Genomic DNA, 72089 nt, shown 5'->3' with positions numbered 1-72089 from the left:
TTTGGAATCACTAATGGAAAAGACATGAAAAAAAAAGAGAAGAAAAGAAAAAAGAAAAATGAAAAGAAGGAAAAAGAAAAAAAGGAAGATAAAATCATAAGAAATACAAAACCGTGGGAACTACGTTTGACCTGATTCCTCAAAGAGGATACGTAGGCGCCTCACGGCTCGGTCATAGTATGCATCATAGTGAATATAGGATGCATAATGTACATAGTGTGCATAATAGGCACAATGTGCGTAACGCACATAGCTCAACATAAGTGTAAAAAAATAAAATTCCCCAAGCAAGAAAACTGGGGCAGAGGTTATGTTTTAAGTTCCAACAAAGGTTTGATTCCAAAAGTTGTAGCAGATCACCCATCAAATTATTTCATTTTTTGAATAGCCTTTCTTTAACCCCACACCAAAACCAACATCGACGTCCAAAAGACCTCCCGATGAATATCCAAGAGATGTCAAGTCAGGCAAATAAGGCCGAGAATAATGCACCGATCCCCAGCAAAGAAGAGGATCGTAAGACTGGGAATAAATTGATGGTCAAAGGAATCTCCAGAAGAGAGGGTCGTATCGACAACACCCCGATTCCTCGATAAAAAATAAAATGAGAGAGTCTTATCGGTGAAAACCCTCACAGGCACCGAAAGGCGACGTAAGATGAGAGATATGAAATGAGAGAGTCTTATTGGTGAAAACCTTCACAGGCACCATAAGGCGCCGGGAGATGAGAGAAAAGAGAGAGTCTCATTAGTGAAAACCCCTCGAAGGGCACTATGAGGCGACAAGACGGATCAACAAAAAACGACCACATTCGCAACGGAATGGACACTCATTTATCATCCCCAGCAAGACAGACCATCAGGCAAATCGATTGATACGAATAGACTGGGTCGGGAATCTATGGTGCATGTCATGATCATGGGGACCAGTCATGTCCTCCAGATAAGTTCTTCTGAGTTTCTTCTCCCACCAAATATTGGTTCAGAAAGATTTTCTCCCTTTCTATCTTTTATTTTCTCTTCCTAAAAATTTGTCTTGAAAAGGATTTTTCAAAGCTTACTACCAGAGACCGAAGGGGAGTTCATCCAATGCAGGATAACACAAACAGTCTTAAAAGCCGGCCCTAGGCAATGCAATAATCGTGCCTCGCAGTTTTGGAGGAAGTAAGCTCCAAAGGGAATGGTTTCAGGAGTAAAAGCAGATTCCCACAGTATGTGCTTAAAGAAAAGTAGAAAAGGGAACAAATTGAAAACCAGCCCGAGCAGGCTAGAGACCCCCAGCAGGCAATTTTGTCCACTAACCAATTATGGGGACATAGAGCAAGAAAAGGGGAAGAGAGGAAAAATCATCCGCCGGAAAGGCACCCTCTACCACCACGATTAAAACTAATTAAATCCTTTTGTCTGCTGCAAGAAAACAAAGGATTGATGATGGCAGCGAGAGGCAACGCCAGGGAAGTCAACAAAAACCGGGGCAGAAAATTTTCTACCATTTAAGTTCTAGGTCGCCCACCAGTAAAATGCGGGAATACATTTAAGTTCTAGGTCGCCCACCAGTAAAATGCGGGAATACATTTAAGTTCTAGGTCGCCCACCAGTAAAATGCGGGAATACTTTTAAGTTCTAGGTCGCCCACCAGTAAAATGCGGGAATACATTTAAGTTCTAGGTCGCCCACCAGTAAAATGCGGGAATACATTTAAGTTCTAGGTCGCCCACCAGTAAAATGCGGGAATACTTTTAAGTTCTAGGTCGCCCACCAGTAAAATGCGGGAATACATTTAAGTTCTAGGTCGCCCACCAGTAAAATGCGGGAATACTTTTAAGTTCTAGGTCGCCCACCAGTAAAATGCGGGAATACTTTTAAGTTCTAGGTCGCCCACCAGTAAAATGCGGGAATACTTTTAAGTTCTAGGTCGCCCACCAGTAAAATGCGGGAATACTTTTAAGTTCTAGGTCGCCCACCAGTAAAATGCGGGAATACATTTAAGTTCTAGGTCGCCCACCAGTAAAATGCGGGAATACTTTTAAGTTCTAGGTCGCCCACCAGTATAATGCGGGAATACATTTAAGTTCTAGGTCGCCCACCAGTAAAATGCGGGAATACTTTTAAGTTCTAGGTCGCCCACCAGTAAAATGCGGGAATACTTTTAAGTTCTAGGTCGCCCACCAGTAAAATGCGGGAATACTTTTAAGTTCTAGGTCGCCCACCAGTAAAATGCGGGAATACATTTAAGTTCTAGGTCGCCCACCAGTAAAATGCGGGAATACATTTAAGTTCTAGGTCGCCCACCAGTATAATGCGGGAATACATTTAAGTTCTAGGTCGCCCACCAGTATAATGCGGGAATACATTTAAGTTCTAGGTCGCCCACAAGTATAAATGCAGGCATGTCATTACCAATAAGAGACGCACTTCCTCAGTTTAGTTTCACCATAGGAGACGCACTTCCTAAGTTTAATCTTACCAATAGGAGACCCGCCTGTAGAACGGAGTTTGTTGTATGTCGAAGAAAAGAAGAAATCAGGCGTCCACCTGGAGAACAAGGACAAAGAAAAGAAGAAATCAGGCGTCCACCTGGAGAACAAGGACAAAGAAAAATAGAAATCAGGCGTCCACCTGGAGAACAAGGACAAAGAAAAGAAGTAATCAGGCGTCCACCTGGAGAACAAGAACAAAGAAAAATAGAAATCAGGCGTCCACCGGGAGAATAAGGACAAAGGAAGGAAGAAATCAGGCATCCACATGGAGAACAAGGATAAAAGAAATAGAAATCAGGTACTCACCTGGAGAATAAGGGAATACAATTGAAGTATTGAAGTCAAAAGCCCACTCATATGAGAAAGGAGCACACTTAGAATCAATAAAGCAGAGGAATACAACAGGAATCCCCAGCAGGAAGCAATAAAAATCCCCAGCATTCACAAAAGGCTGGTAAAAAAAAAGACAACAAGAAAACAAGAGGAGAAAAGAGGGGAAAAGAACCCAAGGTACGGAAGTGGAGAACAGATGCGGTCCGCTCAAGAACTAGCACCTACAACTAGCAGTATCAAGGTTCAAATCTGAAGTCTGTATGAAGCACCATTCAAGACTCAAGACCAAGTTTCAGAAGACTTACAGATAGGAATCCCTGTAACTAGTAGCTGATAGGCTTAGTTAGTCTTTTTCAGTCTTCATTTTTTGTTGTAACGACAGGACCGCGGACCGGAACCTCAACGGAACGGCACCTCGATCGGCTCCTCACCTCGGTACACTTTACCATCTCTCTCATTCCCGAACTACACGTGGCCTGATTCCTGTATAACCAAGGATATGTAGGCAGCTCAGATACCAGGGCTCGGTCACATTCCCTCCCTTTCCTTAGTGTAGTCCTTCAAAATAATGGTCGGGTCAAAAACACGTCTAGTCGTTCTTTGTCGGAAAACTCTTCGTGTTTCCAGTCAAAGAGGGGCAGTTGTAAGCACGTGATTTTTGACCCTCCCCGAGGATTTTCACATTTTTTAGCATGAATATGTGAAATTGGGTCTAATATAGCTATTTTAACTATTTTTCGTTGCAAAAAGAAAATTACAAAAATATATATATAAATTTTAGTTTATGTATCTCTCATAAATTTGAAAAAATACAAAAATTGCACTTTATTTTTGTACTTTATATAATTTCGAAAATTACAAAAAATATAGTTCTATTAATGTTTTGTAGTCATTTTAACTTTGAAAAATACAAAAAATATTACTTCATATTTTACCTTAATATTTAAAAAAAACGAAAATTACAAAAAATAGTTTTATTAATATTTTGTAGCTATTTTAAATCTTGAAAAATATTTAAAAAAAAAAAGATATAGTTTTGTTTAAATACTGTCACACCTCCTTTTTCCGCACCCGAGAGGGCGCAAGGGAGTTTTTCCAATTAAAGGACAATCGAAACGGGATTGGTTTATTTATTTCAGAGTCGCCACTTGGGAGATTTAGGGTGTCCCAAGTCACCAATTTTAATCCCGAATCGAGGAAAAGAATGACTCCATACTACAGTCTGCGTACCAGAAATCCGGATAAGGAATTCTGTTAACCCGGGAGAAGGTGTTAGGCATTCCCGAGTTCCGTGGTTCTAGCACGGTCGCTCAACTGTTATATTTAGCTTGATTATCTGATTTTATACAAATGTGAATTTATGTGCCAATTTTATCTTTTAACCACTTTTATCATTTACTGTTATTTTTATCAAGAATTGCAACGTTATAAAAATGTATCTCGAACCACGTTACAATCAATGTACCCGTGGTCGTCGACATACTTTGACTCCGTTGAGATTTGGATTTGGGTCACATAAATGTGCACCCGAGTTTAAGAAGGTAAGGTTTATTAAGGCGTATCCTAAAGAGACTAACGTGTTGTTATTTTAGGAAGAGGCCGTGAAGGTTCATTAAACGGCCAAATCCAAAGTCTAGCCAATGGTTATGTATTTTATTGAGGGCCCCGGTGATGTGTGATTTATTTGGCGAGGCTCGTCTCATTTTTATTTTTAAAGGATAAACCTATAGTGACTACATTTTTCTATTACGTTTGTCTCTACTAATGAAAGCAATGATCCTACTTAGTTACATGTTTGCAGGTTATTTATAGCGGAGTCCCGAATGCTTTCGCAAAATCCGAAGCCCGACCGCGTACATGGACAGCCGTATGGACACTATGGGCCCAAACCCAGCCCATACAATATTGGCCGGACCTGGGCCACTGCTTTTCCGATGAAGGCCTGTTTAGCTCATTCGATTTGGGCTTGATATTTGTAAGGTTGAAATGTAGACTTGTGCTGTTTGTTCCAAAAGGTATGGTTTGCCAGTTATAACGAGGCAGCTTATCAAAGGAAATAAGATTAACTAACAATGTATAGTTTCATACTTAACATGCATTAAAGGATATACTAATCACAAACATAGCTAAAGTCTAAGGTATAGCCTATCTACACTGTCAATCCCTTATCTACCAGCCTATATACACAATATGCTATTAAGTTGCCATACATCGACATTCATTATGTAGGAGGACTACCTCTACTATCCAGGCAAAAATGTAAACTATTATACATAATATAATGTTCAATATACAGGCTACACATGAAAATAAATAACTTCAACTCCTTTCTTTTGTATTCATGCTCAACTTTCAAGTTACATTGGCAGTGTATCAGTCGTGTACCTGGTATAGAGAACGAAAAGAAGAAAGGAATGGTCAGCTGGGCAGTATGTAGCACATACAGCAACAGCAGATACACAGCAACAACACAGCAACAAATCAAAATCCAAGTGTTTTCCACAGCCCACAGACAACCAGCAATATTTCCCAGAACAAAAAGAACCAGCAGATAGTCGAGTACCAAATGAGCAATCTCAGGAAAGAGTGATGAAACAACAGCAGTAACAGGGTATTCAATGCAGCAACAGAACTTGGCCAAGGCAGCTTGACCAATATGAATTTTTATACAACTTTCAGATAGTGTTTGGTTACAATATTTTTGGAAACTACCTTATGTTTTTTCAGTTTTCTTTAAACTCAGTAGACCTCTCTTCAAACTAAAAGTTCCAGTCTCAAGACTAAAAATTCCAGCTCAAGACTAAAAAAATCCCCCCTCTATGTTCTAAAACAGCTTCTTTATAAGCCAAAAACCCAGTGCAGTTAAGCTGCCTTTATGCTGCAACTTGCAGCCTGCCCATACTCTTTTAAGCCCATGCCTAAGCATCTTTTGGTGCCAGCCCCCCTGTTCCCCACGCCTGGTTTTTGTTTAATCAAGAGTTATGGGCTCATTTTATTTATTCATTTTAAACCCCATACCCTTGTATCTTGTTCCCCATTGAGCATTAGTTTAATCCTAAATTAGTACCCTATTTGTCAGCTCACTTAAACTAATTACTTCTGTTCTTTTTAAACACCCCAGAATACCCCTGCTTAACCTTGATTATTACTGCCCTGCCCATTGCATCATCAGGGTATTTTGAACTCGTGAAAGTTCAAATTCAGGACTACCCTGGACTGAACCTTTTCAGTCATTTTTGCAATGCAAACAAACTTATTTCAGACAATGCTGGGCATTCAGTCAGTGACAAGGTTCAATTAGTCATGTGACATTATTAGCTCATTCGATTCATTAGTTATAGAAAACTAATCGACGACGTTTATCAGGTCGACTATACTAATTATAACAGGTAATAATCAGTCGCTCATATAAACAATACATTCAGGGACCTAAAGGGCATCAGACAACTTTTGTTCAATTACTGGGGGGCCTATATGAACTAACTCATTTGACGACTAATCTAATTGACGCACATGTATATCACAGAGTACATTTCGAACACAAACAGAAAACAATTGACCAAATAAGAGGCCTTTGACAGAGATGGAAGAAATCCGAATGAAAATAACAAAATAACAAACAAACACAACGAAGCATGCTGACAACTTAATTAGAACTAAACAAAGAGAAAAGGAAACTTACCGAAAAAGTTTGAAATCAAAACGACCCAAATCTGACTCAACTTCGAACTCTTGAGGCCGAACAAACTTTAATCAGGGTGTTCTCACATGAGAACACCTTGACTAAGGTCTATTAGACCTCAAACCCCTGTTAAGACTGGCCGGATTCCCCAGGTGCATGTGTTCTAAGGTCCGGATTTTCAGATCTGGTTTTTTAGGAGTCGTGGGTAGATTCGGACCAAACCAAGCTTGGTTTGGTCACGAGGAGGGTCAGGGGAGTGTCTGGTATGAAGATGGGGTAATTTGGCATAGGTCCGGGTTCGACTCAAATCTTCAAATGAAGATTCGAGACGAAAGAAAGTGATTCGAGGCAAATGGATAGCAGATCCATGTTCAGGAGAGTGAGGGGGACTTAGGGTGTTCAGGAGGTGGTCACCGGTGTTCGTGCCGCCGGGTTCTGGTGAAAGGGAAGCTAGGGCGGCTTGCTAGGGTTTGGGGTTTCAGTGTTTGAGCTTGGGGACGATGAAGGGGGGGGTTCGGATAGGGGGCGTGGGGAGTGATAGAGGGTTTATATACGGAGTAGGGGATTGTATCTGAGCCGTTAGATCAGATGATCTCAACGGCTTGGATCTGATGGTGAGAAATGAGACGGGGTCGTTTGGTAGTTAAACGGGGTCGTTTGGTTTAAGTGAGGGGTTGGGTCAGACCGGTTATTGGGTCGGGTTTGAAAACGGGTTGCTGAAAGGGGTCCTGAGCCGTTGGATTGGCCTGGACAGATGGCTCAGATCGAACGCCCTATGCGGCGTCGTTTTGGGGACGTGCCTGGGCAGGCCTGGTTTGGACTGGGTCTTTGCCTTGGCTTTGGGCCTCATTTTGGGGCCCAATCCGATTTTCCCTTTCCTTCTTTCCAAATCAACAAATTAAACTAACAATTCCTAAAAAATTGTAAAAATTAAAATAAACTTACACACATATTGGTTAACACCTATAACAATTAACACACCATTTTAACATATATTTTTGATTTTCTTTTTCTTTTTTTGGAGTGACTTTCGCGAAGCAAAAATCACGTGCTTACAAATACTAGTCTTATTTTTGGTAGTTATTTTGCTTACATAGGACTAGTTAAGCAACGTGTTCCTATTTCTCGGGTCCGGGCAAAAGAATAATATTCGGGTTCAAACTACCCGCTTTTAGGCCTAATTTTCGGACCTAGCCCATAATAATCCGAGTCCGCCAAACGTGGGGAACACGGACGGAATCCCACACACGGGGAACCCCACCACGCGTGGGGAACACAAGCCTCGAACCCCACCACGCGTGGGGCTCATTTGTCTTGGCCAAAGGGATCAAATACACGGACAAAGAAAGAAAAAGGGACTGAATTTTTTTTTGCAGAGGACTACTCAGCTTCTTCTTCAAAAAGAAGAAGAAGAAAAAAACCTAGGAGCCGGACCCCCCCCCCCCCCACGCTTGAACCACCTCCGTCACGACCCCTCCAGTAAACCACCAAACAACGCTTCAACCACCATCCCCTCACGTCCAAAACGCCACCACCCACGTCCGTCGACCACCAGCTTCCCCCCCATTGTCACTGTACTCCAAAACCACCAGTCGCACCCCGTCGCAACCAGCTCCCCCCCCAACGCCTGAACCTAACCAAACCCTACCCCAAAACCACCTGCTGAGCCAAAAATCCAGCAACCCTCGTCGTCACCCCCCCTCGTCGGAACGTAGGCAGCTGTTGCTGTGTTCTTCTACTACATCACTGCCCATACGACCACTCCTCCATTGAAGCCGACGACCACAGGTGTTGTTGCTACGTCGTAAATGACCACGTCCGCCATTGCCGCCCGCTGCAAGCTCCAGCTCCACCCAAACTGAGCTGCTGCTGCATTCGTCCAAAACCACCTGACGCCTAAACACCACAGTTCCGACAACCACCCAACCCAGCTCCTTCCATCGCGTCGTCACTGTCCCTCGACCCCTTCTGTTTCATCTTTTCGCACCGAGCTGCTGCGTCGAGAAAAGTCAGTAGCAGCGAACATGGCAGGTTGTTAGCACTTGTGGGTTCGAGCTTTCTATTTCCATCGAGGTCGGCTTTGGTTCGTCGAGGTCTGGTACGTCGAGGTGTTTGTCCGAGGTTCCGTCGTTGTTCAGTGAGATCCGGCTTGAGTTCCATCGGGGGGCGCTATTTGTCGTTCTAGGTTTGTTGAGGTTCGAAGGTTAGTATTCTTCGTCCTTTGTTCCATTTCGTTCGATTCGCATATTATGGTTTAAGATGAATGTCAACAATGCAATTTTTGTCGTTTTTTTGTTAAAAATGTTCATCTTATGATTAGTTACTGCATATGCTTAAAGTAAGTGTGAGAACATATTGTGAACTTAAGCTTTTGTACGAGAATGTCTACTTCTATGCATATATTTGTGTTTATTAAGGGAACAATTTGACATCCAGTGATTTGTTGCGAACATATGTGCTCGCATATATTATGTACTCTCGTTGTAATAGGTATGTGAACGTCTGAATGAAAAATCATGACTACTAGCGTTTAGACCTTATTTCTCATTTGTTAGTAATAGAAGTTGGGTTTAATAACAATAACAATACGTTAGCAAAGTTAGGAATAATAGGAACCTTATTAAAATTCTTAGAATTCGGGACAGGCCGCTTAGCGAATTTCACGGCCTTTCCCAAAATAACAATACGCTAGTTGCTTTAAGCGCGTATTTAATAATGTTACCTTCTTAACTCGGGTGCACATTTATGTGACCCAAATCCAAGTCTCAACGGAGTCGAAATGTGTTTCTAATCACGGGTACATTGATTGTGACGTGGTCTGAGATGCATTTCCATGACGTTGCAAATTCTTTTAAAAAATAATAATAATAAAATGAGGCGAGTCTCGCCAAATAAAAGGGACAAATTGCGGGGCCCTCACAAAATATATGTATTAAATACTTAGATTTTCAGGAGGGTCGTTTAGCGAATTTCACGGCCTCCGCAAAATAATAACGCGATAGTCTCTTTAGGCGCGTGTTTAATAATTTACTTTCTTAAGCTCGGGTGTGCATTTCATGCGACCCAAATCCAAATCTCAAAACATCAAATAAAATGCGTTCCGGATTGTGGGTGCATTTCATGTGACGCAGTCCAAAGACGTGTTTTAAGCGATGTTCACATTCTTGTAAAAACAATAATAATAAAGCGGTTAAAAGTTAAAATTTGCACATAAGTTCATATTGTATTAAAAATCAGATAAATAAGCCAAATATAACAGTTGAGCGACCGTGCTAGAACCACGGAACTCGGGAATGCCTAACACCTTCTCCCGGGTTAACAGAATTCCTTATCCAGATTTCTGGTACGCAGACTGTAATATGGAGTCATTATTTTCCTCGATTCGGGATTAAAATTGGTGACTTGGGACACCCTAAATCTCCCAAGTGGCGACTCTGAAATAAATAAACCAATCCCGTTCCGATTGTCCTTTAATTGAAAAAACTCCCTCGCACCCTCTCGGGTATGTAAAAAGGAGGTGTGACAAGGATGACTCGAGTAGAGAAATTTTTTTGACAAAGGTTATATTATGCTTCATAGAGTAAGAAAATCACGGGATGTCTTAAGTTATTGTTGGTAAAGAATGTTGGGTGCGTAGAGAGGAAGTTGCTTGGAGGTGTTGGGATGAGGATTTTATTTTGTGGTGTCAGAGTGCTAATGAGGCATGGGTGGTTCTGTTCGTTTGATCAGGCTAATTGCAATTTGAAGAGAGTGAGTGACTCTCGAGAATGGTTCTAATGTGTTCGAGGTTTTACATGTAACAATTGGGTATCTTAAAGTTGTATATAGGGTTAGAAACTATGTTTTCATTGGAAGAGGTCAAGACTTGTGATATTTCTATATTGATTATAGGATTCTATGTATCAGTATCAGGAAAGCAAAGATAACGAATTTAGATTCGTAGGAAGTTCCTCAGAGAAAAGTGTTCTGGAATGTGGTGTTTCTGGGAGTAATTGAGTGAGTATTCAGCGACTTATAGGTCTTAGACAATGTGGTTTTGTGCTTGGGTCTCGTGTGGTGAGACTGGGTTGAGGAATTGTGGTGCTACAGCAAGAGAAAATATCAAGTTGAAAATGAATCAGAAGGAAATTTAGATAGATGGAATAATTTGATAGTAGACCGAATCGGTATGGTAAGGATATGATTAATTCCTTGTATGTGTTAGAGGTAATGGGTTCTTTCAGGTATTTTGCAGCGATGCTCTTAGGTTTTGATGGCTTGCTTAGCTTGATCGAGTTAGAAGGATCCAGTCCTGACATGTCTGATTTGTGCAAAGGGAACTCGGAGAGTTCTTGATGGTTTTTACCACGGTTTGGAGATGTATATTTTCTATGGGCATGCGGAGCATGGTATGTATAGTGATTTTTCTTCTAGATTGGGACCAATGGAAAGTTCTTGACCAATTGAGTACGTAGATGTTTGTGGCTCGGAAGGAAGATGAAGTTCTAATGTTATCCTGATATGGTATGGTATATGCGGTAGGTTGTGGAGGATTGACAATTGCGTGTGGAAGGTTACGGTTCAGTTCTGAATAGAAAGTCATGAATTCTTAGGCAGCACGGGTAGTTTCAGATGATTAAAGAAGTGGTAATGCTAATTGGGGTGATTTGACGAGGGTATATGTTCCAGAAAAGACAATGTGATTAAGTTGATGGTACTTCGATAGTATTGCGGTACTTTCTTGTTAGATCGACTAGTGATATTCGAGTTCACTTGGTGGCACAGGGAAATTTTTGAGTATCTATCGTAGAATGATTGGGTATTTGAGGCATAATATGTATTCGGACGGTAAAATTGGGATCGGATATGGTGATTCATGGGCTGTGTGGATTTGGAGACGGAAGTTCTCATATTCAGGCTATGTTGTGGTTGTGGATCGTATGTATCGACACTGTTTAGTGACTATCGGGATTTGGAGGCTCGAGTGGATCTTTCTGTGTTGGTACGCTAGATGTTGGATGTGATGTTGGAGTTCACACTGGTTGTCTTAGTGTTGGGTTATTTTGGACTATTACGCTATGGGCTATGCCGGAAATGCCACGGGTTGAGTGGCGAGGTGCCGTGGATTATGTTCTAGTAGAGTGGTTTATATTTCAAAGACCCAGCGAACGGTTAGAAAGGATTGCCTTTCTTAATTGAGCCTTCGTGATGGATGTCAGTGCAGAGGATTCTACCACTGATTCAGTTCCGGTGTTGAGGGACTCTCCGGATGTGTTTCTTGTGGCGGGGCATATTGTCGGGCAGTGTTGTTGATTTCGGTATTGATTTGATGTTGGGCACCATATCGTATGGCTCCGTCAGGAGTTATAGTAGTGGAAGGAGCAGCTTCAGGCTTCCTTGATAAGGAGTTCGTTGGCAGGCCAATGTGGATGTGTGTTCTAGCTGAGTCGGCTTAGTTGGCCCCAAACTGTATTGTTGAGGGATAGGTTGATTCGACCATTATTGAGCTTACTAGTGATTTGGGAGATCTATGAGTTGCCTTTCTGTGTTTCGAGACGTTATGATTTGCTGGTTATGGGAACATATGGTGCGGTTCTATTGGGGTTCATAGTGGAAGTCGAGCGGGAAAAGTAATTGGGTGTTGCTCGGTGGATGGTGTATCGGTTACGTCCTATCGGCTCTGCGTGGTATATGTTTCTTGTTTCACCGTGGGTGTAGTGATTTGCTTTGGTTCCAGGCGTCAAATTGTGCGTGGTTGTCAATTTTGAGCATAGTGACTTGAGGTGTTTCATGTAGAACAGTGTTTGGATAGGATCGCGCATTTTGCAGCGAACCAATATGGAGATATGACCTTGCGGGTTAGATTCGGGTGTTCTATTTCTATGATGTGAGACGGGTCCTCAGCCTTGTGTTGTGGTGGTATTGGTGAGCTTGAGGTACAACTCTTTCATTTGAGTCATTTTCATGATTTGAGTATGTTCGGACCGTTGCTTATTGGTGCACGTATTATGCAAGTTGTGGCTTAGGCGGTTAGGCCTATATTGATGTGTCATGTCACCAGAGTGGTGTGTTGGATTAGAGGAGATCGTTGGGATCATTAATGAATATGAATGGATTCGATTTCAGCATATTGAAAGGATAATATCGAGGTTCGGCTCGGAAATTTGCTATGGTATTTGCCAAAGGAGAAGTGGCTTCATGAATGGTTGATCTGAGAAATGGTTATGGTTTATTACGTGTTTCATTTATCGTTGGTAGTATATGAAAGTGTTGGAATGAGACTTTAATTGATAAAAGGTTTTCTACCGATATTCGATTATTGTGGGCAGCTGCTGTGAATAGAAGTTATCGCTACGAGCGTTTGAGTTACATGGTTTATCATGTAATTGCACCTGAGGTTGTAGGTATGGGTTATTACAGCTGGTTCGGGCTTATTCTGAATATAGATGTGAGATTATAATCTTGTGGATGATTTCAGAAATGGAATGGGGTTCTAAGGTTTATGGGCTAGGTTGGATTGTGAAATTTTAGTTGCATTGTGTTATCGAACCTATATGAGATAGGGTGACATGGGATCACCCCCGGGTATATGCATGGTAAAGTTATTCAGCTACGGGTTGGCTTTTAGAACAACTCTGGGTACGTTCGAGGACGAACATGTATTTAAGTGGGGGAGGATGTAACGACCCGACCAGCCGTTTTGAGCTTTTGCACTTTAATCTCCAGTTCTTGGGAATGACTTGCCCCGTATGATGTATTATGACTGATGTAAATCGTTGATTTTGGTTTTTACGGAAATTGGTATGAATTTGAAAGAACAGTCTCACTTGAAAGCTTTGAATTTGAAAGGTTTGACCAAGAGTTGACTTATTTGTATATGATCTCGGATCAGAATTTTTATGATTTGGTTAGCTTTGTTGGGTGATTTATGACTTAGGAGTGTGATCGGAATTGGTTTTGGAGGTCCGGTGTAGAATTAGGCTTGAATTGGCGAAGTTAGTATTTTGGCGAATTCCGGTTGATAGGTGAGATTTCGATCCGAGGGTCGGAATGGAATTTCGAGAGTTGTTATAGCTTCATTATGTCATTTGTGATGTGTGTGCAAAATTTCAGGTCATTCGGATGTGGTTTGGTTGAGTTTTTGATCGAAAGAGTATTTCGGAAGTTTTTAGAAAACTTAGGCTTGAATTCGATGTGAATTGATGGTTTTGGTGTTGTTTGAGGTGTTTTGATGATTGGAACAAGTTTGAATGAGGTTAGATGTGTTGGTACTTTTGGTTGAGGTCCCGGGGGCCTCGGGTGAGTTTCGGGTGGTCAATCGGATCATTTTCTATGTCGAGAAGTTGCAGAAATTTCAATAGCTGTTGCAGATGATTTTAGCCTTCGCGATCGCGTGAGGTCCCCCGCGATCGCGTAGAAGGAATGTGGGTTGGCCTGAGTTCGTCCTTCGCGTTCGCATTTGAGGTCTCGCGTTCGCGGAGGGCCTTGACCTTGTGCTTCGCGTTCGCGTATAAGTCTTTAGGGGTCCAGTGGATTTGTTCTTCGCGTTCGCATCATCTGGTTCGCGTTCGCGTAGGTCTGGAAAGTAAGGCATCGCATTCGCATAGTGCATTTGGGAGTCTTGGAATTTTTTCTCTTTGCGATCGCGAGGTTTTGGCCGCGATCGCGATGGAGGAAGTTCAGAGCTGGGTAGAAAGTTTATAAAACATTTCATCCGTGATTTTGTGCCATTATTCCTCCATAGCTGAGTATTTTGAGAGCTCTTTGAGGAAAATTGAAGAAGGATTCATGGAGAATTGATTGGAGGTAAGATTTTTGAACCTAAAACGTGATTCTATTGTGAAATTTACTTAGAAATTCATGGAATTAGGCTAAAAATAGAAGAACTAGGGCTTGAGATTTTGAAACTTTTAAATTGGGATTTGAAGGACCATTTGAGGTCGGATTTGAGAACTTTTGATATGTATGAACTTGTGGAAGAATAAGGAACCCGAGGATGTAAAAATTTCTGAGTTTCGAGAAGTAGGCTCGAGGCTCGGGTTTTGGTAATTTCGGGATTTGTGCCCGTTATTGATTGTTTTCGCTTGGGCTTTGTTCTCTTAGTATATTGTGATGTATTCGTTCTGATTTTGGATAGATTCGACGCGCGTGGAGGCCGATTTGAGGGGCAAAGGCGTCGCGAGCTAGAGTTTCGCCGGTTCGAGGCGAGTAATGATTGTAAATGATATCCTGAGGGTTTGAAACCTCGGATTCGCACATCGTAGTGCTATATTGAGGTGAGACACGCGCTTGATGATGAGCATGTGGTCGTTTACTATTGGGGATTGTGACTTGGTCCGTCCCGATTGACGTTTTTATCGCGTATTTGATTAAAACTTATTTGTTATCATCATTATTTGGACTGATTGTCATATTTGAGCTTTGAGCCAACTATTTGAACCCTTCGGGGATTTTTATCACTATTTCCTCACTGTTTGGACCTACTACTTGAACTCAGTCGTACTGTTTTCCACTATTTTACAACTCAGCCACTTTTACTCGGTTTTGAAACTAAAATGATATAGTAAATGATGTTTTGGGATAAGAACTACTGTTTTTACTAATGCCTGAGGGGCTTATGTGATTTCTGGACTGAGTATGGCCGAGGGCCAGATGTGAGGATACTAAGGGATCGGGCTGCGCACCGCAGTAGTGTTATACTAATACTGATATGAGGCCGATGACTTAGATTTTGATTCCACGATATCGCTTGATATTGCGCTTGGGCCGTAAGAGGCTCCTCCCGATGTCTGCACACTCTAGTGAGCGCCGTCGACGAGATATATGGATCGGGCTGCACGCCGTAGCGATATATGGATCGGGCTGCATGCCGCAGCGGTGCTGATACTGTTCTATGTGTTTACTTTATTTCATTTGTCTGTCATTATCTGTTGTTTGTGCTACTTCATGTGATATCTATATGATTGCCTAGCATTATCTGTTAATTGAGTGTTGTACCCGAGGGCGGGTTTCCGTGCTTATCTGCACTATTTGTTTTGCACTCATTTGCGTAACCGTTGAAAAAGTCATTTTTAAAAGAGGTTTAAACTGAGCTAAGATATTTTTCCAAGAATTTCACAGTTTCATTGCTTTTACTCAAACGGTTTTAGACTGCTCTATACAACATGATGATTTATTTTATATGATTTCTTACTGCTCAGTTATTATTTACCTTTATTACTCACTGAGTTAGAGTACTCACTTTACTCCTCACATCTCGTGTGCAGATGCAGGTATTTGTTCACCCGGTAGGGAGTTTTGAGCTGGTCGGAGGCTAAGTTATCGGAGTTTAGTAAGGTGACTGTCAGCGTTCGCAGCACCGCATTTCTTCCTTTTGTTTATCAGTCCTATTTTATATGTTTCAGGCCTTGCAGTTATATTTATACTCTAATAGATGCTCGTGACTTGTGACACCCCGGTTTGGGCTGTGTTTGGGTTGTATTCCGCACTTAATAAAGAAAACTTTTATTTAGACTGTGGTTATTTAATTATGCTAAAGCTGTTTATTAATATTAACTATTCTGAAAAGGCGAAATGGGTTGGTTGACTGGCCTTGTCTTCACAAGAGGCGTCATCACGACCGGATCGGGGTCTGGGTCGTGACACTTTTAGCAGCCGCTATATTTACGCGTGGAAACTTGCTGAGAAAGTGGGTCTCCACCCACATTTTGCATGCACGCGTTCAATTTACCGGTAAGACTATCAATTCTCTGAAAAGGTGGGCCCCACTTTATTTAGAATTCACATAATATTACTTATCTATACCTCACGCACTCCATTGTGCACCCATTCCAAATTTCACCCCTTTGAACGTGGGCTCACATAACCTTTCCATTTTCCAGATATACTATTCTTGTGCAAGGATTTCCTTAAACTTCAAAAATAGTAACATGGCATACTTTTCCAATTTCCATATAAACTTAAAATTTATAAAACGAAAATAAACATATAGATTTCATCTTCATGTCCCAATATTTTAAAAAAGGTATAAAACTGTATTTTGTTTAAAATACTTTTTAAAATTATAAGTAACTTCAGTTAGGTTTTCTGCCAAAGAATTTGCATAATTGTTGACTTGATATTTAGTTTGGACTCTTTTAATTTAGACTGAAAAAAGTGAAGTGATTTGTATGAATTCAAAGAAAGCCAAATACATATGTAAACCCGTAGAACTGTATATACTAGCAACTTCTGGAACTTTAATTTATTTTTTAGGTCAATGGCTCTTGTGTACATCTCACACAAAACTTAAACTCCCGGATCCTAGCTGAAGCTTAATCAAATATTTGCATCCATTTACATGGTACCCAACAGTTACAACATCTTACACATTCTTCATAAATTTCATCAAGGCTTCTACACTTATTTGAGATTCTTGGTTATGGACTACTTCTGCATTACCTTTGAAAACCTATAGTTGAAACGTATTGTGGTTTTGAAAAATTTAAGAGGAATAAACATGTGAGAGTTGCAAACAAGCTACTTAACAATATTTTTGGAAGTTCAAAATAAAGTTTCAATTATACTTTTATGACAATGAGAATGAGGTAGTAAAATCTTACCACCTTAACTATGCAATTGGGCTCGGGCGTAGCTCGGACTAATCGTACTAGTGTACTTTAAAAGTCAAAGTTAAGAGGGTGGTATAAAAATAAAATAAAATACTAAAATAAAAAACTTCAAAACAAGCCAAAACCAGATAATGTGAAAAATGAAAAACCAATTTTCAAGGTGGCATCTCTATCCAAAAGGTAAGATTGACAATTTAAATATTTTTTTTGGTTCATTATCAATTGATGTTTTGATCCGCCTAACTAAATTGAGTTGATCTTGAAAGTTACCAATCATAGATCCTCAACATCCAATTTCCCACGACACAGGGACAATAAAATTCTTTTATTGTTAATTAGAGATCCTAGCTTCGAGTCTAGAGAATTGCAAAAATAATAATAATAATAATAATTATAATAATAATAAAGAACGCTTTTCCCCTTAGATGAATATTATAATACGAATTCGAATTAATCATAATCTCAAAGTATAGATGCACTAGAAATAGAGTGAAACTGTTCTCATCTTAAGTAGGGTCTGAGACCAATGTGGTAACAAGATATACATGTTTCATTTTAACTTAACTACAGAATCTTTTTGGTTGTGCCCCTTCTTTGATCATTTTATCTGTTTGACTCTACATATCATACTAGAGATAATATCAACAAAAACTCATTGCTCCAGTCTAAACTTCTCTAAAAGAGGACCAAGATTTCATTTATTCTTCTGGGACACCTCTATTTTTTTGTGGTTTCCAACTTTCCATGACACTAATGAGGGGTCGTTTCGTTTACGAGCTAGTTATGCAAGAATTATAATGCGTCGATTGCTTATGCAGTGAATAATAAATAAATTGTTATGCTGTAAATAATAATGTAAGATTATTATGCATGAAATAATAATACTGGAAGAATATTATATAGGTATTTTATTCGTAACTCATTCAACCAGGGGTGACTCAAGGGCAGAGGCGATCGACAACATAGGTGGTCTAAAGCCAAACTTTGATAAAAAGTCTTCTTTTTTTTTTTTTTTTTTACTTTTTTTGTTTTAAAAATGTATATATTTTTATTTGAAGAATATTTGTCAAATTTTTTGAGATGTATAGTTTGTAGAAGTAACTTTTTGGCATAATTGACTTTTTCTAATTCGTTTTTAATCTCTTTACTGTTACATTATTCTATAAGCAATATGGGTATTTGAAAAAGAATTAGGCCTTTTTATTTGATGAGTATATCGATTTAAGGGGTTGTTTGGTACAATGGTGGGATATACCTTCTATATAGAATAGTTAATCCCATCATTTTACTGTAAAATTTATCCCCGAATTAGCTAATACCGATAATCAAATATGGGATAAATACAATCTCAAATTCTATCTTAGGATTATTATCTTTATTCTTTGTACCAAACGAGAGTACCATATAACTTCTACTTGTATTATTTTTCTTAACACTTTTAATTTAAAACATAAGTTTATGCCATCAATATCGAAGTGACTATTATGCTTTAAGGAACTTTCGTGATAAAGAAAATATTTTTTCAAATTCACATCGCCTAGTGATATCATATTTTTACCTTTAAATAGAAAATTAAAAATATTTTCATACGCTTCAAAATTGTTCAAATCTATTTTGAAGTTTTCTTTCTTTAGTTTATTAAAAAGTAGTACTTTTTTACTCCAAAATATCTAATGCTTTTAAAATAATAATAATTCATAAACCTAGTACTAGTGAAAAATGGGGGCCCTAAACCTGCTTTACTGGTAAAATTAAAAAATAGCCAGATTTATAAGTTGTAATTGAAAAATAGCTACAGTTTCAAAAGTAATCGAAATTTAGCCACTTTTTATGTAAAGATAAATTTGAACAAAAATACTGTTCAAAATATGAAAATATTCTAGCATAATATGCTGGAGTTCGAATTTTTTACATGTGAACTTCCAGCATAACATGTTGGAATTTCATAATGTGCTGAAGTTCCAACATAATATGCTGGAAGTTCATACACATGTGCTCCAATCTCCACTATATTATGTTGGAACATTCCGTGTGATGGAGTTTCAACATAATATGCTGGAAGTTTATCCGCATGAGCTCCATAATCCAGTATATTATGCTGGGATTTTCCGTGTTGCGGCAAAATACTGACTATTTTTTAATTACTTGTCCGAAAACTGGCTAGCCCGTACTATTTTTACCTGCTTTACTTGCTTTATGCTTCAGCGGTCACTGTTCAAGGGGAAACTAGTAAAGCCTTTTGTTTTAGGCCCCAAAATGAGGCCCCAGAACTTTTTAATAGTGAATTTTACTATTTTTTTCGCTTAGACAATTGAAGTTTCTAGAAAAAGCACCCGCAAAATCTTTATAAAAAAAAGATTGTCTACTTTTGAAAATTAAAAATATTTTAAAACTTTGAATTATACTATTCAAATCTCCATATTAGTAAATATAGTCTTTAACAATCACATTCAAGGCAATATATTGCAAATACATGACTAACATCTTATTAACATGAAATTAACTTTTACCAATATAGTTATAATATTACTAGATAAAGTTAAACGCTAGATGTCTTTTAAGGCTACTATACTATTTTTCTTTTAAAAAAACATACAACATTAACTTTTTGCATATTTGTATTCAATCTAAAAAGTTTAAGAACTCTTATTAAATTTAGCTTTAGGCCTTTAGGCCATTAGTTTTATTGAGACACTCTTGCATTCAGCTTAACAATAACAAGTTTACTGCATTCTTTAATTATATAGGAGTTCCTTCAAAAGTCCTTACATGAATCATCTCTTTCACTAAGGTTGAATATTTATCCCATCATACTCCTTTTATTTAATTAGCTTCCAAATATTGTTACAACCTTTATATTCTTCGTAGAGCATGTTTCATGCGAATCGAACAAATTAACAACTTGATATATAAACAAAAGTTCTGCAATATGATTGTCTACAATAACTCTAAATCCTCCAAGTTAAGAGGGTCTTTAGCCTGGAGTACATCAAAACATACTACTATCATATTTTGACCAACTGCACCTTAAAGATTCATAAATGAACAACCTTAGAAGTGTTCATAATTCAACAGTTGGTGATCATACTTGTTAGTAATTTGTAAACTAATTCTGAAAAAAAATAGAATAACATATAAACAGAAAATGTAAAGACACAAAAGTTAATCCGAGCCCACTGAATTTATAGTGTTTTCTTAAGGAATTTAATCTCCTCCTAGTACCCAAAGTTATGGATTATTTCCTCCCAGGATAGAACGAATCACACACTGGTGTAGTGGTACTTCAAACCCCAGTGTTTTAGCGAACACAAAGTTCGGTAGCAAATCACACTTACTGTTGCTTTCTTTGAAGTTAAAACAATGCATAAGAAGGAGGAGAAACTCAGAAAACCGTGTGAAAAATTTGAGAGAATGGACTTGTATTTATAGCCAATGTTGGGCTGAAATTTGAAGAGGTGCATAGTTAATTTTCTGTTAACAAAACAGAAAACGGAAATTGGAAACGGTTGGATTTTAATATTAATATTGTTGGATTTAAAATCCGAATCCGAATACGAATTCGAAGCCGAGCGGCGACGACGACGGCGGCACAAGGCTTGCCTTCTTCTCAACTCTCACAAGGCTTGCCTTCTTCTCAACTCTTTAAGAGCTAGAAGAAGAGCAATTGCTTATATACCCATTAAAAACCTCTTCCTCTTCCAATATGGGACAATGTTCCTTCATCGGGGGGGAGGGGGAGAGAAACTTAAAATTTCACTTAAAAATTTTATTTCCCCCATTTTCCATTCACCTCTTTTAAAGCCATATTATACTTAAAACCCCAACAATACTCACTATTGGCATGCTCAATTTCTACTGAATTCCTCAAATTCAGAAATTTCAAGCAGCCAACAGTTCTTCACAAAACACTTTGTCATCTGATTCTTGGTCATAATCAGAAAGTATGAAAGTGTACATAGTTCTAAATGTTAAGGGGTACTCTAATAAAAGCCATTTTGGAAAAGAAAGGTTAGCATTTACTGAAGCTGACTTTGGCTACTACAACAAGAAAAAGAAATGAATACTAAAAAATACACTTGCCTGAAGTAAGTAAATTGTTGTCTAATGATTTCATAACTTAGCTATATATTATAAAATTGGAAAAGAAAATATAGCAGCAGAAACAATCAAACAAGATACCAGACCTCAAATGAAAATTGTAAACAGGATTGCAAAGATGTAAAATTTGCTCAGGAAAATAAATATCTCCAGAAAGTAATGTGAAGTAATGCATACCAGTAAAAAAACTCATTAAGATTAAGTTTACTTGACATTGAGGCAATTTGAATCAATTTAAATAATGGCATCAAATACTAGCTTTTGTAACTAGAAGCAGGAAGAACAACTAAATTAGCAATCCAAAGTTCCAAAATAGTAGATACTTAAAGCCTTAATTAATCTTTGACAATGAGAATTTTGAAGGCAACAAACAAAGATTTTGAAGATCAATAACTTCATTAGTTACGAAGTAATTTTTTACAAATTCTAAATATCGACAAAACCATCTTCATTTCGTGCTAGTATGTGATATTATAAAGAATTCTCGAATTTTTATTAGTAAACATGTAGAAATTGTTGATTAGCTCAGCCATGGTGAATGAGAGAGAGAGTTTTAGAGAAGATTGAGAGAGAAACAACTCCGCTGATAAGCTCTGATGTACAGAGACAAAATGAAAAATAAAATCTCTATATACTTACAAACATTTTACTCTTTTATATACTAACCGACTCACACTGACATATTAACTGATTCAACTAACTCTTCTCTACTTAACTTAACACCTAACTGACAGTTGTATCACCACTAACTTCTACACTCCCCCTCAAGCTGAGGGATAAATACATGTTCTTTATTCCCAGCTTGTCCATCAGATAGTCATGTTGTGGTCTGGGCAGGCTCTTTGTAAGTAGATCAATAAGTTGTTCTTTAGTCCTAATGTGTTGAGTCTGAATATTCCCTTCTTGAATCTATTCTCTTACAAAGTGACAATTAATATGTATATGTTTTGTTCTTTCACGAAAGATAGAATTAGCTGCAATTTGAATGACAACTTTACTATCACAGAACAACCTAACTGGTACATGTACCTCTCTTCCCAATTCCTTGAATAGACCTATCAGCCATGCAATTTCTGCTACAGTAGCAGCCATACTTCTAAATTCAGCTTCACCAGAACTTCTGGACACAGTTTCTTATTTCTCAGATTTCCACGAAATTAAGGCATCACCAAAATTTACTACATCACCAGTAATTGATTTCTGTGTCTCAACACAAGCTCCCCAGTCTGAATCACAGCTAGCTTCAAAGTGTTGTCAGCTGGCATGAAGAGACCAAGTCCAGGTGCATTCTTGATGTATCTGACCACTCTCATGGCTGCTTACATATGATATTGCTTTGGTGCATGCATATGTTGGCTGAGTACTTGGACAACAAATGATATGTTTGGCCTGGTCATAGTTAAGTATAGTAGCCTGCCAACAATCCTCTGATAACCACCTTTATCCTCAAGTTTCTGATCATCAGCATCTGTCTTATTATTTACAACTCTGTCAAATTCTATAGAAGTGAGTTTGTGATTGAACTCCAAAGGAGTTCCAATAGGTTTAGCCCCTGCTAGCCATGTTTCTAAGACAAGTTCAAGGGCATATTTTCTCTGGCATATGTGAATTCCCTTTTCTGGCCTGGAGAATTCAATCCCCAAGAAATACTTCAGTTCTCCCAAGTCCTTCATCTTGTACTTGTTCTGAAGGTCCTTTCTAACTTGCTGAATGAGTGCTAAGTTACTACCTATGACCAAGAGATCATCTAACATAAACAAGAACAATGACCAGCTCTTTTTCCTTCCTTTTTGTAATAGAGAATAATCATAGTGTGACTGCACAAATCCCATATCAGTCAGGGCCTCTGTCAGTTTTAAGTTCTATTACCTATGCCCTTGCTTGAGGCCATAGAAAGACTTGTGAAGCTTAAGGCCTTCTTGTACTCCCCCTGGCTTGAAAAGCCATCTGGAATCTGCATGTAAATATCCTCAACAAGATCTCATCGTAGAAAGGCATTGTGGACATCCATTTGAAAGATGTACCAACTGGAGGCTGCAACTAGAGCCACCACTGTTTTTGGCTACATGAGAGAAGGACTCCTTGTAGTCAAGACCCTCTTGTTGACTACAATTTTTAGCAACCAGTCTTGCTTTGTATCTTTATACCTCCCAGTAGACTTGTACTTCACTTTAAAACACTCATTTGCATACTATGGGAACCTTATCAGGTGGTCGATCAACAATAGACCAAGTCTTATTGTCCTCCAAGGCTGAAATCTCAGCCTTCATAGCATTCACCCACTGTGGATCCTTGCTTGCTTCAGCAAATGTCCTGGGCTCAAAAACAACAGAATATGCAACAATAGAACCTATATAATCAGAAGACAATTGATCATAGTTCACATGCTGAGCTATTGGATAGGCACAAGTGTACTGCTTAGTGTGCACTACATAGTCTTGCATCCAGATAGGAGGTTTGGACACTCTGAAAGACTTTCTCAGAGGTGGATGAGAGGCAGGAGAAACAACAGTGCTGCGTACACCAGTGGACTGAGAAGGAGAAGGCATCTCACATATAGCTCAGCCATGTTTATTAGCTCAGCCATGGTGAATGAGAGAGAGAGTTTCAAAGAAGATTGAGAGAGAAGCTCCATTGATAAACTCTGATGTACATAGAAAAAAATGAAAAATAAAATCTCTATATACTTACAAACTCTTTACTCTTTTATATACTAACCGACTGACAATGACATATTACCTGATTCAACTAACTCTTCTCTACTTAACTTAACAACTAACTGAGAGCTGTATTACCACTAAATTCTATAGAAATAAGCAAGCAAATCAAAATTGCCCACTGCAGAATATTTTGCAATGGGTTTAAATTATATTGGAATAAATTTGTATAAATCGGTTTGGACTAGAAATGAAGGTTTTACATCCTTGACAGAGATGAAAATAAAATATTTTTTGTTCGGATATCCTTTATGAAATGTCATTTCTATATTAGCACGAAATGTAATGGTCACATTATGTTTAAACTAAACTATTGTTTGGTTTTGCTTGCATTAAATGTTTTTATATGCTACTAGCTAACTACAACAATTTTAGTAGTGGTCTTGCTTCTTCCTTCTTTTTTTTTTTGGCTTTTACAAATGCAATAAACTAATGTGTCATGACCCAAAATTCAACTAGTCGTTATGGCGCCTAATTCCACCCGCTGGGTAAGCTAATTAACAACTGTCCAATTTCAATGAAATTTAGTAAGATAATTAAGTAAAAGAAAATATTTGAATCCTATACATTTTTCAAGGACTAGTAGTACAAATCATGAGCTTCTAAGATTAGAATTTACAAAGCTAGCATGAAATAAATATATCATCTGTTTGAAAAGTACATAAACAAATTTTTATATTCAAAGGCTACCATGAACAAGAGGTAGCTACAACTGGAACGCAAGTACGTCTTCAATTCCAGCTCCCGTCAATTACAACAACATCAACAGCCAACATCTGCACGCAAGGTGCAGAAGTGTAGTATGAGTACAACCGACCCCATGTACTCAATAAGTAACAAACCTAACCTTAGGATGACAGTAGTGACGAGCTGGAACAACGATCGGGTCCAACAACAATTCATAAAAATGCAAAGCGAGTAATAAAAGAAGTAACTCAGATATAAAATGCTCAGCTTTTTCATAGTTTCCCGAAAAATAGTTTCTCTTTTCAAGTATATCAAAGAAAACCCAAATCCTTTACTGAAATCGTCGAAAATATGAGTAAGTTTGAAAACTGTAATATTTCCCAAAAATCCTTTCAACAATATATAAGATGTTTTATTTTCTTTCGAGATAGCAAGTGTAAAATACCTCTCTATGCCCATTCAATATGTGTGAGAAGTCATGAATGACGTGTTACCATACAACATAAGGAAAATCATCTCTATGCCTATATGTCATGTGTGCATGTCAATACAATGTATCTCAGAGATGAACTCATGTACTTACACTCTCAAAGTACTCAATCTTACTGCCTCACACTTTCCACTCATCATGATCAGTTACTCAATACCGTATATGGCCAATTCGGCCTAAGGAAGATCCATCCTGGAATATATACATCAACTGACCATCCGTCACTCAGTTCTGAGTAGGGTCAAATCCAGCCTGTGAAAAGATCCATCCCTAGGTATATAAATGATTCGGACAAGATTCATGTCCCGGGAAGATCCATTCCTCAATATAATCAATTGCGCCCATTGGGGGTGTGTACAGACTCCAGAGGGACTCCTTCAGCCCCAGCGCTATCATAAATCAGTATAACTGCTACGACGTGCAGTCCGATCCCATAAATGTCACTCATATTAAGGCCATCGGCCTCACTTATTCATCAATATCTCTAGTCTTTTGGGCTCATAATGCCATAAAACTAGCCCAAAATGATGATATGATGTGTCAACAAAATGGCAACAAAGACTGCGATATGATATGCATATGAATGCGTATGACTGAGTATATAAAGCAATGAAAGCAGATAACTCAACAATGAAAATGACCTCACTGAGTCCCAATAGAATAAGCATGTATCCTAGACATGGTTTCTAACATGGATCACAGCTCAATAGCTCAAGTACGTAGAAATTTCATGGTTACAAGTAAGATCGGGTAACTATATAGTACCACAGAAATAGCGGAGTCACAAATCACATGGTGCACGCGCACACGCCCGTCACCTAGCATGTGTGTCACCTCAATACCAAACACATAATACGTAACTCGGGGTTTCATACCCTCGGCACCAAGTTTAGAAGTGTTACTTACCTTGAACAAGCCAAATCCAATATTCAGCAAGCTAAACGATGCTCCAAAAATGCCATTTCGCGTGTACTGACCTCCGAACGGCTTGTAACTAGAGCAACTCAAATACATCAAATAATGCCAAAGAAAACAAACCCAATCGATAAAGGTCAAAACCTTTAATCAAAATCCCAATATCGACCAAAAAGTCAAACCCGGACCCGCGCTTCGAAACCCAACAAAACTCACAAAATCCGACAACCCATTCAATTACAAGTAACCATACTAGTTTTACTCAAATCCAGCTCCAAATTGATGTTCAAAACTAAAAAAATTCACTTTATGAAATTTTAGACAAAATCCTCAAATTTCACTTTGAAATCATCAATCAAATGCCCAAAACGAAGATGGATTCATGAAATATAACCAAAATCGAGAATAGAACACTTATCCTAATCCATATGGTGAAAATCGCCTCCAAAAATTATCCAAATCCGAGCTTCCCAACTCAAAATATGACCAAATAAATAAACCATCGATATTAAATATTTTTGCCCAGTTGTTCTATCTCGTTTTACGTGCCAAACCATCTCAAAACTCGCTTTTGATGCCTTCAATAGATTCCTTATAAAATTTCAGTCAAGTTAGGCTTTTGAATCACTCTACTTGACCTTATAATAAAGGAGATATGTTAGTTTCAATATTTGAAAATAGTGCAGATTTTTAAATACGAAGTCAGTGGCAATTTCGTAATTAATCTGAAAAATCTGACAACCCAATTCTTAGTAAAATGATCATAAAATCCTTATACGATGTTCAAATCGACGATTCTTTTTGCTATGACTCCGTAACTACGATATGGATCTAATGCTTCAATCGAAACATAAATCGGATCTCATTTGTTTAATGTGATACCATTTATGCTTGAAGAAACGACGTCGAAACATAAGAAAAACGAGTGCAACATTGTCTAAACCTATCTGAAACTCACCCGAGCCTTCGGGACCCCGTACGAACATACCAACAAGTCCTATAACATAACACGGACCTACTCGAGGCCTCAAATCACGCATAACAACATCAAAACGACGAAATGCACTTCAAATCAAACTTAATGAGCTTTCAAACTTTCCGCTTGCAAAAAGTCGCGCCGAAACATATCAAATAAACTCGGAATGAACTCAAATTTTGCACATAAGTCCTAATACATCATATGAAGCTACTCGTGCCCCCAAACTACTAAACAAAGTGTAAATACTCAAAACGATCGATCAGATCGTTACATAATGTAATATATTGGTTTGGTTTTTTAAAGCAAGTAACCGACTCGAATCAAGCCATGGACACTTTGGATTTTCTTTTTTGTTTTTAACTTTATCTTTTTAGTTCTCACTTCTATAATTAGCTTTTGAAATTCAGTAAAGTATAATGTGCATTATTTTAACATTTTATCAGAGCAATACATATACAGTTGTATTCGAATAATTTCACATTTTTAAAGTGAGCTGTAGTGTTCTTATATGGTATTAGGAATTCATACCATTTATATTCGCTTTTCGGGTTGACTTAGACTAAAGTCTATCATTTTTTACTGTCAACTTTGATCTAAAAAAAGTAACACTTTTAAAATACAACTTATGAACTTTATCTAGTTTTTTTCTTCAAAAAAAAAATGAAAATTAAACAGCTTTAGATATGTGTTCGTTAATTTTCAGTTTTATTAGATTTTCAGGATACAAAGAAATTCTGATTTAAAAAATATTCTGATTATAATATTAAAAAAATCTGTAATATTATTAAGCAAATTCAAACTATAGAATATTACTTTTTTTTTTAGCAAACAGGAATATTATCTTACTTATGTTGTACCTACTTCTCATAATTCAATCTCTTTTAATTTGATAAATCTACAGTAAATTTGTTTTAGCATATTTTTCTACACCAAAATTTCATGTCTTCATTAGTTTTCCAAAATTGTATAGAGGTAAAAAAAGGATAAACTTTCAAAACTAAAACAACAAAAATTTTAGAAAGTTAAATGAAGTTCAATTCGTTGACCTACTTAAATAAATAAATAAAAAGATCAACATACTGAACCATCAATTAACATTGGGCAAAGATGACTTTAGCCCGCGCCAGAAACTATTTACATTCGTTAGCCGTAAAAGTGTATAAAATTTATAAATATATATATATATATATATATATATATATATATATATATATATATATATATATATTTCGGTTATTATTTTGAGAGCGGCTATACAATGTTATTTTTTCATTAACACATTATTAGTGCGTGTTCAACTGGACTCGTGACTACTTAATCCATAACTTGTTTTGATACGCAATTGAAAAAAACAAATACAAATAATATTTTTAAAATAAAAAGTATGAAAGAATAATATTGAATTTTGTGAACGTAATAATTATCCCGCTCTTTTCTTCTAAGGTAAAAACGTTTTTTCACTTAAGAATAAGAGGAGATTCTGTCGCTCTTTTGACAATCTCTTTCTGATTACATTCGAAATAATTTTCTCTTATTTTAGGTGTATAAAACTTACCGCTGTTCATCAAAACGCATTTCATTTCTAGTCTTACAAAATCTTTCTCGTAGTTATTGTCAATCTTGGAGTACAACTCTCTATCATAACTAGAGATTCATAGATTTTTTCGTAGAACCGTTTCCCATCGGAGCCCCGGATAGAAGATCTTTCTATTTTGGTGGGTTTGATAAGAAGATTTACTTTGCTGGTGAGATTTTCATTGTTAAATTTCCTTGAATTTTACTTATACAATGTGTTATCTATGTATTTGATAATGTATGCAATGAAATTGAATAAAATCAGCATTGAGAATGTATGACGAAATATTTTTTAGGTAAAAAGGTTCATTTCAATTCTCTTGTTTTAATTTATGTGCTGAAATGCTATATGACTCACTAAATCTGCATATTAGTTTCAATAGATTGATTAAGGTATCTTTTTATTTTTATCAAATAAATCGACTGATGTTTTTCACTTGTGCACTTATAAGTTGCTTGACCTAGGGGTGTCAATGAATATTTAAAAATCGATCGAACCGTATCGCACTGAACCCATTTTTTGATTTTTTTTTAATAAAACCGCAGATTTTTTATATAAATCTATAACCGTACCAATAATTAGGGAAGGTTTTTTATTTTATAAAAATAAATTGAAAAAATACCGAACCGTACCGAATAAATTTACATGTGAAAAATGTATTTATATATCGAGTTTAAAAATAATAAAGCATTAAATTTCTCCTTGGGTCTTGAAATTATGAAAACAGTTTCAAGCCAACAAGTAATTAAACTCAAAATTCTAATTCTCAAACCTATTATGCTACTCCTACTGAAATTAAATTATTTCTAACATATTTACTAGCAAGACACGAAGTATTCTGGCGATTATGAGTAACAAATTATAATGTATTGAATATATTTACTTTCGTATGATTTAAATATCAAATAAATCGACTGATGTGCTGAAATGCTATATGACTCACTAAATCTGCGTATTAGTTTCCATAGATCGATTAAGGTATCTTTTTATTTTTTATCAAATAAATCGACTGATGTTTTTCACTTGTGGTTGTGGACTTATAAGTTTCTCGACCTAGGGATATTAATGGATATTTAAAAATGACTAAATCGATCGAACCGTACTGCACCGAACCGATTTTTTGGTACTTTTTACATAAAATCGTAGGTTTTTATATAAATCTATAACAATACCGATAATTAGGATAAGTTTTTTATTTTATGAAAATAAATCGAAAAAATTCCGAACCGTACTGAATAAATTTACATATGAAAAATATATTTATATATCGAGTTTAAAAATAATAAAGCATTAAATTTTTCCTTGGGTCTTGAAATTATGAAAACAACTTCAAGTCAACAAGTAATTAAACTCAAAAAACTAATTCCCAAACTTATTATGCTACTCCTACTGAAATTAAATTATTTCTAGCATATTCACTAGTAAAATACAAAGTATTCTAGCGATTATGAGTAGAGCAAACTATAATGTATAGAATATGTTTCCTTTTGTATGATTTAAATTTATCTTTTTGAATATTTAATCTTCTATGGGCTTTATTCTTAAGTTCGAGCTTGGTTAATATCTTTTCACTCGTGTGATTTATATTTTCTTTGTCTTTGCTTAGTTTCTTTTACGTTGTTGTAGAGTAGTTGATGGATCTATACTCTAGTCATCTTTCATGTTTTCTTAATTCATCACTCTATTTATAGTAAAAATATTTAAAGAGTTTTGCTAAGTCCTATAAAAGTACATATGCTATTTTATATTTTCATTCTACTTCTACTAGTGACTTTTACATGATATTTAAAAAAATACCGAAAATTACCCTATCCGTACCGAAACCGAAGAGAAACCATAGGACGGTTTCGGTTTCGAAAAGTCTAATTTTAGTTATACATAATAGAATAACCAAAAAATTGATATGTCACAACTTTTATAAAATAACCACCTGAACCGTTGACACCCCTAGCCTCGACCTGCCTAAGTTTGACTATGTTTAGCGGTTTACAAATTACATATTTACATATATAGGTCAAAATTAACAGCCATAACTTTGACTTTATATAGCAAATTTTTTTAAAGTAATTAGGTGGAGTTCGAAACTTAGCTATGTATAAATTTTAAAACAATTATTAGGTCAGTTACAATTATATCTTCACATATCCAAATAAAAAGGTACTGCATTCAACTAAACATGAAGTTTAAAATGTTAATTTGGCTTAAACATCATATTAATGGTAAGTGAAAAATATTAATAATAGGCAAAAAGTTAGTTTGACAAATAAAGTATAACATCAAAGTTTACAATTTGAATTGTTAAATGAATTTGAATTCTTGAAGCAATAAATATTCTATAGAATAATTTTATTAATCATACTCTGTCAAATATTTTGGAAATTATCAAAATGAAAAGAGTGTCATATAAATTGATATAAATAAATTTTATTTATTTGTGTATTTACGGAAATTGGATAATTGATTAGCCTAGTCAACACGCAGAACTTACTCACCACTCCAAAAATCCACTCTTCAATTGTACAACAGTTAAACCTCTCTATAACAGTTTCTTTTGTTCCAGATATTTCTGGATGTTATAGCGAATTATTATTATAGAAAACATATATTATAACAGAATATGAAATTTGGTTCTGGGAAAGCTTGAACTTTATAGTAAAGTGTTGTTATATAAGGATGTTGTTATAAAGAGGTCTGAGTGTATGTCCCTAGGGTACCAAGTAAATCAAAAGGCAAGAAAATGAACCAAAATAGAGCAACAAACTGTAAACAATTTAATTGTGAAACGCATTTTTCTATATTTTGATTGAATTCGAGAAATAAGAATACCCAAACTAACAACTCTAAACTCTGTATACCAATTTTGCAAAATTTTGATTAACCAGCTGACACTTATTATAGTGTCAGCTGCTCTCTCTTTCTATCTCTTCAGTTACCAATCCAATAAACTTTGCATCAACTGCATTTATAAAAACAAGAATCATTGTGAAAAGAGTAACAAATCACCATTTATTATGTTTCATGCATGCATTTCTAATTCTGGAAAATTTTGCATACAACAACTGTTATTTCACCTCCTTATGAGTTATCTCCATTTGTTTCTTGTCAAAGACAGGAGGAAAAAGGAAAAGAAGTCAAAACAGATTTTTTTATACCTGAAAAAATGGTTAGAAGATCAAGAAAACAGAAGAAACAGGAAAGCAGTTCTAGTTCTTCTTGGAGTCCAGAATCTTCAGACAGTAGTACTGACTTGCACTATAGTGCAAAGTTACCAAAGAAAAAGGCAAAAAAAGACATTTTGGCTAAGCCCATAAATGGCTATCTCAGTGAAGATGACACAAATCTTGCAAGTTCTTCAATGAGGACAAGAAGAAAACGAAAGTGCCAATCGAAAAAGGAGCAATATGTTATAGATGAACCATCTTCATCTGAGAATGATCAAAGTTCTGATGTTTTAAGTGAGGAAAAGTTTAAATGGGGAAGAAGGAAAAGAGCAAAGAGAGGTAGAACTAGGAATTCAAGAAAAGGAAATGACCAAAGACAGAGGACAACAACAATACTTTCATGGCTAATAGATTGTAAGGTAATTCAAGAAAATGCAGAAGTTTTTGTCATGGAAGAAGGGGAGCCAAAAACAAAGCAGGGGAAAATAAGGAAAGAAGGTATACTTTGTTCATGTTGCAATTATGTTTTCACAGTGGCAGACTTTTGTACTCATGCTGGAGCTAACAACAACAATAACATACCCAGTGTAGTCTCACGAATGGGGTCTGGGGAGGGTAGAATGTACGCATACCTTACACCTACCTTTAAGAAGGCAAAGAAGTTGTTTCCGTTAGACCCTCGGCTCGGTACTCATGCTGGAGGAACATCTAGTAAACCTTATGAGAAAATTTTCATTGCTGAAACATGCTCTTCTCTCTTGTCTTGCATGATTCAAGCTTGGGATCTTCCAGAAGAACGTAATTATCGTCAATTTAATTTGATCGAAAACGAGGATGCTAGTGACTCTTGTGATGATGCTTGTATGATTTGTGCTGATGGAGGTGTTCTAATGTGTTGTGACAAATGCAGCTCTACATATCATCATGATAAGTGCTTGGGAATGAAGGTGATAAATCTAACTCTTTCATTACATAGTTATCTCTAAAGGGCAGTCTGGTGCACTGAGCTCCCCCTAAGTGCAGGGTTCGGGGAAGGATTGTATCATATAGGATCTATTGATGCAACCTTTCTTTTTCTATAAAAGGTTGTTTCCATGAATTGAACGTGTGACCTTCTGGTCATACGACAACAACACTTTAGCAGTGCGACAAGGCTCCCCTTCACTACAAAGCTAAATTAGGTTTAATCATATTGACACTGATAAATTTTGGAGTTTCTGTATTGCAGGAGGTTCCTAAAGGGTTGTGGTATTGCTCATTTTGTGTCTGCAAATTTTGTGGTGTTCCTGCTAATGAAAATGATTATTTGCTGAAATGTTCTCAGTGTGAGAAAAAATGTAAGAAATGTTTTCTGGTTCCTGTCTGTACTCTTTTGAGTTTCTTGTTCCCTGGTAAAAACTATTTTTCTCTAGGAATTGCAACGTAAAATAAAACAATATCCCTTATTCTGCAGATCACTGGGAATGCCATCTAACCAGAGTGAAAATCAGCATAGACATTAACAACCCCCCACAAGGCACATTCTGTGACAATAGCTGCAATAAGGTAATACTCTCAATATCCGAAAGCAGTTAATTTTGATAGAGTTGTACTTTTGAAACTTTATTTTTTCCTATAAAGGTGGGGTCTAAGTAAGTTTACCTCCCACCAGCACAGGCACGGCAGATTTAGAGTGTAGTGTGTGTGTGTGTTTTGGGGGGGGGAGGGAGAACCCCCTTCGCCGTAAAATTACAGTATACATATAAGGCAAAATCCGTTGTGCCACTATATATTACATTTTGAATCCCTTGACACAACACAAAGCATCGCTCAGTGGTCAGGGGGCTTCAAAACCTTTGTGAGTTCATTGGTTCAATTCTCACTGGCCACAATTTCTTTTAATTTTTTTCTTTTTTGAACCCTCTTAGAGGAAATTCTGCCTCCGCCACTAAGCACAGGTATTGAATAACTTTGCGCACTAAGGCTTAGACATATTAGAAGAAATCACCTATCATTTTCTGTCTCTATATTAGGCTTAGAACTACACATTGACCTTGTGCTTATAAAGGACCAATAGTCTTATTAGTTGTTAATGATAACTAAGATGCTTTTGAAATGAATCATAATTGTGAAGGTCTATGATACATTGGAGAGGAGCATTGTTGGTGTTGAACATGAGACCGAGGGAAGCTACAAATGGACATTACTTAAGAACACAGATGATGGCTCTGGGATTAATATAGAAGACGATTATCAAAGAACTGTATGCCACTCCAAGCTAGCCGTGGCGCGAAGACTTATGGAAGACTGTTTTGAGCAAATTACAGACAGACATACTAGAATTGATGTCATTAAAAGTGTGGTCTACAACTGTGGGTAAGTTACAGTCTCTCATCATATATTGCACAAAGGAAATATAAAATGTTTAACTCTTTCTATGTTCTAATGAGACATAGAAAGAAGTCACAGGTTGGCGTAACTCTGGTAAAGTTATTGCCATGTGATCAGAAGATTACGGGTTCAAACCGTGGAAACAGCCTCTTGCAGAAATGCAGAGCAAGGTTGCGTACAATAGACCCTTGTGGTCCGGCCCTTCCGGGACCCTGCGCATAACGGAGCTTAGTGTAGCGGGCTGCCTTTTTTATGTTTTAATGAAAACGTCTTGCAGGTCAAATTTTAGCAGGGTGAATTTCAGGGGCTTTTATACTATTATTTTAGAAAAGAATGAGGAAATCATTTCTGCAGCATCCATAAGGTATATTATATATCTCTCTTAAACCAGATTGAGCTTCAGATTGTCATAAGTATGCTTTTTTTGTGCTAAAAATCTAGTTAATATTCGAAGGATCCATGGAACAAAGCTTGCTGAAATGCCCTTAATTGCAACAAACAAGGAATATAGGAGAAAAGGAATGTGCAGAGAGCTAATGGTTACCATTGAATCGGTAAGAATTTTATCTCAGTTGTATACTATATCGATATGTTTTAACCTATCGTAGCTGGTAACTTGTCTTATTTTCAAGTTATTATTTATTCTCACTTTTTATGGACGGCTAGCAATAGCTATTGGAGTAGTATTTTGAGCTGATGATCTTATTTGATGCAGGTCCTTCACTATTTGAAGGTAGAAAAACTGGTAATTCCATCAGTATCAGAGCGCACAGGCGCCTGGGTTAATAATTATAGTTTTCATAAAGTCAAATCACCATTACCAGAAGAGATGAAGCTGCACAATACGTTGATGTTCCACGATTCAACGAGATTGCAAAAAGATCTCGGTTCATCTACTTTGGCGAGGACAAGTCGAGCTAATTCTCGAGGTTTTTTTCCCTCCCAACTAATCCTCCTCCGTCCTACCATAAATATAAAAAATTTGGAACTGAAGCCTGATTCTTGTTGTTGCAGCCAAAGACACACAGAGTTTCCCGACGAAATCTAAAGAGCCGAGACCCTTCGACTTGAATGTTGAACCATCTCAAGAGGACACGGACTTCTAGTTGAATGGCATAGCCAAAGTCACTATAGTTCCTATATTTATGCTGAGCATTTCAAATTTTGAGCTACGTTGAAGCCGTCATTAATGCTTGCATTAATATAGGCTATCTACATCACACCCTTTGGTGTGCGGCCCTTCCGCCAACCCTGAGTGGATGCGGAATGCTTTATGCATCGCGCTAGCTTTTGTTTCAAATTTTGAACTGATCTCTTAGCTAGACATTAACATATCATAGGTCATGCCTATATCCTATTTTGTTAAGACTGCTGTACTCTATATGTACTAGATTTTCGTGATCATTTTTATGCTCATAATTTTTTGTACTAGAGTTTCAAGTTCATAGATATGCAGATGTCTTTTTTTTTTTTTTTTTGGTTTCAGTCTTTGGTTGAGATTCGTAGTGTTTATTTGCTTAAACATGAATTTTGATTAATGAATATTTTCTAAATGAACTTAGTGCTGAAGAATCCTAGAGATCTTTCCTATTCGGTACATTGGTGGCAACAACAAGAAAACAATGGCCTCGACAATGCAAGAGATAGTACCATTTTTCTTTTCTTAAATCTCTCCATTATTTTGAGCCCGAAAAGGACACCTCAAATTAAATTTCTGTATATAGAGACAGAAAACACGTTAAGTAAAAAATATCAAGTACTACAATGGCACCTGGAGTTGAAGAAGACCATGTTGAGACACTTTCAATGAATGGCAACAAAATGCAAGTCAAAGATTTCATATGGTCTGAGGAAGAATGGCCTGCAATAAAGCACGATGATTTCGGAGATGTAATTAACGATATTCCAGTGATTAGTCTTAATGGTATTTGGGACAGTCAAGAACTATACGAAAATGTCTGCCAAGATATGGTGAAAGCAAGCGAAAAATGGGGATTCTTTAAGCTTGTGGATCATGGGGTACCTAGTGAGATCGTTGAGAATTATACCAGTCGCTTGCACGAGCTTTTTGATCTTCCCATGGAACAAAAGCTCAAAGGTGGCAAAACATCCAGCTTGCCGTTAGGGTATTACGCCTCAAATCCTGAGTATGAGCAAAACTTGCCTTGGGCTGAAATTTTGCAGCTGCTTCAGTCACCTGAAATGGTTGTCCAATTCGCCAAAAAGGTCTATGGGGAACAATACCACACATTTAGGTAAACATACAACACTTATATCATCAATCAGTCCCCTACTGTGCGAGCTTGATTCATTTTGATGGGACAAGCACATGGAAATCTCTTTGAACATAGGACCTCGACCTGCTCTTATTAATACCACGTTAAATTGTGTGACCAGATCTAAGTCTAAGTTGCTAGAAAGAGTACGCTTTAATTTAACTAACTAATCTTACCAAAAATGCTGATTTTGCTGGTTTTGACTCTGATAAACTGAACAGCAATGCAATGATAGAGTACATGAAAGAGATGGACAAGCTAGGAATGATTATAATGGAGATGTTGGCTCATGGATTAGGTCTAGCAAATGATTTCTTCAGCAAAAACTTTGAAGAAAAGGAGGCTACTATATTCAGGATAAGCAGATATCCCCCTTGTCCCCTCCCAGAGAAGATAGTAGGAATAGGGATCCATGCAGATCCACAAACCTTGACCATATTGTATCAAGATCAGGTTGGTGGCCTTCAAATCCTCAAGGATGACAAACAATGGATTGGAGTCCGCCCTCTTCCCAATTCATTTGTCATCAATATCGGCGACACCCTTGAGGTCATTCTCTATCTATCTCTCTCTCAAAAAAAAAAATCATAATTACTACAATGATCAGGCTGCAATTTTCTTAAAGTATGTTTGGTATTGACAGAAAAACATTTTTCATGAAAAATGACTTTTGTCATACCAAACACACATGTTTTTGTGTATTTTCAAGTAAGTATTGAACCTTTGTTTCTTGCAGGCTTGGACAAATGGAAGGTTGAAAAGTGTTATACACAGGGCAGTGGTGAATAAGGAAAAACAAAGGCTATCAATGGCATATTTCTTGAATCCAACAAGCAGTGCAACAATTGAATGCCCTCCTCAGCTTATTGATCCAGTTTCCAATCCTAGAAAATATGTATCTTTTACGTGGGCTGAGCTGCGGCATCATCTTTTGACTACCAGGAGAGTTAGGGGCAAAGCTGTTGCCATCAATAAATTCCTTATATCTAGTTGAGACTCTAGAATCCTTCATCATTTTCAAATCTATAGATGCGATCTGCATTCTCGACTATGTGAATGTACGTTAGTGTAAATGAAAAAGAAGTCTTGTGAAGTCTCATCGATGATGATGGTAAGATTTGAACCCAGGATATCTCTCTGTTCAAACTTTGGATACCATATTGAAGTATGTACGGTGAATAAAAGTCTTGAGTTTGTTTATTAAATAAACATCATGAGTTCAAACAGACATAACGGCGGTTCATTTGTGAACATATGGATTCAGTTACACCTCTACTATTATTAGTCTTACTAGCTCACTGTGCATTGCACTACTAATGTAGTCAATTCAGGAAAAACAAATCGCTGTCTATTTCTGAAGCAATTCCTGAATGATTATCACTAATGCAACTTGACACTAACTATAAATAGGCACGTGTGCAGGGAAATACATATTACAAGATGAGAATCTATCGCTATAAGATCCTTAGAGAGAAAAGGATCATCCAACATTGGATAAACCACTTCTGCAATATGCTCTGGACATCGTAGCTACTAGACACTAACACAAGTAGGCACAAGAGCAGGGCAATAAAACTTACAAGTTTAGAAGCTACCATAAGATCCTTAAAAGAGAGGGATCATCCAAACTCTGACAGCCACTTCTACTGGTTTCGCTCTATTTCAATGCACTCCATGATAAGAATTTGACACAGTGCCACTGCTGACATGTTAGTGGAATAGTTGTACCATTTAAAGCCACTGCTTATTACGGAATCAATGAAGTAAGGATCCATGTGTTGTAATATCAGGAAGATCAGAACTAACGGAGAACTTCAACCATCTCTTCTTCTCAATAAACTTAAGACATGGTTGCATCACCAACCCAATTGCAACGGCAACGAGGCTTACAACCATCACTTTGATTGAAGAGAAGGCCAAAACGACACATATGAGAATGGCTGGAGGTATACACAACAGGATTGCTCCAACAGTTCCCCCCGGTATCTTGAATGGGCGTGGTGCATTGGGGCATTTTATCCTTAACCATACAAATGCAATAAATTCCAAGATCATTCCAAAGCAATACAAGAAATTTTCTGCTGCTACTATCTCCTGAAAGCTCAGCCATGAGAGCAAAACCACACCAGAAGCTGAGAAGAGAATCCCAAGTAAAGGAGTTCCATAACGAGATCTCTTCGCGAAGAACTCAGGGAGCATCCCCCTCTCCGCCATACCAAGTAACTGGAAAGAGTCGCTGCTCATCTCGGCTACAAACATCCCCATATTTGACATTGCAGCAGCCCCTTGAATCCAAACTCTAAGCCAGACTCCACCCAGCATTTTTGCAATATCAGAGAAATAGCCGTCAGTCCACAAGTCACGCTGGAGGGGAACAGCTCCAGTACCAATCAATAAAGGGAAAAAGTAAGACAGAACGACTAGAATCACAGCATAAAACAAAGCCTTGGGCAGAGTCTTCTTTGGGTTATGTACTTCTCCAGCAAGAGTACTTATCGAGTCCCAATAATTCAGATTCCAGAAGAGAGTATTCAGATACAAGTTCCAATCAACACTGCGTACATCGGCCACTAACCATCTTTCAGGCTTTAATTTGGGAATCGAAATGAGCCCCATAACCACAAAAGGAAGAATTGACAATATACCAAGCGAAACAGCAACCCATCCAACAATAGTTAAACCTCTGTAATTCATGTAAGTGAGAACCACAGTAAGGGCCAAAACCGCAATAGTTCTAGGAAGGCCACCACCTAATGCAGGGATAGCTGATTTCAGGTAATCTAAGAACATAACGGGGTAAAGTGCATTGTCAATGACTCCACTCAGCCATTTCATCCAACCTTGCTGAAACCCCCAATATGGACCTAAAGCAGATGATACCCACACAACATAACCACCATTTTCAGGGAACATAGTGCCCATTTCAGCTGTAATTAGAGCCTCAGGAATACTCCATATGAATGGGAAAACCAAGAACCCCAAAAGAGCAAGAAGAGGACCAGCTGCCTGCACAGTGTCCTCAACACCAAAAGGACCACCAGAAACCTCATAAAAAATAAGGAAAACTAAAGGCAAGACTGAAACTTTCCTAGCATTATTTGCTCTGGGAGATGGAACCTCATTAATCCCTATGTACTCTGCACCATTGAAATCTCCCATTGGAATTGCAGTTTCTCTATGAGCTGAAACCCTCAATTTCTGCATTTTCCAACAAATTTCAAGTTAACAGAAAACAATCACAGCACACATATTCATCATACTTCAACTAACACAGCACAAGAATCACCACACACTAGCTAACTACAAGAACAAAATAACAAAAAGAAGCAATTTTTAACAATTGACAACATGGGTAAGTACAATAAGTGCAATTAGATTTACCAAAACAATAGTAAACAATCAATAATGACAAAATCACATAATGGGTCGTCATAAATATATCTATACATCAGCATAGAGAGCAAAAAATTAAATCTTGGAACAATCTTGAAAATGAGAAAAGCTTCCCATCTACCTACTGTGCATGCATCAGATCCGAGCTAAGGCAGAAGATATAAAAAGTCAAATCTACAGCAAGCAGTATAATACAAAAATAAAAGATAAAGATGGAGATAGGTAAAGAGAATAAGACCATGAAACAAAGGTAATTCAATTGGAAAATTCCAGCATTCTTGCCCTCAAGTTAACGCAAAGCCAAAGCTTTTTATGATTGAAACGAACCCAGAGCAGTTAGATAGATCGAAGGTATCGCTCCTAACTCCTGAGTATTTGCAGTGCAACTGAGAGGAAGGGGGGTGGGTGTAAGTGTCACTTACGTGGCACTACACTACTGTACCAACTAAATGCCAAGTGAAAGTCCTTATTTTTCTAGCTAAGGATTTATTTCTATATATTTTTAAAAGAGAATTTTTTGAATTTAATCATATTCATGAAGAAAAGTAGTAATATAAAACTTAAACTAATAGAGTAAATATGGTGTTAAAATTAAAAAAAAAAAAAAAAACTAAAAGGAATAAAGAGATACGTGACATCAACAATTTTCGATATTATTGAGATGTTTTGAAATAAACTTTGATTCACACTCCATTCCTGGATAAGATTGCAAGCCTATACGATGATGTAAAAATATAACATTATATAATCTATTACTACACTTCAACTTGAAAACGAGCCATACTATATGTTAAAATATAGTACAAGTTTTCAAGTTATAATCAAATCGAGCTCAAGTAAATCTAACTTGAACAAATTAAAATATAGTACAAGTTTGTTCTTAAATTCTTTGGGTCAGAATCATACCAAGTACTAATGTGTTATCACCTTATTTATGACTTAACAATGATGAACTAATATAAATAAATTCGTGTAAGTACCGAATAACAATAAATTCTTTTCGGCTATCAAAATTTTTCCTAAACTTAGAAATAAAAAAGGAAGAGAGCGATGTTTTCAGCGAAATAAACGTGGGAGGTGCCCTTCTGGCGCGCTAACCGATCGGAGTGGGCCCATCTATAAGAGATTAGGACAAGATTGGGCCACGCTAGAACCCCGAGAGAGTTGGACCAATCGCTCCAATTTTGGGAAGGAATTTTTACATTCTTATGCCACATGGGAAACGTTATTACCCTCAATATTTAAGGTTTGACTTAATTATACTTAGTATACCAAATTATTAATTTTATACCATAATTAATTAAGGGTATAATTAATTGTACATTTTTTACTTCTTAATTAAAGGAATATGCACGTTTCTCTCTCCTAACCCGTCAGTCCCACCCACGTTTTACCCATGCCCACGTTCTTTTTACCATTTTCCATCTTCTGAAACCAAATTCTCCCTCTAAATTCACAAAAAATTGAAGAAACCCTTCAACAAAGTCGGTTCCCCATTTTACTCTAGTTGAAGTTCATCAATGAAGAACAACATAGTTCATCAAAATTGAAGTCAAATCTTCAAAGTTCATACACACATTTACCTTCAGCTTCAAATTTTCTCAATGAAGAAGAACAAACCTTCAAAGAGACAAGAGAGCAGCAATTCCATCATTGACAGCCATTAAAAAGCTTTGAAGCTTTGAATTCAAATTTGGGTTTTCAAAAATCATTATTTGTTTTGATTAGGTGTTGTTGTAAATAATTGGGAATATGTTTTGGAGTTCATATCTCAATTTTGAGGGGTTTTGGTGAAGATTTATACTTGGTTTTGGCTGAATTTCAGATTGAAACTCGAAGAAGAAGAATTGCAGCAATTGTAGATAAATTGTAGACTATTTTTTGCAGAAGATTTGTAGAAGTTTTAGTCGTTTTTGATTTGTGAAAACAGAAAATAAAGCATCTACAATCAGAATACAAATAATCTACAAAATATCTACAAACTGGGTACATTGAATTTTAATATCCCAATTCCCATTCAATTGTAGCTTAATTGGTATTTTCGACATAATTGCATTTTTGCAGAAGATTTTGTAGGAGTTTTAGTCGTTTTGGATTTGTGAAAACAGAAAACAATGCATCTACAATCAGAATACAAATAATCTACAATTTATCTACAAAATATCTACAAACTGGGTACATTGAATTTTAATATCCCAATTCTCATTCGATTGTAGCATAATTGGCATTTTCGACGTAATTGCGTTTTTTGCAGAAGATTTGTAGCAGTTTTAGTCGTTTTTGATTTGTGAAAACAGAAAACAAAGCATCTACAATCAGAATACAAATAATCTATAATTTATCTACAAAATATCTACAAACTGGGTACATTGAATTTTTATATCCCAATTCCCATCCAATTGTAGCATAATTGTGATTTTTGACATAATTGCATTTTTTCAAAAGATTTGTAGGAGTTTTAGCTATTTTTTATTTGTGAAAACATAAAATAAAGCATCTATAATCAGAATACAAATAATCTACAATTTATCTACAATTTCTGCAATATGTCTTCTTCTTCTTCTTCGAGTTTCAATCTGAAATTCAGTCAAAACCAAGTCTAATCTTCACCAAAACCCCTCAAAATTGAGATATAAACTCCAAACCATATTCCCGATTATTTTCAACAACACCCAATCCAAACAAATAATGATTTTTGAAAACCCAAATTTGAATTCAAAGCTTTCAAGCCTTTTAATGGCTATCAATGGTGGAAAATATCTGGACGAATATTTACTTCCATAATTGTAGCGCGCCTAAATAGGAATATCTGGAAGAATATGATTTGATCTGATTTACGCCAAATCTTTTTAGAATATTCTGTTCCTCAATTTTAGCTCGACAAATTAGGAATATTCAACTACTATTAATTAGTATTTAATGATTGGTATAATAACTGTAGAAAAAATGTGGACAGGGCGGGTAAATTAGAAACTATGCACATTTTTGGTAATAAGGTTTCATATATGGTATAGGAAAGAAAAAATCTCTTTTGGGAACCTAGGCCCGATAACTAAAAAATTAAGAGATTTTTACATTCCTATACACTATATGAAACTATATTACCCTCCCTAATCAAGCTTTACGATAATTACATTTTATATATCTATTTACCATTTATGTACATTTTAAGGGAATTAATGATAACAATTAGTATCCTAAAATTACTATAACATATCTTCCACTCCCCCACGTTTCTCTCTCCACATCCCACCCCCTCCCCCACGTATCTTGCACAAGAGAGCAACAATTTAACCATTGACAACCATTAAAAAGCTTTGAAACTTTGAATTCGAATTTAGGTTTTCAAAAAATATTGTTTGTTTGAATTGGATGTTGTTGCAAAGAATTGAGAATTCTCTCTACGTCCGTCTCTATCTCTCAATCCCAAATTTCAGTAATGTAAAGCAAAGGAAAAGAGAGCGACAATTCCATCATTGACAGTCATTAAAAAGCTTTGAAGCTTTGAATTCGAATTTGGATTTCCAAAAATCATTATTTGTTTAGATTGGGTGTTGTTGCAAATAATTGAGAATATGGTTCGGAGTTTATATCTCAATTTTGAGGGGTTTAGGTAAGGATTAGACTTGGTTTTGGCTGAATTTCAGATTGAAACTCGACGAAGAAGAAGAAGAAGAAGAAGAAGAAGAAGAAGAAGAAGAAGAAGAAGAAGAAGACATAACATACATTATACTGCAGAAATTATAGTAAAATTGTAAAAAAATGGTAGAAAAATTGTATTCTGTTGTTTATATAATTTTCTTTTATTCATTTAATTATTGTATGAAAGTTGAACAACATTGTATAAAAATTATATTTAAGTTGTATGATATTGTAGTTGTATACAACTGAGTAGAAATAATGTATGAAAATTATAGATAAGTTGTATAATATATAATTAGTTGTATGAAATTTATTTTTACTATGTATAAATCAGATACAAAATATATAAAAGACATATTGTATAAATTTTGTATTTAAGTTGTATGTTATTGTAGTTGTATTTAATTAGGTAGCAATAATGTGTGAAAATTGTAGATAAGTTGTATAATATATAATTAGTTGTATGAAATTTGTTTTTACTATATATAAATCAGATACAAAATATACAAAAAATATATTGTATAAAATTTGTATAAAAATTGTGTTTAAATTGTATGATATTATAGTTGTATAAAAATTCTTCGTGTGTACTGTATAGAGTAATGATGTCACTCCATAGAGAAATGAACTTCCCCTGTTGGAACATAAGTTCTGTGATTCACCATCCTCTGCTTTTAGACATGAGATGTTTGTATGAATCTAAGTGTTGTAGTAATGAAGTGTTGTTTGAGTTAAGACTGTATGGTGGGCCGGGCCTGAACCGGACCGGACCGGGCCTGCGGTCCTAATGGGCCTAACGGGCCGGTCCTGGTGGGCCGGTCTTAACGGTTCTTTAAAGCCCGTGGCGGGTCGGTTCTTCCTAGAAAGCCCACGAGCCCGGGACCGCTAAGCCCGGGACCGGCTGGCGGGCCTGGGCCGGGCCTAACAGTTAGTTTTTAAAAAATATAAAAAAAATTTAAAAAAAAAATCGAACGGTCAAAATTTAAAAAGTAGCCGTTTGGGCTGCAATTTTGACCGTTTGGGTGTTTAGAAAATAGCCATATATAATTACACTTTTTCTCAATTCTCAACTATAAATACCCCCTCATTCTTTCATTTTTACTCGCCAATTCATCAATCTCTCTCAATCTCTCTACTATAATTGCTTATTTTATTGTTGAAATTTCGTGAAAAATTGTGAAGTTGGTGAATTGAAGTATTCAAGTCTTCAACGATTTTCAATTTTCAAGAAGTTGTTCGGCAATTCGGTAAACGCGTTCCAACTCTTAAGTTTTAATATTATAGTTTTGTTAGTTTTATTTAGTATAATTATAATTAATATGGCATTTTCTTTGAAAAATATTTTTGGTGGTAAGGGTAAAGCTAAAATTGGTGAAAGTAGTGGCCAACCTACTACCCTTCCCCCGGCTCCCCGACCCAGACCTGGTAGACGTCCTGCTGCTCCTATTATTCTTGATAGTGATAACCCCTGTTTTCAATTTTCCGATAGTCAATTTTGCCATAATGTTGCACCAGGTCAAAATTTAGATGATGAAACTATGAATGCTCTTTATCCTAATGAAACTATCTTTGAAAATGATGAGGAAAATGAGGATGAAGATGAAACCCAACCGGATTTAGATGATACACCTACTAGTCCTGTTAATAACCCAACTGATGTACCGCCCGACCCACCTGTAGAAACCCCTAGTTTTAATAGACAACCATCTAAACGCCTAGAAACATCATTAGTTTGGAATTTTTTTACTCAAGTAAGAGAACAAAATAAGGCTAAGTGTAAAACATGTGGGAAATTACTGGCGCATAAATATACTGGAGACCGTAGCGGCACGAGTAGTTTGACTAGGCACATAAAAACACACCCTAGAGATAAAGCTAGATATTTACAAATGAAAGCGCAGCTAGAGGGAACACATGTAGATTCTGATGTTAACCCTAGTACAGGTTCAAATCTAGTTCAACCAGGAATTAACACTGTGACTGGAGGTATTTTATATTACGATCCAAATAGAGATCGTGAAGAATTAGCAAAGATGGTTACCGTTATGTGCTTACCCTATTCTTTTCCCTCTAATCCTAATTGGGTGCATTATATTAGAAGAGTTTTTAATCCTACTTATAAAGGTTGGCCTCGCGCAACAGTTAAGAGCGATATTTATAAATATAAACATGAATATGAACAATATTTGCGGTATTTATTTACTCATATAAGTAATCGGATTTCTATTACTACTGATATTGGTAGAAGTGGTAATGATTGTGATTATCTAACTGTTACAAGTTATTGGATAGATGAGGAGTGGACAATGCAAAAACGCATTATTGCGTATAGAATAATTAATTCATGTCACACATGTAAGTTTATAGCTAACACTGTTGTAGATATTTGTAGATATTTTTGCTTTAGAGATAAAATAATGGCAATTTCTATGGATAATGCTTCTAGTAACACTAGTGCTATAGGCATACTTACAACAACACTAAATCCCGTATTTAGGAATATATTCCATGTTAGATGTATTTGTCACATTTATCATTTAATTGTCGGTGATGGTATGTGAATTTTAAATTTAGAAATTGAAAAGGTTAGAATGGCTCTTAACTGGCTTTTTTATTCAAACCATAGAAGTAGACTAAGAGAATATTTTAAAAAATGTGATGAATATGACCTTAGAGAAAGAAAGGTTCCTAAACCTTGCCCGACTAGATGGAATTATATGTACGAAAGTTTAGTAGTTGCATTTGAATATAGAAACCCAATTAATCCAACGTTTAATGCTCGGGTAGGCGGTGAGGATGATGATGAAATGCTTACTACTCAAGATTGGACGAATGTTAAAATTCTTATAGATTTTTTAGAACATTTTCAAATTGCTACAAATGCATTTTCTGGGCAATATTATCCGACTATTTCAAACTGTTTAGTTTATATTGCAGCACCATGTGATTTGTTTGTTGAATTTTCGGAGGGTGGGGAAATTTATCAACTTGCTATAAATGCAATGAAAGAAAAGTTTAAAAAATATTTTTTCCCTATCCCTCCTATTTATGGTGTTGCTGCAATGTTAAATCCTACAATGAAATTAGGAGGTCCTCATTTTTGGTACTCAAATATTTATAAGGCTTTAGATCTTTCAAATGAGGAATTTGCTACACTTGCAGATGCAAAAGCCTCAATTAAAATTAATGCTCAAACAATTTATAATGATTATCAACTTGCCTTAGAGCATGCTAGGCCAAATGTTCCAACCTCTACTTCGTCTAGTTCACAATCGTCTAAAAGAGCTGCGGGCTTAAAAACACTTAAATCTTGGACGGAGTTCAGGGGTTCTCAAGGTGATAATTATGATGAAACTTCACATCTAAATGAGCTTCAAGTTTATTTGTCGCAGGGACTTGAAAAGGAAAATCCAGACGGCACTTTTGATCTTTTGGAATGGTGGAAGGCAAGGGAAAAACATTTTCCGGTTCTTGCAAGGATGACTCGGGATATTTTATCCATTCAAGTTTCAACTGTTGCATCAGAGAGCGCTTTCAGTCAAGCAAGACTTCAAATAGGTGATCATAGAGCGTCAATGAGGGAGAGCTTGGAAAAATCTGTACTGTTCAGAGATTGGATCCGCTCGGAAAGAAGAAACTTTGGAATTGCGGAATCACAACCGGCGATAGATGAAGCTTATGAAGAAATGATGGCGGAACTTGCAGAGGATGCTGCTTCGCCGGAAGTGGTGATGAACAAACTTCTTTTCCACCACCACCAACGCAACCTCCTCCGAACCTTGAAAGATTTATAAAATTTGTTAGAGATACAATGTAGATTATGGTGTAACTTGTACTTTGGCATATCTTCTTTTAGTTTTTTTCCCTTTTAATGGTGGTATTAGTACCTTGTTGTGCTCATTCCATTGGGGGGAGGAAGACTAAGAAAGATATGTCATTTTTGGTAATAAAAATTATAAGACATGCCCTTGAATATCTTTTTGCAATATTTTTTTGTCTTTAACTTGCAATTATTTATAAGCTATAATATATATACATAACATACAATATATACTACAAGAAAATATATAAGGTAATATACATACATAACATACAATAAGGTAATATATGCACTCATGGCTTGAGCACCCAACATCATAGAGAAGTCTAATAACGTTACTTATCCCTCGTGAAATCATGTGCCCTCACAACAAGAACAATAGAGTAGAATCCACACATTCGAATCTCATGATTAAATATAATTTAAGGATTCACATCTATCAAAGAAAATGTCACGACCCAAACCGAAGGGCCTCGACGGGCACCCGGTGCCTTACTCAACCAAGTACCAACATAACATATCTTTCTTATTATACTATCTTGAGTAAATGAGCCAGAAACCCATCACGAGATAACAAGAATAATACATAAGGGAATACTCAACATATGACGACCAACATAATATACAAACTTATACATGTGATATACGGGCCTATAAGGCCAACATGACCATGTGTAAACTCAACACATAGGCCAACAAGGCCATACAAATATCCATAAACCCGACATCTGTCTACAAGCCTCTAAGAGTACATAAAATCATAAAGGTTGGGACAGGGTCCCGCCATATCAATCAATACATATCCAAAGCATACTGACCAAATAAGCAACTCCGGAGCAAGTGGAGTGCACCAACACCTCCGCTGAGCTGATAGTCTACTAGGAGGAATGTCAACCTATCAATTGGGACCTGTGGGCATGAAACGCAGCGTCTCCAGGCAAAAGGGACGTCCCTACAAATAAAGTACCGAGTATGTATGGCACGAAAGCATAAACAAGAACATTAATGTAAAGAGAGATAGAGAAGATACAACCTGTAACATCTGAGTGCCTCTGGGGGATACTAAATGAAATGCATTATACATATATGTACATAAACTTTTAAAAACATACGCCTCTATGGGCATCATCATTATCATATCGTACCCGGTCTCAAAGAGGACTCGGTAAAAACGTACCCGGCCATCATAAGGCTCGGTAGAATCGTACCCGGCCACATGGAGCTCGGTAAACCCAACTGATCAGTGGTTGCACAATAGGTGTCGTTCCCGACCTACTATAGCGCAGCTCGGTAGAGTAAAATAGATGATATATATAATGCACGCTATACTCATGGAATCACGTTCTAAACCTTTTGGAGTGACTTAAGGTCGTTGCACCTTCGATTAACATTATGGACATCATACCATCAATATGATCTTCTATAGGATTCAAGGATCATACATACTTGCTTAAAATAATTTTATAAGGAAAGAACAACATGGGAAACCTTAGTTTCTAGGAGTAGATCCGTTATGAAATAGCGTATTCATTTCACTTTAGATCATGCCAAAAGAAAGAGGAAAGTGCCTTAACATACCTTAACCATGGTGAGTCCTTAATACCTTCCAAGCTACTCTTCAAACAACTCAACCCAATCTACCATTGCATAAGGAGATTAAAAATCAGTATTGAATAAAGGTTAAATCTGCAACTTAAACTTGTAGTTTGTTTATATAAATTCGGGCAACATCTCCCCTAAAACAAGAGCCTCCTCCAATACCATATACCAACAACAATTACCAGAGAAATCCAGCAATACATAATTATCAATAACAAGACACCATAAAATAACAACAAGTCATAACTATTTTACGACGAGCGACAAGCTCCAATTGGAATTCGTATACCCCATATCATCCTTTATAGAGTTTTTACTTTAACTTAATAGTATCATTAACATGATAATGAAGTCATTCATCAATAATTTCAGCCTTATACCATATATCCATAACAAAGAAAATGATCCACAACTCCAATTATTCTTAATTAGCAACTTTATTCACTAGTTCATGTCTAGTTCATCCATTTAACTTAACCAATGCCAAGATAACCTTAAGCGCCTGTAGGAACACAATATAATTACCTCCTACAGTGGATGCAAGTCGAAATCCATGTTATATTTAGATTACAACAACCCAACACACCCCAATCAATTCATACCAAATTGACGACTATAGTAGTGTCCAACACCCCGAAAATATTACAAAGAATGACTAATCCATCATTTCGCCATTAAGTAGTGTTTATCCACACAAATTTTCTTCCAAAAACTCCATTAAATGGCAGCAAAATATACAGACCAAAAGCTACACGAAACAACCCACAAAACAGTCTATTACAAATCAAATAACTCGAACTCACTACTTCCGATTACCGTCCCGTGAGTTCTAACTATTATGAAATAAATTAATCAATCTTCCTTGATGTTTAAGAGCTTGAAACCAGAAATTAGGAATTTTTATTAACCTCAAAATACCTTCCAAAACTCAAACTACAAAGAAAAAGAGAGGTTATATAGCGATACTTACGTCGTGGGGATTGTTCTAGTGTTATTGCTTCGTGATTTCGTGCCTCGGACGATAATATTGTTGGATAACCTTGTGGAAAGCTTAAGGGTGAGGTTAGGGGTCTTATTTGGTCGAGCTCTCTGGAATTATGAAGAATGAGACGACATAGGAAGGTAAATATCCATTTTGGTTGAAAAGTCAAAAGGTGCTACTTGGCACCCTATAATTGGCTCGTCTTCCAACACTTATAACTTTTTATCCAGATATTGTATGAGCAAATGGTTAAGAGCATTGGAAACTACATTCCAAGACCTTCAATTTGGTATATAATATGTCTCAAAAAGACCTCATATAGCATACAAAATTTATTATTCAAAAAGCTTCATTACAAGGCAAATCCTTAGTTGGTTTTTCCGCAACTTAAATCCTATTTTTCTCAAACTTTATACTTCATATACAAACATCATATATAGTCATATCATGGCTTTAAACTCATTTCAATCATGGTTAATAAGTCTCATATTCATCTTAACTTACTTAACACTTCGGTAAACCTTTCTTATTCTTGTAGAAGGATTTTATCCTTCTTGAGTTTACATCAGATAATCTTATAATGATAGTAACGTCTGAAGTACGGGGTGTAACAACATGTACCCTTATAAACATTTATCCTTGAATATTAACTCTTAAAGACTTGCAAAAAAATATGGGACGTAAAATCACTTTATATACTCTCTAAGAGGATCTCATTTCTGAGCTTACATCAACGGACTTACGACGTACTTTCACATACAAAAATATGGGTTGTAACATTATTCCCCCCTTTGGAACATTTGTCCTCGAATGTTGACTGATGCGCTTCTCATTCTCATGCCATATGGCTCTTATGAATACTTTAATATTGTCCTTTGTTATCTAGACAATTGTTCTGTGAATAAATTTAAAAACCAGGGAATTCCCCCCCTTAGTCTTATTCTCACCTCGCGAATTATGGCCGGAGTTCTCCCAATCTCGTAACTTCGACTACCTTCTATGATATATCCTATATGACTATGTCCTTTTATGCACGACTCTTCTCTCCTTTTTTTCCTCCAGCCTTTTGCCAATTTCTTGGCTTCACTTTGTGAATACATATATAGAACTATGACATGATGTCCCTCTGGGCATATATATAGGTATACTTAAGCTCTTCTCTTGGTACTTTGCTGAATGTACGACTATTGCTATATTTCGTTTTATAGCCTTGGTATTATTACCGAGGTGTGCTACATAACTCTAGGTTACTTTCTCATTGCTTGTCCCATAACCTGTCGGTGCAACCCTTCCACATTAGGAACATATAATCGACCTCAATATCTGAGTACTCCATCTCACCCTGCCACATTAGGAACATATAATTAACCTCGATATCTGAGGACTCCATCTCCTGTAATCTCAAATAGTGTCTTCTCCTTTTGAGGGGTTGTATCTCTTTAATGATCTAGTGCATGTTCTTCATACTGGCATTCCTTCACTTCAGTTACTAAAGAGGAGGTTTCCATGTCCTAAGTAGTAACTCTGGTACAACCTGCATCTAGTAATCGAATTCCAAGATTAGCTAGAAGATGAATCTCACAAGCTATCTCACTCTTCTATGCCTGTAAATATGATAGGCTACACACAGATCTATGATTGAGGGCGTTGACTACTACATTCGCCTTCCTTGGATGATATAAAATATAAACATCATTGTCTTTCACTAACTCTAACCATCGCCTCGGATGTAATACATTGTCACTAAGGCTCGTGTCTCATTGGGGAACATTTGAAGTGATTTTCTTGATGAACCTAGGGACGATACTATACTTCAATAACTGCATTTTCATAACATCCCAACGTATTCATCTTACGGGGGCATTCTAATATCGTTCCATCCATGAAATCCCCTTTCTATAAATCATTACTCAATCGAAGGCCCAAACGTCATTCTCTTAACTATCACAATTACACCCTTATTCTACTACTAGGGCAATATTCAATCTCTTCTAATTGTTCCTGTTCTTAAAATCCTCCGAGTTCATTCAAAGTGTATCAAGCTTTCTATAGCTCATAGAAAGCATCAGCCCTCTAGTTTTGATAGGTTTAATCCTGAGACCTTACCTATTATTATCACCTACTCACTCACATTTACCATACTTACCTTTAAATCTTACACCGTATCTTCTATCGATTTCATAACCTCCCTTCTACATTGGTGGAATTCACATCCATACCTTAAAGCTCTACTATAATACTTGCAACCCTGGTGCATACACAATCTGGTGGGAGCTTCGTATTAACATCTTATGAGGCTGATACTCTTCTAATTGCTTTATCGTAGAGCTTTTATAGAATATGATTGTTGTACTATTTCTTTTATACCTTTGCTATTAAAAGTGTTCCTGCTATGGTTTGAGTCATGATTTCTATAATCATCTGGGTCTAACAATCGGACTCGTGATGTAACTTTCGAGCTTCCTCTTCCTTCTCAGCCTTTAATTAAGCTTAGATTATCTTCCAATCTTCAGCTTAGGGTATTAGCTATTACATTAGCCTTTCCTGGACTCTATGTAGCATTCATGATATAATCTTCTAACAATTCAAGCCTTTATAGGTGACGTGGACTTAATCTTTCTTTTAACTTATACTAGAGTCTCCTATAGATGTATGAATGTCAACATATATGCTGCATGGATATAACTTTGAAGTCTTAAGTGAATTCATAATGTAATTAACTCTGGATCATTAATTGAATAATTCCTTTCGTGCCTTCTCAGCGTTCTTTAAATGTAAGCAATCACTTTTCCTGGTCGTTATGCCACTTGTTGCATGAATACTTGGCTTATCTTATTGCCCACCAATACTTGAGTTTCCTATAACTCATATGATATCAAATATCACTTTTGACTTCCCGTTCATTAGTCACGATAGGTGCCACTTTCTTATGGAGTGTATACCAAATTGTAGTGAGACTGTTATTACAAGACCATTTCTTCTTTATATCGCTATGCTTAAGTTGAAGCCTTCTTCCTTATTTCCTCAGCTAGTCTTTATTTGTAGTACTTAAGGAGACATTCTGGATCTTGTAAAGTTACGATCTTATTATACTGTATACCCAAAGGAATTTTCGATGTTCTTACTCACCTACAAACATCCTTAGTTATATACCTTCATGCCCTTGTGCTCGTAGGGTTACTTCTAAATTCAGATTTTGATAGTCTCCTTAGTGGTACTCTCTATTATTTCCGTAACACTTATACGGTACCTTTAGTAACCCAACTCATATCTAAATATTTCTCAAGGTTACGACATCATATCTGCGAGACTGAATTTACTAGATTAGGATTCACTATGTTTATCTTGCATGATCTGCTGATTTGCTTATAACCTCTTGTATAGCCATAACTTGGCTCTTCCTGAATCAACTACAAACTACTCGTTGGTCCATTCTCATATCTATATTCCGTGTAATCTCTCCTTAGTTAATTACTTTGTCTTAAGTTACCTCTCGTACTGGCTCCTTATGTATCAAGTGTTCATTTGCACTTATTTATCAATATCATCAGGTGCACAACCCTTACCGCTTCTCTCCGGTGTCATGCTTGCATAATGTTTTGGAGACATATCATATCTATAGGATCTGAATAGATGCTATCTCATTCCTTTCACCCTTTTACAACATTCCTCCTTTACTATTCCATAGTTACCTCTTCATCTTGCCATTTTTTCCACATTTTCACTAACATCTTACTTGCCTTGCGGTAACCTCTCTATACCGGGGATAATTGAATTTATTACGCACAAGGGTGACACTTAATGTAACTGGCACACTTAGTCCCTTAAGCTTAACTTTGCTCAACGTGCTTGCTTTAGGGAAGCATCTTCCTGAATGAACCTTAAAGGTTATTATTTTTTTGTCCATTCTATTATTGTCGGAATGTTATCTTTGAAATTCTCACGATGTCGACCATTATCAAATCCTCCGGTCCCTAATTCATGTTCGGTTTTATCTTGTTCACCAGCCCATACTGATTTTTATTACTCTGGGGTCTAACCTTTCCTCCTGGTAATCACGTTGAAGTCACCAACTCATTTCTCGAAATAAGGATATGACTTTATGGCTTATACTCTTTTATTGCCTCAAGGCCTGTCACCTCTTGTATTTTCCTTCACTTGACTATAGACTCTGTCATCGTGTCATATTTTGATTTACTGTTATCACCCATATATCACATCTTACTTATGATGCTTCATTTACTCTCTTCTTATTCTCCAGATAATACTTTTTGTTTATCACTTTATTCTGAAAATTTCAACAAAAAAGTTCTTTCCTTTTTTTCTCCCCTAGCGTCATCTCACTAGCTCTTTGGAATGCCTAAAGTTCTCCTTTTTTTTACTCGGGGCTAGAGTCATACTATGGTAAGTATTTGTCCCTTCTAGGATCCCACTGTCTATCTTCTGAAATTTCTGAATATTTCAGTATTCATATCTGATTGTACTATTCTAAAGTTCATCATCTAGGTGTCTCACTAGGAGATCTATTACCACATTTGCACTATCCTTTGGATACATTAGTTAATGATAACAATCCATCCATAATTTTTGGTTACTCTAACCCGAATTGAATCTTGATATCACCTTCTTCTTTTAAACTATATTTGTTAGCTCCTATAGGGCAAAACTGAGATAGGTGTGGTCAATTGTATATATCACCATTAATATTGAAGGTAACACAAATACTTACATTTCTCTGCCTGAATTGTAAATACTGATAATCTTCATTAACTAGGTACCTCGTACCCTTCGTCATCTAGGTTGATTTACTTGCTGAAACTTGTGTCTACTTTCCGATTCACTTATTCCGTTTTACCATACGAGTAGATAGATATTCTTGCCTTAGGGCTCCTTATCAAGAAGCTTACACATCCTAGTACACATATGATCTGCTGAAGACCTCATATTTAGTCATTATAAGCATGATGCAAAATCGGGTTCCTCTGACTCAACTCTTTCGCATCAAAATTCAATCTCTTACCAACTGTCTTTCTGGATGTAGGTATCACTGTATTATGAATAAAACAAAATTTAGGAGTTTGAATTCTTACAACTAAGCTCTATAACATGATCTAGAACAAGAAGAAAGAGTGACAGTCCTAAATGCCCTATAACCTCCTGCTTATAAGTGTGGTGCACAACATACCCATAAACAAGACTCTACTAGACACGGCTTGTAGACTCCCTAGGATAGAACTGCTCTGATACCACTTCTGTCACGACCCAAGCCGAAGGGCTGCGACGGGCACCCGGTGCCTTACTCAACCATGTACCAACATAACATATCTTTCTTATTATACTATCTTGAGTAAATGAGCCAGAAACCCATCATGAGATAACAAGAATAAAATATAAGGGAATACTCAATATATGACGACCAACATGATATACAAACTTATACATGTGACATACGGGCCTATAAGGCCAACATGACCATGTGTAAACTCAACACATAGGCCAACAAGGCCATACAAATATCCATAAACCCGATATCTGTCTACAAGACTCTAAGAGTACATAAAATCATAAAGGTTGGGACAGGGTCCCGCCATATCAATCAATACATATCCAAAGCATACTAACCAAATAGGCAACTACGGAGCAAGTGGAGTGCACTAACACCTCCGCTGAGCTGATAGCCTACTAGGAGGAATGTCAACCTATCAATTGGGACCTGCGGGCATGAAACACAACACCCCCAAGCAAAAGGGACGTCAGTACAAATAAAGTACCGAGTATGTATGGCAGGAATGCATAAACAAGAACATTAATGTAAAGAGAGATAGAGGAGAAACAACTTGTAACATCTGAGTGCCTCTGTTGGATACTGAAATGAAATGCATAATACATATATATACATAAACTTTTAAAAACATACGCCTCTATGGGAATCATCATCATCATATCGTACCCGGCCTCAAAGAGGACTCGGTAAAAACGTACCCGGCCATCATAAGTCTCGGTAGAATCGTACCCGGCCACGTGGAGCTCGGTAAATCCAAATGATCGGTGGTTGCACAATAGGTGTCGTACCCGACCTACTATAGCGCAACTCGGTAGAGTAAAATAGATGATATATATAATGCACGCTTTACTCATGGAATCACGTTCTAAACCTTTTGGAGTGACTTAAGGTCGTTGCACCTTCGATTAACATTATGGACATCATACCATCAATATGAGCTTCTATAGGATTCAAGGATCATACATACTTGCTTAAAATAACTTTATAAGGAAAGAACAACATGGGAAACCTTAGTTTCTAGGAGTAGATCCGTTATGAAATAGCGTATTCATTTCACTTTAGATCATGCCAAAAGAAAGAAGAAAGTGTCTTAACGTACCTTAACCATGGTGAGTCCTTAATACCTCCCAAGCTACTCTTCAAACAACTTAACTCAATCTACCATTGCATAAGAAGATTCAAAATCAGTGTTGAATAAAGGCTAAATCTGTAACTTAAACTTGTAGTTCGTTTATATAAATTCGGGCAGCATCTCCCCTAAAACAAAAGCCTCCTCCAATACCATATACCAATGACAATTACCAGAGAAATCCAACAATACATAATTATCAATAACAAAACACCATAAAACAACAACAAGTCATAACTATTTTACGACGAGCGACAAGCTCCAATTGGAATTTGTATACCCCATATCATCCTTTATAGACTTTTTACTTTAACTTAATAGTATCATTAACATGATAATGAAGTCATTCATAAATAATTCCAGCCTTATACCATATATCCATAACAAAGAAAATGATCCACAACTCCAATTATTCTTAATTAGCAACTTTATTCACTAGTTCATGTGTAGTTCATCCATTTAACTTAACCAATGCCAAGATAACCTTAAGCTCCTGTAGGAACACAATATAATTACCTCCTGCAGTTGATGCAAGTCGAAATCCATATTATATTTAGATTACAACAGTCCAATATACCCCAATCAATTCATACCAAAAATGACGACTATAGTAGTATCCAACACCCCGAAAATATTACAAAGAATGACTAATCCATCATTTCTCCATTAAGTGGTGTTTCTCCACACCATTTATCTTCCAAAAACTCCATTAAATAGCAGCAAAATATGCATACCAAAAGCTACACGAAACAGCCCACAAAACAGTCCATTACAAATCAAATAACTCGAACTCACTGCTTCCGATCACCGTCCCGTGAGTTCTAACTATTATGAAATAAATTAATAAATCTTCCTTGATGTTTAAGATCTTGAAACCAGAAATTAGACATTTTTATTAACCTCAAAATACCTTCTAAAACTCAAACTACAAAGAAAAAGAGAGGTTATATAGCGATACTTACGTGGTGGGGATCGTTCTAGTGTTATTGCTTCGTGATTTCGTGCCTCGGACGATAATCTTGTTGGATAACCTTGTGGACAGCTTAAGGCAAGGTTAGAGGTCTTATTTGGTCGAGATCTCTGGAATTATGAAGAAAGAGACGACATAGGAAGATAAATATCCATTTTGGTTGAAAAGTCAAAAGGTGCTACTTGGCACCCTATAATTGGCTCGTCTTCCAACTGTCACAACTCCTTTTTACCTACGCCCCCCGCTAAGGGACGTAAAAGGAAGTTTTTCCAATTAAAGGACAATCGAAACGGGATTTTATTTAAAGATTCAGAGTCGCCACTTGGGAGATTTATGGTGTCTCAAGTCACCGGTTGGATCCCGAATCGAGAAAAATATTGACTATGTTTAACAGTCCGCGAACCAGAAATCCAAGTAAGGAATTCTGTTAACCCGGGAGAAGGTGTTAAGCATTCCCGAGTTCCGTAGTTCTAGCACGGTCGCTCAATTGTCATATTCGGCTTGATTATCTGATTTCATACAATTATGAACCTATGTGTAAATTTTAACTGTTTACCGCTTTTGTTATTATTTATTCAAAAAATTGCAACGTCGTGAGAATGCATCTCGAATTGCGCCACATAAATGTACCCGCAATTTTTGATATGTTCCAACTTCGTTGAGATTTAGATTTGGGTCACATAAATGTGCACCCGAGTTCACGAAGATAACATTATTAAATACGTACCTAAAGATACTAACGCGTTGTTATTTTGAGAAAAGCAGTAAAGTTTGCTATGCGGCCTGTCTCGAAATCTAAGCATTTGAAATAACTGTCCGTTGAGGGCCCCGCAGTTTGGGTATTCTTGTTTGTCGAGGCTCGTCTCATTCATTATTTTTTTTAAAAGGAATTTGCAACGTCATGGAAATGCATCTCAAACCACGTCACAATCAATGTACCCGTGATTAACGACATATTTCGACTTCATTGAGATTTGGATTTGGGTCACATAAATGTCCACCCGAGTTTAAGAAAGTAAGTTATTAAAAGTACGCGCCTAAAGCAATTTCGTGTTTGCGACTTTGCGAAGGCCATGAAATTCACTAAACGGCACGCCCCGGTTTCTAAGTTTAAACAAAATTAATTGGACGAGGGCCATGCAATTGTCATTTTTGTTTGGCATGGCGCACCTCAGCTTGCTCTAATTGGAAACATTTCTAAGTTAATACATGAGGGCCATAAGCTATTCTTGTTTAATATGGCACACCTCCACTAACTAGATTAACCAAATGAAATTTTGAAGAAACTATGGCTATTTTTAAGTCAATGCTCAAACCCAACTTATTAATTATAAAGCTATCTACAATCCAACTTTCAAAGCTTGGGCCTAGATTGAGGCCCAAGGGTTAATGGCGATAGTAAGAGTCCAGAAGGAGCATACGTTAGGATTGCAAGACGTCCAAACAAGAAAAAGGGTGTTCCCTTGTTGGGCTTGCTTAAGCCCAGATTTCAGACATTATAAAACCGTCAATGGCATAAGCATCATCAGAATGTAAATCTAATCGATACATGCTATTGTATTAACGATTTCACCTCTAAATTTCAATATTCGAGTACAAGTTATTAACATGAACTTGCAATTTTTATCTCAGCCTGCATTTCGAATCAAATTTACTAAATGAAGGGTCTTACGATAACAACCCAAGTTATTGGGCTCATGAGACAAGCCCAAGAACCTCTAACTTATTACCCTCTTTATTGAAACCATGTTGATGCCATAATTAACGAAATGCTCATGCTTGTATTTTAATTTTTCTTAAGCTAACTTCCCACAAATAAACATATGGGATTGGAACTGATCAACCATAAAAAAAACTTTTAAACTAAAGCAACACTGTGATGCTTTTCAGAGTACAAAACAGGGTCATGGATAGTACTCAATACAACAAGCCTCGATGTCAAACCAAGAAAACTAATGACACCTTCAAGCAGCTTTCCCTTACAAAATATTTGACAGTTCATTCACACGAATAGAATTCGAATACTATCACAATACCCCATACTCTAAAATTACACACTTAATCTAAATAACTAAGCCACCATGAGCTATTAGCATGAACCAACAAACCAACATGAACCAGAAACTGAATTACCACAAAAACAGAAGCATTTAATCACACATAATGGTAGTAATTAACAGTAATTACATCAAAATTTTAATGTCTCCATTTAAACTTCGACTTTAGTTTCCAGATCTTCATACATGCTAGTCAATATTCAATTTCATGACAAGTTTTGAAGATATACATCAAGGGAATTCAAAGCATGTACCTGATATTTATAATATAAGAATAGGAAGAAAAGGGTCAGCAGCAGTAGTAACAACAGAAATGGCAACCAGTAGTGCAGCCACAAGTAGCCAGCAACTATATACTTCCCCAAGTATAGAGCAGAAGTAAAAGGAAGATAGTTCTAGCTAATTTCAGATCCTAAACCAGCCAAATAATGAAAATCTATTCTTTTTCAACTTTTCCCAGCTTTTAGAATTCAATTTTTTTTTGTCCCCTTCTATAGACCTCCCTATGCCTTCTTATACTTACTGCCTTACCTTTTCAACCTACTGCCCGACCCCTTTTTCCCACTAAAATCTGAATTTTCCACTTAAAATCCACAAAGGAATACTTTTCCTTATTTTCAGCCCCCCCATTCCCTTTTGTTCCCCATTACCACATTAATTTAAAGACACTAATATCCCACTAATCAAAACACTAACATTAAAATATTATCCTAATTGTTTCATTCCCAAATCACCCCTGAAACCCCTTAATATTACTGCCCCTAATACAATTATTCAACTATATTAAAACTTTTAATCCTAAAATTTGTTCAAACTAGCAATTATCTAAAACTAATTTCGATTAACAGCTCTAACCAATTCTCCTAACAAACTGAATGATTAAGGTCGAGTTCCCATTGAAACCCATGGACTGAATTTGAATCACAACACAGAACTCAACAGAATCATTATAACTGAAATTGAAACTGAACCAAAAATGAGCATGAATGCAGGTAACATGAATGCAGGTTCATTGTCAGCCTATTTACAATGCCCTGAAGCTAAATGTCCACAGATCAAGCACACACAACATTCGACCTTAAATCATTTTATGAAACTACTGATAAAACTTGACTTAATCGATGATAACTGATTAAACAATTGCCTACAACAATTGACAGCAATTACTCAGAAATAGATAATCAGGCCATTCAAGTAACAATGATAAGAACAGGGATTTATAATAAAGCTAAACTAATTGACAAACTTATTCGAATCGACTACACAGCCTATAATTAACAACGAATAGAAACAAATTCGACCAAATAAAAGGTCTGAGGGAGAAGAACTGGACAATCGACAAATGAAATTGAAAAACCAATAAAACTAAACTAAATAAATAAACAGAATAAACAAACACAAACTGGGACAAATAGGAAATGGAAAATACCTCAAGAACTCGGGACCTGGACAACCCTGAATCAAACTCAAACTCGAACTTTTTGAGGTCGAACTGACCTTAATCGAGTGTTCTCAACTGAGAACACTTTAGACCCCACACCTTCCTTTAGTTGGGACAGATTTCACCCTCTGGCTTGCTAGGGTTCTTGGGGGTTTGATTTGGGGTTCGAACGGTTCTGGTCAGATTCAAACCAAACCCACGGTGGTTTGATAACGAGCGAGGTCAGGGACATGTCTGGTATGAGTTTGGGATTGGTCGGGGTAGATCTAGTTTTACTCGAATCTTCGATTGAAGATTCGAGAAGTTGGAGATTGATTCGAGGCAAGCAATCAACAGATACGTAACGAGGGTGGTCAGGGGGTGCCTTGGTGTGAGTTTGGGACTGGTTGGGGTGGGTTTCAAGTTTTGCTCGAATCTTCAATTGAAGATTCGAGAAGCTGCAGGTTGATTCGAGCAAAACGGGTGAGGGATTTGGATTGGGGGTGGTTAGGAGGCTTAGGGGTGTTATTTTGATGGCCGGCGGCGTCGTTGCCGCCAGGTTTTAGGCGAAGGAATGCCATGGCGGCTAGGGTTTGGGGGAAGGGCTTCGTCTCTGAGACGATGATGAACAAGGGTTTGGACTTGGGGGGGCTGGGTATGAGGGTTTCATTTATATAGTGGGGGGATGGTTTGATTTTGGCCGTTCGATCAAGAGAGATCGAGGGTCCAGATCAGTTCATTTAATTCAAACGGTGTCGTTTGGAGTAGTACTGGGGCGGTCTGGGTATTGGAGTGACGGGTTGGGGTCAGGTTCGGTCAAGGCTTTGGGACCGTTTGATCAGTTGAGATCAATGGTCCCGATGAAAGTGCCTGAAACGGCGTCGTTTGGTTGAGGCTGGAGACGGGCTGGATTAAGGGGGGTGACATTGGGTCTGGGCTGTTTTCTTGTAAAGCTGGCCCAATCCGAAATTTTTCTTGTTTTCTTCTTTCATTTATTTTCTTTTTCTTTTAAAAACTAAAATTTTAAGTTGAATTATAAATTAAATTAACTTATTAAAATACTAATTAGCTCTTAATAATAATTATCAAACATATTAAGTACCAATTAAAATATAAGATCATACAACTAGACCTTAAATGCCTAAAATGCAAAGTACATTATTTTTGTGATTTTATTCTTAACTTAACAAATAAACAGGCACGAACGAATGCAAACAATACAAAATTTCACAACAATTGCAAATAACACAAAATTTATTTTATTTTGTATTTTTTGGGAGTAGTTCTCGTAGGGCAAAAATCACGTGCTCACAACTGCCCCTCTTTGTCCGAAAACACAAAATGTTTTCGCGCAAAGATAAAGTGAGCGGATACGAGTAATTTTTGCCCGTTGGAATACTACGTGTGAAGCATTTTTTTGACAAAATTTAACCGAACCTTTGCTTCAAAGGTTTCCTATATATCCCTGGCTAGAAGGGAATCAGATTAATGTAGTTCGGGAAATTTTGGTAGCTGGAACTACCATAGGACTGTCTTTTGCTGTTACTACTGCTGCATGCTGTTGCTACTACTTTTCGACCTCCTTATTACACTATTGCTGAAAGATAAAGAAGTTATACTAAGCTATGATCTATGCATTACAAAATTTTATTCTCAAACTTGGTCATGTGACTGGTGTTGCCTCGTTGCCTTGTGTTTCCTCTGATGTTGCTTTTACTTCTGACTTGACTTGTATTCTCGAACTGGTGTTGTCGCCGATCTCGAACTGTTTATTTCCTTCTTGTGAGCTTCGCGTTATTTTCCTTTGAATCTTGAACTGCCTTCCTCTGCTGGGGATTTTGTTGTTTCCCGATGCTTTACTGACTTCAACAACAGTTACTTCTTAAAATATAACACCCCTATTCTCCAGGCGGGCTTCTGACTTCAACAACTTTCTTAAAATATAACACCTCCATTCTCCAGGCGGGCTCCTGACTTCAACAACTTTCTTAAAATGTAACACCTCCATTCTCCAGGCGGGCTCCTGACTTCAACAACTTCTTAAAATTTTAACACATCCATTCTCCAGGCGGGCTCCTGACTTCAATAACTTCGTAACACCTCCATTCTCTGGGCGGGCTCCTGACTTCAACAACTTCTTAAATTTTAACACCTCCATTCTCCAGGCGGGTTCCTGACTTCAACAACTTCTTAAATTTTAACACCTCCCTTCTCCAGGCGGCCTCCTGACTTCAACAAACCTTAAAATATAACACCTCCATTCTCCAGGCGGGCTCCTGGCTTCAACTACTTCTTAAAACATAACACCTCCATTCTCCAGGCGAGCTCCTGACTTCAACAACAACTTTGAAAAATAATTCAGCCTCCATTCTCCAGGCGGGCTCCTGACTTCAATAACTTCTTAAACGTAACACCTCCATTCTCCAGGCGGGCTCCTGACTTCATCAACTTAACATTTAACAACCTCCATTCTTCAGGCGGGCTCCTGACTTCATCAATAATTTTAATAATTCAGCCTCCATTCTCCAGGCGGGCTCCTGAATCCTTTAACTTGAATCATCTTCTTTCAACTGCTTCCCTCAAAACTGGTGTCTTATTCCTCCGAAAACTGTTGGGGACAACACCTGTATTTTATTCACAACTATGTTATTTTCCTTCTTCACAGACTACTTCCTTTAAAGCTGGTGCCTTCACTTCCCTGAAACCTGTCGGGAATAACACTGCTGAAAATTATCTTCCTCCTTTTAACAATGGTGGGGATGATACTGATTCAAAGGCCACTACTTTTAAAACTTTGGGTTATCTTGCTTCTTCCAAGATTGCTTTTCTTTAAAACTTGTATCTCTCTTCTCGTATACTGCTGGGGATTTTACTTCCTTTAAAACTTGTGTTATCTTCTCTTTTTCCTAAATGGCTATCTGATTTCAAGAAAATTTTCGTAATGAGAGAAATTTTTTTGCCCCAGTTTGATAATCTTCTTTGTGGCCATGTCTTCCTGCTATCAATAATATTTCCTTTCCCTTCTTTAAATCAAAGAAAAATTTGTTAGTTTAAAACGTGGTGAGTGGTCGTGTCACTTCTGCTGGGGATGGTTTTTCCCTTTTTCTTTTCCCTACTTTGCTACAAAACTTGCTGGGGATGATATTATTTGCTAGGGATGATATTCCTGCGGGGGATGGTTTTTCTTTTCTCTTCCTTCCCCACTCTTTGTTGTCCGACCATTGCGGAACTTGGTCGAGAATCTGTCGGAGTTATTCCTGTATCTCGCAAATCTGCTCGGGATCCTCTTGGGATTTGATCCATAACTTTTCAACTGTTGTTATTTCTATTTTTCTCCAACTTCCCCTGGAAATTTGGTCCTCTTGGGATCTATACCCATTCGTCATTTGGTCTTGCGACAAACTTCTTTTCGCTTTGTCTCCTTATCTTTGGTCTGTCCTATTCACATTTTGCTTTGCACCACTTTGGCAACCGGTAGTAAGCTCTGAAAATCCTTTTAAAAAACAAACTCCTAGGGAGGTAAAGTCTTTAAACCAAGAAATAAAAAAGTGATGATTTCAAAAAATAGAAAAAGAAGAAGTCTTTCTAAACAAATGCTGGGGAAAAAGAAAGAAAAGAACTTATCTGAATAATATAACCGATCCCAACGATCATGTCATGCATTCCGGACTAATCAACCCAGTCTATTTGTATTAATCAATCTTTCAGACGGCCTCATGCTGGGGATAAACAAGCACTCATCTCTTTGCCAAATGTGGACCCTTTCCGCCAATCTTGCCTTGTCGCCTCATAGTGCCCTTCGAGGGGTTTTCACTAATAAGACTCTCTCATTTCTCTCAACGCCCGTCGCCTTATGGTGCCTGTGAAGGTTTTCATCGATAAGACTCTCTCGTTTTATTTTATTTTTCAGCTGGGGATTGGAGTGCTGCCGATATGATTCTCTCTGCTGGGGATTCTTTCCGGCTATCAATTCATTCCTAGTCCATGATCCTCTTCTCTGCCGGGAATCGGGGTGCTATCCCCGACTTCCATTTGCATGACTTGGCATTTCTCGAATACTGATCGGGAGGTCTTTTTTGGACATCTATATGGGTTTTCGTGATGGGTAAAACAGTACAACTCTTGGAATCAAACTTTCTTTCCAAAATTACAAACACAACCTTCTGCCCCAGTTTTTCTTGCTTGGGGATTTTTATTTTTTGTTACATTATGTTACATTATGCACACTATGTTACACTATGACCGATTCGTGAGGTGCCTACGTATCCATCTTTGAGGAATCAGGTCAAACGTAGTTCCCAATTCCTTTGTTTTTCTTGTGACTTTTCTTTTGTCTTTATTATCATTATTTTTCTCTTCTCTTTTTCTTACATTTTTATTACTGATTCTAAAAGAGGGGTATGAAAGAATAAATAAGGCTCAAAAGGGGAAGCAAAAGTTAAAGTGTTTGGATAGAAGAAAGAATTGCTTCCGTCATTTCATTCTCCGATACATGCCAAGTACAAACAAACGACAATTACAATTAAAAGAAATCATACATAATATCTCTTAACTGCGTCAGAATTGATAGCCATGTCGATGCATCTCCCTTCGATATCTGTTAAACATAAAGCGCCCTGGGACAACACTCTGGTTACAATGAATGGCCCTTGCCAATTCGGGGCGAACTTGCCCTTTGCCTCAGCCTGATGTGGGAGGATGCGTTTCAGTACTTGCTGGCCCACTTCAAACTTCCGGGGATGCACCTTTTTGTTGTATGCTCTTGACATTCTCTTTTGATATAACTAGCCATGGCACACAACTGCCAATCTCTTTTCATCAATCAAGTTCAACTGCTCCAAACGGGTTTTGACCCACTCGTCATCATCAATCTCAGCTTCAGCGACAATCCTAAGGGATGGAATTTCAACTTCCGCCGGTATTACTGCTTCAGTTCCATATACCAACAAATAAGGAGTTGCCCCTACCGAAGTACGGACAGTAGTGCGATAACCCAACAATGCAAATGGTAATTTTTCATGCCATTGCCTCGAACCTTCTACCATTTTCCGAAGTATCTTCTTTATATTTTTGTTGGCCGCTTCAACTGCTCCATTCACCTTGGGACGATATGGGGTGGAATTGCAGTGTGCAATCTTAAACTGTTGACATACCTCTTTCATCAAATTGCTATTAAGATTAGATCCATTATCCGTGATGATCACTTTTGGGACCCCAAATCTACAGATGATATGGGAGTGAACAAAATCCACCACTGCCTTCTTGGTTACCGACTTGAAAGTTTTAGCTTTAACCCACTTAGTGAAATAGTCGATGGTCACCAGAATGAACCTATGATTATTGGTAGTTGCCGGCTCAATAGGTCCAATGACATCCATGCCCTAGGCGACAAATGGACATGGTGCTGACATTGTGTGCAACTCTGTCGGCGAAGAATGAATCAAATCTCTGTGTATCTGACACTGATGGCATTTTCACACGAAATTGATACAATCACGCTCCATAGTGAGCCAATAGTACCCTGCTCGAAGAATCTTCTTCGCCAATACGAATCCGCTCATATGGGCCCCACAAACTCCAGCATGTACCTCTGTCATAACTGTCGCGGCTTGACTAGCATCTATACATCTCAGTAATCCCAAATCTGGGGTTCTTTTGTACAACACTCCTCCACTGAGGAAGAATCCACTTGCCAATCACCGAATGGCTCTCTTTTGATCTCCGGTGGCCTGCTTCGGGTATATCCCCATCCTGAGGTACTCCTTGACATCATAAAACCATGGCTCGCCATCCATTTCTTCCTCTATCATGCTGCAATAAGCATACTGATCACGAACCTGAATATGCAATGGGTCAACATGAATTTTGTCTGGGTAGTGCAACATCGATGCTAAAGTGACCAAAGCATCGATAACCTCATTGTGAACTCTTGGGATGTGTCTGAACTCCACTGATCGAAATCGCTTGCTCATATCAAGCAAGCATTGTCGGTATGGTATGAGCTTCAAATCCCTTGTTTCCCATTTACCCTGAATCTGATGCACCAGGAGGTCCGAGTCTCCCAAGACCAAGACGTCCTAGACATCCATGTCTGCAGCTAGTCGTAGACCCAAAATGCATGCCTCATACTCAGCCACGTTGTTGGTACTATAGAAATGCAGCTGAGCCGTAACAGGATAATGACGTCCTGTTTCAGAAAAAAGTACCGCTCCTATTCCAACTCCCTTCGCATTTGCGGCTCCATCAAAGAAGAGCTTCCAACCTGGTTCCTTGGTCATTTCCAACTCATCTATATATATCACTTCTTCATCAGGAAAATACGTCCTCAATGGATCGTATTCTTCATCAACAGGATTCTTAGCCAAGTGATCGGCCAGTGCTTGGGCTTTCATGACCGTCCTCATCACATAGACGATGTCGAACTCCGTGAGTAATATTTGTCATTTCTCTAACCTCCCTGTGGGCATAGGCTTCTGGAAAATATACTTCAGTGGATCCAAGCGTGAAATGAGATAAGTAGTATATGATGACAGATAATGCTTCAATTTCTGGGCCACCCAAGTTAGGGCGCAACATGTCTTCTCGAGTTGAGTGTACTTAACCTCATAGCCTGTAAACCTCTTGCTGAGATAATAGATGGCTTGCTCCTTCCTTCCTATAATGTCGTGTTGTCCTAGTACGCAGCCAAAGGAATTCTCCAGGACCGTTAGATAAAGAATTAACGGTCTCCCCGGCTCAGGTGGAACCAACATAGGTGGATTTGATAAGTATCCCTTGATTTGGTCAAATGCTTCCTGACATTCTGCTGTCTATTATACCGCAACATCTTTCTTCAGTAGCCGAAAGATGGGCTCACAGGTTGCTATGAGTTGTGCAATAAACCTGCTGATATAATTCAACCTTCCCAACAGACTCATTACTTCTGTCTTATTCTTCGGTGGTGGAAAATCTTGGATGGATTTGATCTTTGATGGTTCCAACTCAATACCTCACCGGCTGATGATAAATCCCAAAATCTTTCCAGATGGAACACCAAATGCACATTTGGCCGGGTTGAGCTTAATATCGTACCTTCGAAGTCTTTGGAAAAACTTCCTTAGGTCTGCTACGTGGTCCTCCTGATGCTTGGATTTTATGATCACATCGTCCACGTATACCTCAATCTCTTTGTGTATCATGTCATGAAACACAGTAGTCATTGCTCTCATGTACATTGCCCCAGCATTCTTCAAACCAAATGGCATTACTCGGTAGCAATAAGTCCCCCATGGTGTAATGAATGTCATCTTTTCCGCATCTTCTTCATCCATCAGAATCTGATGATACCCAACATAGCAATCCACAAAAGATCCGATCACACGTCCGACACAATTATCGATCAAGATATGGATGTTGGGTAATGGAAAGTTATCTTTTGGGCTTGCCCTGTTCAGATTGCAGTAATCGACGCACACCCTGATCTTCCCATCTTTCTTCGGCACTGGCACCACATTAGCCAACCAATCAGGATATCGAGTGACCCGAATAACCTTTGCTTACAGCTGCTTGGTTACTTCTTCTTTAATCTTCACACTCATGTCTATTTTGAACTTCCTCAATTTCTGCTTGACGGGAGGGCATGCCGGGTCAGTGGGAAATTTATGAACCACTAAATCAGTGCTTAATCCCGGCATGTCATCGTACGACCATGCAAAAATGTCTTTGAATTCAATGAGTGTTTTGACTAGTTCTTCCCTGGTATTTGGTTCAATGTGGATGCTTATTTTAGTTTCCTTGATATCGTCTGCATCCCCTAAATTGATGGCTTCTGTGTCATTTAAGTTGGGCTTGGGTTTTTCTTCGAACTGGCTTAATTCTCTGTTTATCTCTTCAAAGGCTTCATCCTCATCGTATTCCGATTTGTCATCATAATCGACCTCTTGTACAATTAGTTCGGAATCGGATTGATCTTTTAGACTAGGTTGAAGATCCGTTGTGCATTCCATGTCATTAAGACCAGTATAAAGAGAACTGTTCAGAAAAAGAAAAGAAGAAAACAAAATTAAAAATAAAAAATAAAATAAGGAATGAAGAAGAAACTTTTTATTTTATTGAATTATGGGATAACAAGGTTTCACACTTTGATGAACGCAATAAAAATAAAAAGGAATCTGGATTACAACCCTGGAATAATCCAGAAAACAAGAAGGAAAATCAGAGCCAACTACCAGGACTCCTCCGAGTAGGAAGAGGAGTAGCTGTCCAATTGTTGACATGGGCCCTAGGCCCCACAAACTGTATGTCTGCCTTACTGGAACCTTCTCCAGCTTCTATCATGTTGATATCGGCGAATAGCCTTTCAAAGCCTTCATTCAAATCTCCATCTGGCCCGATTAGTGGTCCAAGAACTTTGGGGACCGACAACTTTCTGAAGCCTGCTTTGACAAATGATCTCGATAGGCGCGGGATTGGCTTAGAAAGGACCCAGACTCTTTTCTTCAACTTGCGGGCCCGTTTTACATCTACTGTCGTAGGCTTGAATCCCAGCCCAAAAGTATCCAGGTTCTTGGGCAAAGAAACTGGCTGGACAATACCCTGCAGATCAACCCCCAAACCTTTTCCTGGTACAAACCCACTATTTAACATCTCCGAGGCTATCATGAAGGTCGCAGCTGCGATTCTGGGTAGTGCAAGACCCCCACCCTTAGGAATTTTGTCTACTGAGACTGCGTCAAAAACCTGATAAACCTATGGGCCCTTGTCATCGTCGGTTTCTATGAAGGGCACAATGGCATCACCGATGGCATGTGTACCGTCGTCCCCATGTACCACAATCTCTCGTCTATCCCATTGAAATTTGACCATCTGATGCAGTGTAGAGGGCACTGCTTTGGTTGCGTGGATACAAGGTCGTCCCAACAGAAGATTATACGACACCGCCACATCTATCACTTGAAATTCCATGGTGAACTCGACCGGACCAATTGTCAATTCCAGTATGATATCACCCACTGTGTCAGTACCGCCCCCATCAAAACCTCAGACGCAGACGCTGTTCTTGTGAATCTTATCATCATCAACCTTCAGTTTGTTTAGAGTGGCCAAATGATAGATAGTGTCACTGGACCCATTATCAATCAGTACTCGAGTGACCACCGATTCTTCGCATTTCACAGTCAGATAGAGTGCTCTGTTGTGTTCTGTACCCTCTACTGGCAACTTATCATCAGAAAATGTCACTCGGTTTACCTCGAAGATTTTGTGCACTATTTTCTCCAAATGGTTCACTGAGAGCTTGTCCGGAACATGGGCTTCGTTCAGAATCTTTATTAATGCCCGACAATGATCGCTTGAATGGATCAACTTGGATAGCAACGAAATCTGGGCCGGGGTCTTCCTCAACTGCTCTACAATGGAATAGTCCTGTGCCTTCATCTTCTTCAAAAACTCCTCTGCTTCCTCCTACGGAGCTGGCTTCTTTATTGTTACAGGATTGGCCCTTCTCAATTCTGCGGGAGCAAAACACCTTCCCGAACGAGTTAACCCCTGGGTCTCGCATACTTCTTCCACAACCTCCTTCCCCTTATGCATCACTGTCACTTGACTGTAGCTCTATGGCACAGCTTTCTCACTTATTATCGGTAACTGCATTACTGACCTGATAACAACTGGTTCTACGCGGGCCCCCTTCACCACCAACACTGGTATGCTTGATACTCCCTGTAACATTACCTTGACCGGTTCTGGCTTCTTCGTAACAACAGACGAACCTTTCCCTATTACCACAACTGGCTTGTCATCTACCCTTCCCAACTGTACCACTGCCTTTCCACTGGTTGGTTTTTCGCTTGGACTGGCACGAATCATCATTACCGTTTGTGAGGGTTTCTTGGGCTTCCCTCCTTCATGCACTAGTTCGATCATGTAGGCCTTATGGTGAACCGGTAACGGGTTCTCATTGATGTTGGGTGCCTCTGGTGCCTGAACCTCGATCCTATTTGTGTCAATAAGATCTTGTACGACAGTCTTCAACTTCCAACACTTCTCAGTATCATGCCCGGGAGCCCCCGAACAATATTCACAACTTACTGAGTGGTCCAAATTTTTGGGAAGAGGATTTGGTAATTTGGGCTCAACAGGACTTAATAGGCCTAACTGCCTCAATTTGTGGAACAAAGTAGTATAGGTTTCTCCTAGTGGAGTGAATGTTCTCAGCCTCTGCACCCTTTCGTTCCTGAAAGCCTGATTTCCACGGAAGCTTGGCCCTGAAGGATTCCTGTAGGCCCTTGGTGGTGGATATTTGCTCTGCGGAGGTGGGTATGTGTTTTGTGGAGGTGGATATGTATTATGGGGAAACGGCACACGCCATTGCGGGCGAGCTGGAGGCTGGGTGTAAGTTTGGGCGTGATGGACGGAGAAATGTGGCTCTTGTGGTGGATAATAGGGTTGTGGAGGGTTGTATGGAGTGTGTGGGTAATTTGGTTAATGGGGTATGGGTTGGTAGCAAGGGGAAGGACCTCTTGATCTGGACCAAGTACCTGCTTCGACTGTTGCGACCTCCTCCCTCTTCTTTTTCCCGAGTGCACCTTCCGTGCCGCTTTAGATAGCCTGAGTTGTGGCCTTGATTGCCGAATAACTCATTATCTTGTTGGACCTGAATCCCTCTTCAACCATACCGTCCATTTTTACTACTTCATTGAAAGATTTACCAACTGATGTCACCAGGTGCCAAAGTATGTTGTCTCCAAAGTTTGTAAGAAGTAGTCCACCATTTCACCTTCCCTCATTGGTGGATCGACTCTTGCTGCTTGTTCTCTCCAACGGAATCCGAATTCCCTGAAGCTCTCTCCGGGTTTTTTCTTAAGTTTCAACAGTGTGAGACGATCAGGGACGATCTCAAGGTTATACTGGAAGTGACCTACAAATGCTTGCGCTAGATCGTCCCAGGTATACCACATGCTAGGATCCTACCTCGTGTACTATTCCAGTGCGGACCTGCTTAAACTTTGATCAAAATAAGCTATCAGAAGCTCATCCTTTCCACCTGCCCCTCTCATCTTACTATAGAAGCCTCGTAAATGCACCATGTGATCACCATGTCCGTCATATAGATCAAACTTTGGCATCTTAAAACCTGCCGACAATTGAACATCGGGGAAGGGACACAGATCTTTGTAGGCCACACTAACTTGGCTGCCCAATCCATGCATATTCCTGAAAGATTGCTCCAGCCTTTTCACTTTACAGAGCACTTCGTCCTGCTCCGGATTCTTAGCTGGCCTCTCAGTTTCTGTCGGGAGCTGAAGGTGAGGGGTGTAAGTGTATGGCTCAAGTGATTTGAAGGTGAGTTCGGGAGGATAATATTGGTTGTCGTGAACCTGAAACACTGGTTCATCGGATGATTTTTGCAATGTGGTGGGTGGATGTGCCACGAAAACAGGGACAGTTGGTGGAGGAGGGTT

General features: G+C 37.7%; 4 protein-coding genes and 1 long non-coding RNA gene across 5 annotated transcripts; 2 read left to right on the top strand and 3 right to left on the bottom strand.

Annotated features, from left to right (window-relative positions):
- Positions 1-22500: 22500 nt before the first annotated feature.
- LOC138876233 (uncharacterized) lies at positions 22501-23730 on the bottom strand. Its single transcript, XM_070155138.1, has 3 exons — positions 23383-23730; positions 23051-23135; positions 22501-22910 (listed from the first exon to the last, which is right to left on the bottom strand). Exons 1-3 carry the CDS (start codon positions 23728-23730, stop codon positions 22501-22503), a joined length of 843 nt encoding a protein of 280 aa, XP_070011239.1.
- Positions 23731-31705: 7975 nt separating this feature from the next.
- LOC104213129 (increased DNA methylation 1-like) lies at positions 31706-35182 on the top strand. The gene is made up of 9 exons (XM_070155137.1): positions 31706-32653; positions 32935-33043; positions 33160-33251; positions 33820-34061; positions 34142-34246; positions 34354-34440; positions 34531-34630; positions 34792-35005; positions 35091-35182. The coding sequence occupies exons 1-9, from the start codon at positions 31706-31708 to the stop codon at positions 35180-35182; spliced, it is 1989 nt and encodes a 662-aa protein (XP_070011238.1).
- A 510-nt stretch (positions 35183-35692) lies between these two features.
- LOC104213132 (gibberellin 20 oxidase 3-like) lies at positions 35693-37443 on the top strand. The gene is made up of 3 exons (XM_009762565.2): positions 35693-36331; positions 36574-36901; positions 37089-37443. Exons 1-3 carry the CDS (start codon positions 35841-35843, stop codon positions 37344-37346), a joined length of 1077 nt encoding a protein of 358 aa, XP_009760867.1. The 5' UTR covers positions 35693-35840; the 3' UTR covers positions 37347-37443.
- A 283-nt stretch (positions 37444-37726) lies between these two features.
- Positions 37727-40158, bottom strand: LOC104213133 (probable polyamine transporter At1g31830). The gene is made up of 2 exons (XM_009762566.2): positions 39984-40158; positions 37727-39550 (listed from the first exon to the last, which is right to left on the bottom strand). The coding sequence occupies exons 1-2, from the start codon at positions 39984-39986 to the stop codon at positions 38108-38110; spliced, it is 1446 nt and encodes a 481-aa protein (XP_009760868.1). The 5' UTR covers positions 39987-40158; the 3' UTR covers positions 37727-38107.
- Positions 40159-47851: 7693 nt separating this feature from the next.
- On the bottom strand, positions 47852-49862 carry LOC138874410 (uncharacterized). The gene is made up of 3 exons (XR_011401393.1): positions 49777-49862; positions 48786-48844; positions 47852-48159 (listed from the first exon to the last, which is right to left on the bottom strand). It is a non-coding gene; the product is annotated as an uncharacterized lncRNA (long non-coding RNA).
- Between the last annotated feature and the right edge of the window lie 22227 nt (positions 49863-72089).

Source organism: Nicotiana sylvestris, chromosome 8, assembly GCF_000393655.2.
Source record: "Nicotiana sylvestris chromosome 8, ASM39365v2, whole genome shotgun sequence".
NCBI classification, from domain to species: Eukaryota; Viridiplantae; Streptophyta; class Magnoliopsida; order Solanales; family Solanaceae; genus Nicotiana; species Nicotiana sylvestris.
Note: the sequence above shows the minus strand (reverse complement) of the source record. Positions and strands in the feature narration are given on the sequence as shown.

Excerpts from the sequence above, each read along its gene's own strand:
- LOC104213129 (XM_070155137.1), top strand. The coding sequence starts at position 31,706 with ATGGTTAGAAGATCAAGAAAACAGAAGAAACAGGAAAGCAGTTCTAGT. Across the intron at positions 32,654-32,934 it reads ATAAGTGCTTGGGAATGAAG|GAGGTTCCTAAAGGGTTGTG; the intron begins GTGATAAATCTA and ends TCTGTATTGCAG. Across the intron at positions 34,062-34,141 it reads AGTGTGGTCTACAACTGTGG|AAAGAAGTCACAGGTTGGCG; the intron begins GTAAGTTACAGT and ends AATGAGACATAG.
- LOC138876233 (XM_070155138.1), bottom strand. The coding sequence starts at position 23,730 with ATGCCTTCTCCTTCTCAGTCCACTGGTGTACGCAGCACTGTTGTTTCT. Across the intron at positions 23,136-23,382 it reads TTGATCGACCACCTGATAAG|ATTCCAGATGGCTTTTCAAG; the intron begins GTTCCCATAGTA and ends ATTTACATGCAG. Across the intron at positions 22,911-23,050 it reads GGCCTCAAGCAAGGGCATAG|GTAGTAACTTAGCACTCATT; the intron begins GTAATAGAACTT and ends TCTTGGTCATAG.
- LOC104213132 (XM_009762565.2), top strand. The coding sequence starts at position 35,841 with ATGGCACCTGGAGTTGAAGAAGACCATGTTGAGACACTTTCAATGAAT. Across the intron at positions 36,332-36,573 it reads GAACAATACCACACATTTAG|CAATGCAATGATAGAGTACA; the intron begins GTAAACATACAA and ends TAAACTGAACAG. Across the intron at positions 36,902-37,088 it reads ATATCGGCGACACCCTTGAG|GCTTGGACAAATGGAAGGTT; the intron begins GTCATTCTCTAT and ends TGTTTCTTGCAG.